Source organism: Melospiza melodia, unplaced genomic scaffold, assembly GCF_035770615.1.
Source record: "Melospiza melodia melodia isolate bMelMel2 unplaced genomic scaffold, bMelMel2.pri scaffold_32, whole genome shotgun sequence".
Taxonomy (NCBI): Eukaryota; Metazoa; Chordata; class Aves; order Passeriformes; family Passerellidae; genus Melospiza; species Melospiza melodia.
The window spans coordinates 9,012,350-9,084,438 of NW_026948638.1; the positions used below are offsets into that span (position 1 = coordinate 9,012,350).

A 72,089-nucleotide genomic window follows, 5' to 3' on the forward strand; every position below is an offset into this window, starting at 1 on the left:
CCAGGGCCCTCTGCAGAGCCCTCCTACCCTCCAGCAGATCCACGCTCACACCCAGCTTGGTGTCATCTGCAAATTTGCTGATGCTGGACTCAGTCCCCTCATGCAGATCATCAGTGCAGACATTGAAATCCACGCTGGCTAGCTCTGATCCCTCGGCCATCCTGTGGGCACCCTGTGATGGCACTCAGGGTGATCTGTTCCATAACCTCGCTGGGCACCCAGGTCAGGCTGACAGGCCTGGAGTTCCCCAGCTCCTCCTTCCAGCCCTTCTTGGGGATGGGCTCACATTGGCACCTCCAGTCCTCTGGGACCTCCCTGCTGAGCCAGGACTGATGGTGAATGATGGAGAGCAGCTTGGGGAGCTCATCCACAGCTCCCTCATCCCCCTGGGATGGATCCCATCTGCTCCCAGAGACACCTGTGAGCATCTGAGTGGCTCAGCAGGTCCCCAGCTGCTTCCTCCTGGATTACAGGGGGCTGTTCTGCTCCCTGTGCCCATCTACCAGCTCAGGAGAACACTTGTCCTGAGGAAAACTTCACTTATTGTTGAAAATTGAGGGTAAGAAGGGATTAAATACTTCAGTCTTTCCCTCTTCTTTAGTTACTCTATTCCCCACTCTATCCAACAATGAATAGAGGTTCTTCTTACACTTCCTTTCACTATAATTTATTTATACAAATATTTTTTATTATTTTTCACCCAAGTGGTCAGGTTAACCTCTAATTGAGGTTTCACATCTCTGTTTTTCTTTCTGCATGGCCTAACAACATTCTTAAACAAACTCTGATTTGCCAGACCTTCTCTCCAAAGGTGATGCACCCTCTTTTTTCTGCTGAGTTCTCATGAAAGCTCCATGCACAGCCAGGACAGTAATTTTCCTCACTTGCTCATCTTTTGGCACCAAGGGACAGGCTGCTCCTTCCCCCTAATAATTAGTTTCTTTAAGTGTGTCCATCTTTTCCTGGACCCCTTTGTTTTTGAGTGCTGTTTCCCTTAAATAATCAGTCCCTGATTCAGTACTCTCCAAATCTGCATCCTGAATAGGCCAAGGTCTGCCCTCTCTAATTCCAGTGTAGACATTTTGTTGATACCCCTCCTTCTTTCACAGGATATTGAAAACTCCAGTATTTTATGGTCACTGTATCCCAGGCAGCCTCCAACCAGCACATCTCCACCAGCCCTTCTCTCTTTGTGAACAGCAGCAGACAGAGCTTTTCTTGGGAGTGGGATTGTTACCAAATATTTGGCAAAATAATACAACTCCATAACCCCAATGTAGCACTAAGAAGCAGCATTCTTTATTTGGCTGCATGCGCAGGGGGATAGCTCCTCCCAAAGCTCTGCATGCTGAGTACAGGAAAGTTTCTGTTTATATTCTGTATTTTGCACACATATGCATTGATTGTCCTGGACTAAACATACTTATGATAATCATTTCCCCAAAATAATTAACATATTTCCCCTCCCCTTTACCCATGCATTCTCCTGTCCTGGGGGTTCTCTCTGGTGGTCCCTGGTGGTCGTGGACCCCAATGTTCCTGTGGGCCTGGCTGAGCTGGCAGGACACTGAGGCTGCTGAACTTCCAGTTCCCCTTCTCACACAATGGGCACTGTGTGGTTTCCATAGGCCTGAGGTTCTGGAGAACCAGCATTGTGTGTGCTCACCTGGTGCAGCCAATTTATCATCTGGTAACATGAGGTCACAGAGTGGGCTATGACATCACAGAGTAGGTTATGGGAGGTCATCGAGCAGCTGCGACATCATAGACAGTCTCTGGGACATCACAGAGACAGGTGTGACATCACAGGACAGAGGAGTGACATCACAGAGCAGACTATGACATCACAGAATTGGCTGTGACATCAGAGACGAGCCATGTGACATTAGATAATGGGTTGTGACATCACAGAGAAGGCTGTGACATCGGGGGGGTGGCTGTGTGACATCACAGGAGGGAATGTGTGACTTCACAGAGTGTGTTGTGGCATCAAAGACCAGCTTACCAATATCTGAGAATAAACTATGACATCACAGAGCAGGCTGTGACATCATAAAGCCATCTGTGACATCACAGGAGGGCCGTGTGACATCACAAGAGGGCTGTGTGAGGTCACTGGGTTGGTCTCTCTTCCCCAGCCCCCCCTCACAGTTTTCCCCCAGAAGTCCAAAGCTGTTCATGCCCAGCAGGGTTCCTGTCCCCTGGTATCTCCCTGGCCCACCTGGAGCTGCAGCCTCCACCAAGGATGTTCCACAAGATCAACCCCAAAACCTGACACAGGGACGAGGGGCTGGGCTGTGTGACCAGTACATCAAGGACAGGGATTATCCAGGTCACTGTGGCCTGGGTGGGGTTCCCCAGGGCAGGAAAGATGTCTGGCAGCTGGAGCAGGGTCTGGGAAGGGCCTCCAAGGTGGGGCTGGAGCCCTTGGGCTGTGAGCAGAGACTGAGGGAGCTGGGCTGGTCCAGCCTGGAGCAGGGAAGGCTGAGGGGCTCCTCATGCCAGCCTGGGAGTGCCAGCAAGGAGGGGATGGAAAACATAGAGCCAGGCTCTTCACAGGGGGACCTAGGGGGAGACAAAATCCAATGGGAAGGGGAAAGAGGGGAGATCAGCCACAACAGGAGGAGTTGAAATGAGTCAGGCTGGTTTCAGCATTTCTTCAACACCAAAAGCAGCCTGACCCCCTTGTCCATCCACCAGTGACATCTTAAAAAATGGGGAATTATTCAGGCTGTTTTATCCCACTTCACCCAGAGCATCCTGATACATCAGCATAAGTATATTTATATCGGTAACAGAATCATCTTTGTCTAAAATTGGTTTTGTACAAAAATCCCTTTGTGAATGGTGGACATGTCAGATGCTGCTGGCATATCTCACATTGCTGAGAGAAGAGTTTCAATGTGTCTTAAATTGTATCATGTTTACATTTTTTATGTTGGCCATGAAAAGAAACTTTCTGTACCTCTGAGCCTCACCAGTTCCTGACCCCCAAAGGACACAAACCTGGTGAGTTCTGGTTCCCATTCCACTGGTGGCACCTGCACCTGCCTCCATCCCCAGAGCAGAGCTCCCTTGTCCCAGAGAGTCCCTGGCAATGCAGGGATGAAGGAAACAGGACAGGCTGTGGGGATCGGGGCAGGGCACAGCCAGGGATTTGGGGTGGTTGTGAGCCCAGGGCAGGATGTGGCCCTTGGCCTTGGTGAACCTCATCCCATTGTCCTGGGCCCATGGCTCCAGCCTGGCCAGATCCCTCTGCAGAGCTTCCTGCCCCTCAGCACAGCCACACTGCCACCCAGCCTGGGCTCACCTGGGAATTGACTGAGGGTGCCCTCGATGGCCTCATCCAGATCAGAAATAAAGAGATTTCACTGACCTGGCCCCAATCCTGAGCCCTGGGGACACCTCTGGATGTGACTCCACTCCTCAGCTGCTCTGAGTGCCAGGGGTTGGATGAGGGAAATGGTGGGGAGGGGGTTGGGACAAAGTGTGATTGATTGTCAGCCATGAAGGGGCTTGATTTTCATATCTGTTCAGACTGCATGAGGAGGGGCAGGGGATCATTATCAACTGAGGATTGCTATACCAGGTTTAAAAGGGAAAAAGAAAACTAAACAGGACAAAACAATTCTCCTGTCATTGTTTTCAATATAGTAGATTCACTTTGAATACACTTCTGGAATCTTTCTAATTAACCACAGAAGAATTCAAGACTTGAATTATTCCCATGGGCTTGTCTTGTTTGGGTGTTTTGAACAAATGTTTATGAGCCTTTGTCACTATATTTCTCAACTGAAGAGCTCAAGAAAGAAGAGGCCTCTGAAAAAGTAAAATTCATCAGCACCCTCCAAGGTGCTGAGGATCCATCCCCATCAGAGCAGCAATGAACAGAAGTGGGCACAGCTTTGTGCCTGCCCCAGCTTTGGCACGAGCCCTGGGCCTGGAGCAGGAGAAGCTCTTGAGGGCCCCAAGGCCGGGGCTCTTGTGCTGCCCTGGGCAGATGGGATGGCAGCAGGGGCTGCAGAGCTCTCAGCACCTCAGCCCGAGGGGAGCAGGGCAGCCAGGGAGCCTCCTTTGGCCTTGGCCAAGCACCTTCCCACATGGCTGGGGCTGAGTGCTGTGGCAGCTGCAGCTGCTGCTGTGCCCTTGCCATGGGCTGAGGCCGTGGGGCAGTGCCCAGAGCAGCCTGGCCTGAGCAGAGCTGTGGGGCCAGAGCCAGCTGGGCTGGGCTGGGGAGAGGCCCTTGGTGCTGCCCAGAGCTCAGGGCAGCTGGCAGAGCTTGCAGGGAGCTGGGCTGGGTTCAGAGAGCCTGGCCCAGAAACCATCAGTGTCCATCTCGGCCTGGCTGAGCGTACAGGGGCCAAGAAGTGCAGCCCAGGGTCTACAAGTTCTCTGGGTGGGAGCTGAGCTTGTGAGCCCTTGAGCCCTGCCAAGTGCTGGGGCTGCATCTCCAGCTCCAGAGGAGATGGGACAGATGGGAGCAGAGACAAATCATTCCTGCTGCATTCTTTCTTGTGTTTGCTTATACAGGTGACTTGGATCCGTATGTAGAGGAGGTGTTATGTGTCAGATAACACTGGTAGAGTGAGAAGAATATTGTTATTTACCTGAAAATAATATTTCATGCGTAATACACAATAAGTAATAAAAGATACATATGATCAGAAGAGCGTCTGAGTTTTTCAGAGGAGGAAAGACTCATTGGTACTTCCCATAGCCAAACCTGTTCAAATACTTTGCTCAGGGCTTTCTTGAGATGAGAGTAAATGAGCAGAGGCCAAGTCCAGCCAGAGCTCTCTGTCCTGGCAGCTTTTGTCTGGGACACCCTGTGCATATAGGGAATTTTTTGGGGGAGTTTCAATTTTGACCATGGACAGCTGGACAAAGGGATGGTTCTTTTCCATAGGAAGGAAAGCATAGAGCCCAAGCTCTCCAGGAGCTGATGAGAGGCAGCACTCAGCATGCCAAGTTTAGCTGGACCTGTCAGGTTGCCCCTGGGAGGCCAAACCGGCCAGACCTGTTCCATCTCCCCTTGGCTCCACAAGGCCCTGCAGTGTCACAATGTTCTCCTTGCTTCTGCAGTGTCACAATGGCCCAGTGCTTCCATGAGGCCCTGCAGGGTCACAGTGGCCCTTTGGTTCCGTGGGGCCCCACAGTGTCACAATGGTCTCCATGATTCCATGGGGCCTTGCAATGCCACAATGGTCTCCATGGATCCACGGTGCCCCCAGGATCACAATGGCCCTTTGGTTCCATGAGGCCCTGAAATGCAGCAAGGGCTCTTGGCTCCACAAAGCCCTGCTGCTCCACACTGGACCCTTGGGACCATGCAGACCAACAGAGCAACAGTGATGGCTTTGGTGCCACAAGGCCCTACCGTGTCACAGTGGCCCCTTCATTTCACCAGGCCCCACAGTGTCACAATGGTCTCCATGGTTCCACAGGTTCCCTACAGTGTCACCACAGAAAGGAAACCACAGAGCCCCAGTATTTCAGGTTCTGTTGAACTGCAGTCACCAGAGGCCTAGGACAGGCAGACCTGTCTATCCTGGCAGGTTTGTTTGGGAGCAACTCTTGGATATTTGAAATTTTATATGTGAAATTTTTATATTTATATGTGAAATTTTATATTTGAAATTTTATATGTGGAATCCCAATTTCAGTCATTTTTACCTGGAGGAGAAGGTCCCTTCTTTTCCATAGGAAGGAAAGCACAGAGCCCTTGTGTTTGGAAGGCAGGTGAGAGCCCGCCCTCAGAAGGACAGGGCCAGCCAGACTTGTTGGCAATGGCAGCTTTTCTCTGGCAGCAATCCCTGGACATTGGCAATTTTGGAGAGGGAATCCTGTTTTGGCCGTACATGCTTGAATGAGAAGGGCAGTTCTTTTCCATTTGAAAGTCAGCTCAGAGCCCCAGGGTTTCAGGGGTACATAAGAAGAGACCCTTGACATGCCAAGTTGGACCAATCAGGCCAAGCCAACCAGACCTGTTCCCTGTTCCCTTGGATCCATGGGGCCCTGCAGTGTCATAGTCGTGGTGTCATATTGGAGCCTTGGTACCATGAGGCCCAGATGTGTCGCACTGGCCTCTTGTTTCCATGGGGCTCCACAGAGTCACAATGGGTCCTTGCTTCCATGAGGCCTTGCAGTGTCACAGGGGTCTTCTTGGTGCAGCAGTGTCACAGTGGACCCTTGGTTCCATGGGGACTCAGAGTGTCAGAAGGGTCTCCCTGGTGTCATGAGGCCCTGCAGAGCCCCTTGATTCAACAAGTGTCACAGACATGTTTTCATAAAAATCCTTTTTTAAGGATTTTCCTTCTTGGAAGCTGAGGCCCCAGAAAAAGAATGTAAACAATGGTTATCTGCTGCTGTGAAATGCAACAGGTGCACCTGTGATTGGCCCATGTTGGATGTGTATAGTTAATGGCCAATCAAGGACTGAGCTCTCTCTGGGACAGAGTTGGAGAGAACTCCTTTGTTATTCATTTCTTTTCTGTTCTTAGCTTAGCTAGCCTTCTGAGAACTTTTCTCTCTATTCCTTTTAGTATAGTCATAATGTAATATATATATATCATAAAAGAATAAATCAAGCCTTCGGAACATGAGGTCAACATTCTCGTCTCTCTCTTCATCCTGCAACCCTTGTGACAACTGTGACAAATGAGGCCTCCAAGTGTCATCATAACCTCCAGGATTCCATGAGGCCCCACAATGTCACAATGGACATTTGGTTCCATGGGGTCCTGAACTGTTCCATGGATCCTTAGTTCCATGGGGCCCTGCAGTGTCACAATGGACTCCTTGATTCAATGGTGTCACACAGTGTGACATCTACCCCTTGGCCTGCCAAGACTCCATAGTGTCACAATGGTTCCTTGCTTCCGTGAGGCCTTGTAGTGTCACTATGGTCTCCTTGGCTCCACAAGGCTCTGAAGTGCCACAAAGGCCCTTTGGTTTCACAAGGCCTCCAAGTGTAAAAATGGCCTCCATGGTTCCATGAGGCCCTGCTGTGTCACAATGGACCTTTGGTTCCATGATCCCCCAGAGTCACAATGGTATCCTTGGTCCCACAGTGTCAGAATGGATCCTTCATCCCATGGACACCCACAGTGTTCACTGCAGTCCCCTTGATTCCACCAGGCCCTGCCTTGCTCTAATGGCCCCTTGGTTCCAGTGGGTCCCAAAGTGTCAGAACAGTCTCCATTGTTCCATGAGGCTCCACAATGTCACTTGCTCCCCTTGGCTCCACAGGACCCCACAGTGGAACAATGGACTCTTGGTTCCATGAGGTTTCTCACTCCCAATGGTCTCCTTGGATCCGCAGTGTCACAGCGGCCCCTTGGCTCCGTGTGGCCACGCTGTGTCACAATGGCTCATGGTTCCATGAGGTTCCACAGTAGAAAAGGGTCACGTTGGTTCCATGAGATTCTGCAGTGTCACAATGGACCCATGGTTCCACCAGGCCATGCTGTGTCACAACGGCCCCTTGATTTCAAGAGGTTTTTCAGGGTCACAATGGTCTCTTGGATCCACAGTATCACAATGGACCATTGTTTTAATGTGGCCCCAATGTGCCAAAATGGATTTTGGTTCCAGGGGGTTCCACTCTGTCAGAATGCACCTTTTGTTCCATGAGTTTGCACAGTGTCACAGCTGACTCCTTGGTTCTGTGAGGCCCCACCATCACCAAATCTCTGAAAGATAAGAATAAGTCATCTTAGCACTCAATTGCTGTTTCAGAGGGTATAATTTATTCAGGCCTGAGGTCAAGGAGGCATAACTTGCAACCTCACGTGGACATGTAATTCTACCCATTGGCCCTGCCAGAGCCAACATGGGCAGCACTTTGGCCATGGCTGCTGGCCCTGGGCCTGAGGCCACGAGGGGACAAGTGACCCTTGCAGGCCTGAGGCCTCATTGCCTCCTTGTCCCTTCTCAGCCGCCTGGTAGGGGCCGCCCCATGCTCCTGCCCTTGCCATTGCACATCCCCACATGCCAGTGCCCATCCCGTGAAGAGCCCTGAGCAAAGAGGGAGGGACAGGATCTGCCTGGCCAGGGGCTGGGGCTCAGGCCTTGGCCCTTTGCATTCCTGAAACACATCCAGCTTTGCTCAGCACCAGAGAGACACCTTTGCCTTGTTTGTCCCCAACCTGTCATCACTGTCTGTAGGGTTCTGCTCTAACTGGAACCTGGGCACAGTTTCTCAGTCATGTCCCTCAGTGGGACACATTAAAACTTCAAGAAACTTTGGAGTTTCTTTGTGATTTGGAGTTCTAGAGAAGTTTTTTGAACACTATCTCAGGGACTGAGTCTGAGGTAAAAAACTCCAAAGCCCCAAGAGCATCATTAAAGTTTTGCTAGTCAAGTTATGGAGAAAGATTTCAAAATTATGTAAGAAATAGCTACTACTATTTCAAGATATGTGTTTTATTACTGTTCTCTTTAGAGCAGAGGTGGTTGCAGCATTCTGTGATTGATATTGACCCAGGGTCTCTCCTCAGCAGCTCTGGCTTGCTCACAGAAGCTGTGCCTGGAGATATGACCAGTGTGCACAACCTTGCTCCACATTGCCCAGCCCCATCTTATCTGTCCTCACTGCCCTGGGCCCTGCTGTGCTTGCAGAGCTGGCTGCACCCAGCCTGAGAAGGGTTTTCCCTTTTTGTATTTTTTGAAGCAATCTGAAACTGCTGAGTTTCCCCACTGCAAACAGACACACTGCTCAGGTGTGTGCCAGCCCAGGTGCCACCAAAGGCACTGCAGAGCTGCCCTGGGCCAGCTGTGAGGGTGGATCATCAGCCCAAGCTGCAGTGGGGCCCTGCAAGGGGCTGTGGCCATGGGCACTGAACTGACCCCAGTGCTGGGTTTGGCTGCCACGGCCACCGTGAGAAATGAAACTGTCCTTGTAACACTGTGGAGGACTGGGACATACTGGGGAACACTGGGAACGCTGTGGGAGACCCTGGGACACACTGGGAGTGACACTGGGGAGGACTGGGATAACCTGGGAACACAAGGAATGCTGAGGGGGAATGTGGGTGGAGTGGGATGGACTGCAGGGGTACACTGGGACATACTGGGAGTGATACTGGTGGGTACTGGGGACACTGGGGTGATTGCAGGGAAGACTGGGGACACTGGGGCATCCTGTGTATGACATTGGGATGAACTGGAAGGGACTGGGAATAAACTCAGGTGTATTGGAAGGGACTCCGCTGTACTGGGAGGGATTGGAGAAGCACTGGGATTGAACTGGGGTCTACTTGGGATGAACTTGTCTGTACTGGGGATGAACTGGTCTGTACTGGGAGGGACTGGAGGAGGCTGAATTGGCTCTTCCCGCCTCCACCACATTCCATTTGCCGAGCCTCCGGCCCATCACCGACCGCAGCTAATCAGCACCAGGGATCAGCACTTTGGAGGCAGTGCCTGGAGTTGGCGCCATCTTTTATTATTGCCTACAACTCCCGTCATGCCCTGCGGCTTGATGGAGCTTCATTGCAGGTGGGACTACCATGCCCATCATACCTCGCGCTCCACAGAACCCCCCCCCCCTTCGATCCACCCCCATCTGTGCCATAAGTGTCCCCCAGACCCTCCAGGATCCCTCAGTGCCACCTCAGCGCCCATTTGGGACCCCAGAAGTGTCCCCGGACCCCCTGAGTGCTCCCAACCCCACAGATGCCCGGTACAGCCACTTCTGGGAATTCATGTCCTCTCATCCCTCGCGCCCTCAGACCCCCTCAGAACACAGTCCCGTGCCTAAAACTCCTGCCGTGCCCTGCACCCTAAAGAGCCTCGTTAATGCTCCCCGAGCTCCTGAACTTTTTACGTTCCCCCCGAGAGCCTGAAGTCGCGGCTCGGACGCAGAAGTGTCCCCCAGAAACCTTCCCAGACCCCCAAATGCCGCGTTCGAGCCACTTCCGGGACTACGGCTCCCATCATGCTCCGCAGCGCATGTCCAGTGCTTTTCCAGCCGGGACTTTATCTCCCCGAGATCCACTGAGAGCCATTGCAGCTGCCCCTATAACTCCAGTTATGCTCCGCGGCCATGTTAAGCTGTATTAGACTCATGCTTACAACTTCCATCGCCCCCCGTGCCCCAGAGAGCCCCGTTCAAGACCCCAAGGGCCCACCCGGACCCTGAAGGGCCCCTAATTCCCCTCCCTGACCTCCAAGGGCCCCCATGGACCCCCAAGTGCTGCTCCGGACCCCGAACTGTCCCTCAGAATCCCTGAGTGCCCCTCCAAGTGCCCACCCAGCTCCCCCAAGTGTCCTCCAGACCCTCAAGTTCTGTCTCAATTCCCTCCCAGACCCAGAACTGCCCCAAATGTGCCCCAGAAAATTCTCCATGGACCCCAAAGTGGCCTTTTTTACCCTGTCTGGGAAAATGATAAAAAAGATAACAAAAGGATTTAAAATGGGACTAATTAGCATAAAGGAGAAATCAAGAGCCACACTGGACAGTGAATTAATGAAGGGAATTGTGTTACTTAGAACCAATGACCAATAAATTTTTTGCTTGCTAAAAAGGTATGGGTTTTTTAATTTAAACATTAAAATTCAGTAATACAAATATAGAATAATAATATTATAAATAAGAAAAATAATAATTCTTTTTTTAAGTCAGTAATTTTTTAAGGGGAAATGCATAATTATTTTTATGTTTTGGGATGTCAGTCTGTAAGAGACAGTCCAAAGATCCCTCATCTGCCTCACAGCCGCCGTCAAGGATGGAGATTGAAGCCCTCCCCAAGGACTGAGACTGAGACCCTTCAAATTCTAACCCAGGGGTGCTGGCCTGACTGGAGCGGGATGTCTGCCATGGGAAGCGGGATGTTTCCCATCGGAACCAGTCCTGAAACAACGGGCCCCGCTCACTGCTGGCACCGGTTTGTGCTGTTCAGAACTGGACTGTCTGTACCTGTTCCCAATGGATTTATTCTCCACTGTTCCCTCCATGTGCCGTCCTGCTCCCCTCCTGGCGGTAGATTATAAAAGAGTCCTGAGTTAACCAAAGTCTTTGAGACTCTCCTCGATGTGACCAGACAGATCTATTGGGCGGACCATGAGGATCTCATCTCTCTGTTGGCAGCTATTCCCCCCCTCCTTTTCTCTGTCTCTCTATCCTTTATCTTCTTTCTAATCTTTGTGTTGCATCTGCTTTAGGCACTCAATAAAAGGTGAATTTGTTCTGGTTAATACTGAAAGTGTCCTGCAGTGTGTCTTTGCACCCTGAGATCAGTGAAACGAACCATCGTGACCCCCCTTGTACCAGGGGATCGTGGCACGGCCTGATGGGGTTGCTGCCCACAGCGTGTGAACATGATCTTCTTGGTGGCGACTGCACTGGTTCATCTGCTCTTGCTTTCTGGTCTGCCTATCCCAGAATTACCTTTGCCACCTGCTTTTCTTATATTGTGGTTCTCTGCAGTTCCTTCAATAGTCAGCCCTTCTTAAGTTCACTCTTGGAATAGGGGATTATCACCTCCCCATCACAGAGAGTGCACTTGAATGCATTTTGCCTGCATTCAAAATATGGTCCCTGTTTTTGATTTACTGGGAGATCTCTGTTTGTATTTTCTACCTCTGTTGAGGCTGAGATTGAAGGTACTTGAGATGATATTTTGCGTTCAGATTCAGGTGGTTGTTGTTTCTTATCAGTGACACAGCTTCACAACCATGAGTTCTGCAGCCTTTAAGATAAGACACAAACTGGCTCCCTATCTCTTGTTACAAGGCCTGGATGGTTCCAAGGAGACCATGGTGATACTGGGGATCCAAGGAGACCGTGGTGACACCATGGAAACTCATGGAACCATGGGCATTGTGATACAGCAGGGCTTCATGGAACGAAGGAGTCAATTGTGACTCTACCAAACCTCGTGGAACCAAGCGCCCATTGTGACACAGAAGAACTTCAGGGAACCAAGAGTCTCTTGTGACACAGCGGAAGGTGCTCATGAAACCATAGAAACCATTTTGAAACTTCAAGGCCTGATGGAACCAAAGGGTCATTCTGGCACTTCTGAGCCTTGGAAGCAAAGGGACCACAGTGACACAGTGGGGCTCTGTGGAACCATGGGGCCGTGGTGACATTGTGGAGTGTCATTGAACCAACTGTCCATGGTGACACTGCAGGGCCTGATGGAATCATGGACACCATTGTGACAGTGCAGGGCGTCATGGAAGCAAGGGGCCATTGTCACACTCTGGGGCCTCTTGGGATCCAAGGGCAGTTGTGAGACCATGGAAATTATGGCAACTGTGGCACCATGAAACCAAGGAGACCATTGTGACCCTACATGGAACTAAGGATCCATGGAACAGTGCAGGACACATGGAACCAAGGGGCCGTTGTGAAGCTGTAGAACCAAAAGAGCCCATTGTGACACTGTGGGCCCCCATGGATCCAAAGGTCCTTTTTGACATTGCAGGGCCCCATGGAATCCTGGAAACCACTGTGAAACTTTGGGGCCTTGTTGAATGAAGTGGCCTGTCGACGGAAGGAGACCAGGACATCAATTAGATCATCACAGGCCCAATTTTACTCATCAGTACAGCAGGTTAAATACAGTTCATAATGAGCTTCATGCATATTGCAAAAGTTGAGCTCAGGATTGGTTAGTTACATATCAGCAACTACGCCTACTTCTGCATTCTTATGGTTATACTTTTGATACTTTCTACATATTCTCAGGAAGAATCTCTCTTCCCTATCCTCATGTTGCAGCAAGGGCATTCTGTCCTTGCCTGTCATTGGTCACCGACTGCTGACTTCTCCTTTCAGCCTGCTGACTGCTGACTTCCCTCTGTCAGCTTGACCAGCGGCATTATGTCAGCATGGCCTTTCTCAGCTAACCAACTATTAATAATATTCTCCACAGTGGCCCTGCAAGGCCAGATGGAACCGATGAGACCCCATAGAACCAAGGGTCCATTGTGACCCTGTGGTAGCAAGGTGTCGTGGGTTGACCCAGGCCAAATGGCAGGCATCCATGTGGGCTGCTCACTCACTCCCCTCTGCAGCTGGATAAAGACAATTTAATAAATGATTCGTGGGTTGAGATAAGGACTGGGTGAGATCACTCATCAAATACTGTCCTGGGAGAAACAGGCTTAGCTTAGAGATGTGAAATTCATTTATTACTAACAAAGTCAGAGCAGGAAAAGGGGAAATAAAATAAGCTCCTCACCTCCCTCCTTCCAGCTCTACCTCCTACCCCAGCAGTGCAGGGAGACAAGGAATGGGGGTTATGGTCAGTTCATCACCCATGGCTTCTGCCCCTGCTCAGGGAGAGGAGTGGTTCCCCTGCTGCACCGTGGGTCCCTCCCAAGAGAGACAGTTCTGCAGGAGCTTCTCCCATGTGAGTCCATTTCAGGGGCAGCAGCCCTCTGCAAACTGCTGCAGTGTGAGTCCATGCCAGGGACAACAGTCCTTCCCAAACTGCTGCAGCATGGGTCACTCTTCCAGGGGGTGCATTCCTGCAGGGACAGGCTGCTCCAGCCTGGGAGCAGGGCCCCTCTCTCCATGGCTCTCCAGCAGGGTGCCTGGGTCTCCAGGGCCTGGAGCACCTCCTGCCTCTCCTTCTGCACTGACCTTGATGTCTGCAGAGTTGTTCTTCTCACATGTTCTCCCTCTGCTCTCCTCTGACTGGAGTTAAAACTGCGCCACATTGTCTATTTTGATTTCCTTTTCAATCTGTTATCACAGAGGCATTGCCACCATTTGTAACTGGCCCAGCCTTTGCCAGCAGCAGGTCCATCTTTGAAGCCACCAGGAATTGGCTGTGCCAGACACGGTGGAAGCTTCCAGCAGCTTCTCACAGGAGCCGTCCCTGTGCCCCCCTGTGAAATACAAATCTGTGTTTCGTGTCAGGTACATACTGGCAATGTTTGTATTTGTGATTTTAATATGTGTGGAAACCAAACATGGGACAGTTATAAAGACAAATTCTAATAATTACTGAGGAATGTAAAGCATGGAAGAAGGCCTTTGAACCTATCCTTTTTTCTTAATTAACCTTTATATGTGTTAAGTTGATTTAGGAGCATTTGAATTAAAGCATTAAGGATGTTGCTTTTTGACAGGAACTTTCTGCTTGTAGCTAAGCCTGAAAGAGTTTTGCAATAACCTTTTGAAGTAGAATTTTAGAATATTGCTTGTAGTAAGGATCTTTGAAAATATACCTTTAGAATAAATAAAATGAAACACGCTTATCTCACACCTTAACAAAACAGTGAAAAGCAGCCTGAGAAAGGAAGATGAGCCTCAACTCAAGGATTAATAGCCAAGGGAAACTGGACATCACTGCTATGAGATTTATAGTCTCTGCAATTAAAAGGTGGACCCACATCTGGGTTCTGGACCACACCATCTGGGAGATTTCTTCCTTCTTTCAGAAACTGAACCACCAGCATCTTGAGATACTCCTTTCTGGGATACATCCTGAGAATAACTAAATCATAATAGGTATGGAATTGTGACATAAAAATTGGGAATAGAAACTGCTGAGAAAGCTGATGAGTACCCCTATAAATACCTGTAAGCCTCAACTATCAGTGTGCAGTTGGAGGGAAAACTTCCCTCACTGTACCCAGCGCTGTATTGCTCGTACTTTACCATATTAATTAATGACTTGATTGCTGCTTGAATATTGGCCTAGTCAAGCTTCTTATTTATAATACCCCTGTGCGGGGAGCTGGGAGAGAAGAAGGGGATGCTGGCCTGTCCCTCAGGGGAGGTGCGGCTCATTTGCTGACAGCCGGTGCCTCCCAGCTGAAAACTTTCAAACTCAGTGTTTTTCTGGGACACAACATTTTTCACAGGCTGATTCACGTTTGGTCAGGGGCTTCTCGCTGGGATTTGGGGTGCCTGACTCCCCTCACGTGCGCCAGTGGCGTGGGGGATGTGGCTCCCAGAGGTGCTGCCTCTGGCCACAAGCCCAGAGGGGATGGGGGTGATGTTGAGGAACAGAAAACAGGAACACGGGAATGTGAATTGTGGGGTTAGGGGTGGGGGGGGGGGTGGAGAGCGAGCATCGTTCACTTTTTCTGGGGAAAGAAGACCCGCAGATCCGGGATGGAGATCCCTGAGAAAGCTTCTCCTTCTTAGCCCCCAGCATGCACTGGTGGTTCTGGGGGAGAGGGAAAAAGCGTTCGGTCATACTGCTGCCAAGGCACTGGCAGCATGGTGGGGGTGGGCTGTGAGAACAAAGACCCTGCCCTGCAGGCCAGGTCTGGGCTGTTTGGCCTGCCCACCCTTGGGTTTGGGGGCTTTGATCCCCCTACCCAGGCCCGGGGCACCGTTCTGTGGAAGGTGGACAAAACTACCAGCTCAAAGTACTGGAAAGCCACAAGTCAGACTCAGCCCAAGTGATTCAATAAAGGACAGCGGCCAAGACATTCCAGAAATTTTCTCAATATTGTTTGATAATTATCAATGGATTTTTAAAAATAGTTATTAGTGATTTTTCTTTAGCAGTTCTTTGTTTCAGGATTCTGCAAGTCGGTTTCAGGACCGAAAGGGATCATTCAGGGATGTCAAAGATCAACATCTCCAATGACTGGGATTGTACTGGGATGCTACAGGGATCATACTGGGAGCAGCTGAGCCCATGCCGGGGCAGACTGCAATCACACTGAGGGAGACTGGATCATACTGGGATCACACTGGGATGGAGTAGGAGCCTGTAGGGGGCAGTTGAGACCATACTGGGGACAGATGGGATATACTGGGAATGACTGGGATCATTCTGAGGGTGACCAGGAGCAGTTCTGAGCAACTGGGATCATGCAAGGAGCAACTGGGAGGAACTGGGTGTGACTGGGTGCATGATGGGCATGATTGGAAGCCTCTGGGCTTCTACTGGGATGAACTGGGGTCATGCTGGAGGTGACTGGGATCATACTGGCAGTGAGAGCAACTACACTGAGGCTGACTGGGAGTGGTTGTGAGCAAATGGGATCATGCTGGAAGGGGCTAGGAGTGACTGGGAATGTGCTGGAAGGAACTGGGCTACACTGGGACATACTGGGAGTGTCTGCAATGAAAGTGAGGGTGAAAGGGAGCAACTCGAACCATGTGGGGCACAACTGGTTCACACTGGCAGGGACTGGGAGCACTCTGGGCTCATCTTTGGATCATACTGGGAGGGACTGGACTAATACTGGGAGTGATTGAGAGTGACTGGGAACACACCATGCACATCATCCCCCATACTGGGGGCGACTGGGAGAAACTGGGAGCACGCTGAAAGCAAATGGCATCATACTGGGACTGACTGGATTGATCTAGCTGGAGGCAACTGGGACCATCCTGGGAGTGATTGGAAGTTACTGGGATTATACTGGGACCATACTGGAAGTGCTGGCATGTGACAAGGATCATGCTGGAGGTTACTGGGCTCCTATTGGTATTGAAAGGGAGCAACTGGGATCACACTTTGGGCCACTGGGAGCAACTGAGAGAAACTGGGATCATGCTACAAGCAAACTGGAGGAACTGGCAATGACTGGATGCAGGCTGGAGGCAACTGGGATATGCTGGCCATGACTGAGAACATACTGGGATAACAAGCACCTTACTGGGATCACTGTGAGGGTCTGGGAAGAACCATGGACATGCTGAGGGAAACTGGGATGTACGGGGAGTGTTTGTAATCATACTGGGAATGACTGGGAACAAGAGGGACCATGCTAGGGAGAACTGGGACCATGGTAGGGGCAACTGGGAGTGAGTGGGAGTGACTGGGTCTACACTGGGCGCAACTGGGCATGACTGGGATCATGCTGGCCGGGACTGGGATCACATGGGGAGTGACTGGGACTATAGAAGGAACAACAGGGTTCAACTGGGATCACACTGGGAGGAACAGGGAGCAACTGGAACCATGCTGGGGGCAACTGGGATCATACTGGGTCATACTTGGAGCAACTGAGACTGCACTTAGGGTGACTAGGAGTGGCTGTGAGCAACTGGGATCAGGCTGGAAGCAACTGAGGACATCTGGGACTAATTGGGAACCTGCTGGGAGTAATTGGAATATGCTGGGAGCGATTGAAACCACAGTGGGGGTAAATGGGAGCAACTGGAACCCCACTGGATGATAACGGGAGCAGCTGTGCCCATGCTGGGGTCATACTGGAACTGACAGGCATCATACTGGCAGTGACTGGAAAAGTATTAGGAATATCTGAGAGTGACTGGGATCCTACTGGAACCAGACTGGGAGTGACTGGAAAGGTGCTGGCCGTTACTGGAACTATGCTGGAGGTGACTGGGAGCAACTGGCCCCACACAGGGAGTGACAGGGAGTCACTCTGAGCATGACTGGAATCATACTGGGAGGATCTGGGAGTGACTGGGATCATACCGGGGTGGTTGTAACCATACTGGTGTGGACTGGGTGCAACTGGGATCATCCTGGGGGCCACTGGGATTACAGCAGATGAGAATGGATCCTGACTGGGGGTTACTGGGAGCTACTGGGCCCATGTTGGGAAGAAAATGTGGACAGAGTGGGAGCAACTGGGATCAACTGGAAGGTACTGGAACCATGCTGAGGAGACTGAGACAATAACTGGGATCATATTGGAAGCAACTAAGACCTTACTTCAGGCAACTGCCAGAAACTGAAATCATGCTGGAGGCAACTGGGAGGAACTGGGAAAGACTGGGATCATTCTGAGCTAACCAGAACATTACTGGGCACACTGGAATATACTGGGAGTGTCTGTGACCATACTGGGTGGACTGGAATCGCACTGCAAACAGCTGGGACCATGCTGGGGACAACTGGCAGTGAGTGGGACCAGGCTGAGAGGGACTGGGACTATTCAAGGGACAACTGGGATCATACTGGGAAGAACTGGGAACAACTGGGACTATTCTGGCAGCAGCTGGGATCATACTGGGATCACAGTGGGAGCAGCTGGGTCCATGCTGGCTGAGACTGGGATCACACTGTGGGTTACTGGAATCATACTGGGATTGACTGGGAGGGGCTGTGAGCAACTGGAATCATGCTGAAAGGAACTGGGAGGAAGTGGGAGCGACTGGGAGCATGCTGGGGGCGACTGGGATATACTGGGAGAGACTGGGAGTCATGAGGATCATACTGGACACTACTGGGGTCCTGCTGGCATTGACAGGGAACAACTGAGATCACAGTGGGGGTGACTGACATCATACTGGGAGTGACTGGGATCACACTGGGATTATAGTGGGTGTCAATAGACACTGACTGGGGTTCCTGAGAGCTACCAGGCCCATGTTGGGAGCTGAATGCGCACACACTGGGAGGAACTGGGAGCAACTGGGAATGACAGGATGCATGCTGGTGACAATTGAGATGTCCTGGCAGTGACTGGGATGAAACTGGGGGCAGCTGAACCACTCTGAGGTAACTGTGTGTGCCTGGCAATGACTACGAGAACGTTCAGGGCAACTGGGATATGTTTTGCGGAGAAAAGAAGAAACCTCACAACTTTGTAAAAGTTTTAAAGCCCGGTATGCTTTTATTACGACGCACGCCGGACGCAAGTCCCCCAACAAGGCATGCGTGCCTCTGAAGACCTCGGGTCTTTTTTTATCCCCCTTCCAAATGCATATGCATAAAGTTCCACAATAAGTTCATACATATTCATTCCGTGTGACATTTAGCACCAGTTCTTCTTTATCAAAGGAATTTCTAAGTCGGGGGCAAATCGACCTTGTGGTCTTTTCTGTTTTTCTTTCTCTGTCTCCTTGCTGTCTCGGCATGCGAGTTTTTCCTTCAGCTTCGGCCTCACAGACTTTTCACCTTCTTAGACACTTCACCTAATTCAGAATGGATCTTTACTCTGTCGCATTCCCCCCTTTCCTAGGAAATAAGTAAATTCTTTTACTTAATGAAAACCTTCACGACAGTAAGTGTCTTTTAGTGCTTCACCATGTATGTTTGACAAAGATGTTAGTACAGCTATTCGTTGTAGCATTCTCCAGTCCCAAATTAACAATATATTCTTTGTAGAACTGTGGTTATCTACTTTGTATCATGTTGGACAGTAATTAAGGTTTTCTTTCCTTTTTCTTGGATTTCTCTCAAGCCTTCCAATAGGTCTTGGTGCTTAATTAATTGTTTCACTAATGTAAGGTTCATCCCAATAGAGGTAGTTGGTAGTCTGTGATACAGTGTGTAATTGGCTTTAATCAGCTGGTGGGATGTTACTGGTACCAAATATGAAAAATCACACCCAATAATCTTAACAAAATTACAAATACAGAAATTAGAATGGTTTCTACTAGACAGAATAACATTGCTATCAATTTGTACAGCAGCATAGGCAGTTCTCAGCCACACACACCCTTTTCCAGTATATACGAGCACAGTTTTCTGGTCAGTGACTGGATGAATTTCGAAGTGACAAATACTCTGTTCGGTGTCCAAACACACATCCTGAGCATTAATAGTATTGCTTTCACAAATGAATCCCATCTGTTCTCTAGTAATGCAGGATTCTAAGTTTACTGTCTGCCACTCTCCATTCATCTTTCGTGCCCACACTCCATGTTCTGAAGGATAGAGTATTGTTTTTTCATGGTTTAATCCTAGGACAATGGTGGGATGGATAACATAAACAGTGGCATTATGTATGGTAAGCACAAAGGCAGTTGCTACATTAGAAAGAGGATCATAGGTGAAATTCACCATAGTCCACCGAGACTGAAACTTCCTTTCCAAATCAATTGCATTATCCCACACAGTTTCTTGAATTTCAGCTGGAAAATTACCTTCACCCCTTTCCCATACGATCAGAGCTGCTGTGGCTTGTATCCATAACTGTGCTTGTATACAACTGAAAGCTAAAGACACATTATCTTGAACTATACTCAGTGCTTCTACTATCAACTTGTGGTCTTGGTCCCTGGCCTTTTCATACTTCCTTACTTTGGCAGTACTTTTGAAATCTGTCACTGGCTAGTTCCCAATGCCAATAGAGATTACTATAAAGGCTGCTTCAATTTTGTTAGGCTACCTGCTGCAGTGGCCAGTTTATTCACCAGTATTTCTGAATCAATTCCATTTAAAACTCCTAATCTTGTCCCTAATATGCCAGTTAGATGTTTGTTATGGGGAACAGGAACTGCTTTCTGTTTATGACCATCCCTCCCTGCCAGAGGGATGTGCTGGGCTCACACTGCAAATTCAGACACACTTCACAAGTGTATCTGACAGAGGTTTAGGTCATATTTGAGGCAGATGTTTGTTCTGAAATGTAAAGACCTCAGGGAATCTCCTTCCCCCTCCAAAGCACCTTATTTCCCAGATGTGTGGCAAGCAGGAATGTCTCTCCTGGCTACGAAACCTCACCCACCTTGCCCCTAGCTTCAGGTCCAAGCCTCAAGTAAATAATGAAGGGGAAGTCTGAGAGAAGAGCCTAAATTCATTGCAGTGCCTCAGAAGAAACTGGGATCAGATTTCTGCTGCTTGAAACACTCAGCACAAAAGTGATGCTCAAAATCCTACAGCCTGCTGCTGAGCTCTGAGGGGGGGGGTCTCTCTCTACCTCTTTTAAGCAGAATCCAACCGCCTCAGACTGGGACAATCACTGATCCAAATGTCAGGAGGAAAATGGATAGCTATAAATAAAGAAAATCACCTTCCATGCTTGGACTAATTTACCACCTGCAGTTCAGCACCCTTTACCAGCCATTGCCTGAGTGTTCAGCCAACCAGCTTGGAAAATGACCTAAGGAAACTGATTTCTTGGTGTTCCTGGTTTTAGGCACCAGGAGAGCTGGCTCCTTCCTTTCTTGTTCTTCTCCTGAGATATGCCTGTTTTTGTAACCATGTTGTCCAGCCCTCAAAGGAAGTTTTTAGGAAGGAGGAGCAGGCTGGTTGGATTCTTGAGATGTTAATTTGCATTATCAACTCCACACATTTGAGAGACCATTCTGGATTGAATAATAGCTGTTTTCAGTCACATTCTTTACTACGTTACGTTCAAGTTTGGAATTTGGGTAGAGTCTGAACTAGTATGGGGTGTATAAGGCCCTGCTGTGGTAAAAAGTGCAGTGTCCCCTTTGAATTCAAATGAAATTCTGATAGTAATTCGAGCTCAAAGGCAGGTCACTTCTACAGGCTGTATCAAGGTGAAATTACACCAACAGTCTGATTCACTTAGGTTATCACAGACTTCCTGGTGTTCATATACACCGGGGGAGGTTCAGACACTAATTATATCTGGTCTCTCATAAGCTACCCTATTGATGACCTGGCACCCTACTTTGATTTCTTCTCCTCTGATTCCTTGAAGTGTCCACAGTTCCTGTTCCTGCCATTCTTGCTCCTCACATACCTGATTCTCGTGGATTACTACAGTAGATATGTTTAAATCTTTTATCTCAGAAGGTTTTCCTATGGATCCAGTACACTGATTAAATGCCAGGGACCAAGGCCATTCAGCATTACTTTGAATAGAGGTACTCTCAAGTTCTAAAACTTCAGTTATGATTACACACAAAACAATTCTACAAACAATTCTACAAACTAAAATATGAGCTACTCCCGACCGCAATATACTCATTTCGCCCAAGTAAGTTTTAATCTCAGTTCATTGTCTCCTGGTGTCACTCCTTAAGGGGTTTCTGGGCCTTCTTCACCCAAGACTGATGAATCCAGGCATCCTGCTCCTTGATTCTGATTGCAGTGAAGTTGGTGAGAAGTACTCGCAGTGGTCTGTCCCACTGTGGTTCCGAAGTCTTCTCTGTAAGAGACTTAACATATACATCATCCCCAGGCAATCTAACTCCCTGCTCTGAGTTCCAGCCACATTTTTCTCAATTACTCTGAGTTGTTTGCTTAATTCCACCATGTAGGTGGACATTCTGGACATTCCCTTTGTATTCTATATGGTCTTCTATAAGGCATTCCAAAAGGACTCAGCATTCCTTTAGCTCACGGTTTAGTTTGAATTTGCAATAGTGCTAGTGGAAGAGCTTGGGCTAGGGTAGATTAACTTCTTGCCCCAGTCTTATGATTTGATGCTTAATCAAACGATTCATACTCTCCACCTGGCCGCTTGATTGGGGGTGGTATGGGATGTGAAGTTCCTAATCTATGCCCAGATGGCTACTAATCTGTTGCACTATTTTGGAAATGAAGTGTGATTCTTTATCTGAGGATATCGTGGCTGGAACTCTGAAGCGTGGTATTATTTCTTGTAAAAATAATCTGGTCACCTCTTGAGCTTTGACAGTTCTGGTGGGGAATGTTTCTGGCCACCCTGAAAATGTATCTATCAATACCAGTAAATACTGATACCCCCCTTTCCTTGGGAGTTCTGAAAAGTTAATTTGCCACTGCTGTACAGGCCCATGGCCTCTCTTAGTCTGACTGAGTTTTGGCTGGGGGCGTATTTTGGGGTTAGTCTGGAGGCAAGGATCACATTGTCGGCTCACCTGAGTGATAGTGGCATATAAATTCCTGACAACGATACAACGATTGTTTCAATCAGATGTGTGTTCTAGAAAGCCTGTGGAAATTACTGCTTCAAAGTCAACACTTTATTTCAATGCACTCTGTATCACTTGCAGCTTTGGTTATTTCGAAAAGGAGCCACACTCTATAAAAGGCTTCTAAGTAGTTAGGCTTTAGTGTGTTTTCTAGTGCCTTTCTTTCACTAGTAACCATGAAAATGGGAAGGGATTACTAGCTCTCTTTCAATGGTAGCCCACCCCTTGCAGTTGTACGTCTCTTTTGGTTAGTATTATTGTATTATGGCTTACTTTCGAGGAAAATCTGTACTTCACTCTTTGCTGCCTTCTTTGCTTCTCTATCTGCTAGCTCATTTTTTTCTTCTAATTTTAAGCTCACTCTCTAGTGTGCTTTAATATGCTTTTTCAGGTAGCTGAACTGCTTCCAGCAGCTGGATTGTCTCTTCTTTCCCTGTGAGTTCGGCAGTCCCCTCTCTTTCTAGATGGCTCTATGTGCATGTGTGACTCTAAATGCATTCTTTGGGTCTATGTAGATGGTTCTTGGGACTCTGGGTCTTTGCAAGCTGTTCTCTAATCGGAGTGGGGAATCTTGAAGCTTTCAGGCACACGGACTATGTGAGCTTGAGTTTGAATGCAAAAATTTCTTGGCTGGCTTCGTGGATAGGGAGGCAAAAGAAGGCATCTCTTAGGCCTAAAACAGTGAACCAGGTTAGCTCAGGTGTTAAACAAGTCAGTAAGGTATATGGATTTGCTACCACAGGGTATAAATTCTGTGTTATCTTATTGACAGCTCTTAATCTAATACTATCAGTTATTGGGCTGATTCTTTCTTTATTTTCTTTTTGAGGGTACTACTCAGTTCTCACTAGTTGTGTCCTTTCCTTAAACTTGATGCTCATGGGGGAGCATCTTTCACTCTCTTTGGTACAGCAGAGGCCTATACCCTTGAAAACACTTGTTTACTTATTCTAATATCTCCTTACTAATGTCTTTCTTAATTTCAGTGTCTGTTAATGTTAAGCTTAACATCTTTATATCATTTGCCTCCAGAGTAACCTTTCTCATTTGAGAATGTTTAGCAAATTGAGCGAATTGTACAAAAGCTTTTAGGTACACATAGTACATGTATTACTTTAAAGGTTTGCACAAGGATGCCTTCTCAGACTGGCCAGTTGTTCAGTTGTTCCCCACACTGCAACATAAACATTCTCCACAGGTTCTAAAGCTTAATTTAAAACTGAATATATGGCACTTGTGTCAACAAAAATTCTTCCCTTTTGGGGAGGTCATCTTTACCCTTCCTCCCTTACTTTGGGAGGAGCCTTTAGCAAATCATATGTACTCATTTTGTGAACTGTGATTGCTTTGCATTTCAGCACGATAATCTTTGCCTGATTTCATACGTCGCTATCTTATGCTGCATGCTGAACAACATGTTTGATTTGCTTTCTCTTTGCCTTGTTTTCCCTCTTCAAGAAATCTGGGTGATTTCTTAAAACACAAAGACATTTCAGCATACAAAACTCTATCCCATTTATCCTCCTATTTTAAAACAGTACTAACAGCAATGAAGTATTATAAATATTTTTATTTTCTGAGCTGCTCCTACTGGCAGCCTTCTCCCAGTGAGCCCCTCCCAAAAGGGGCTAATTTAGGAACCTTTTTGCTCTGGTCAGTTCTCATTATTTATTTCTCCTTGCCCTATCTCGCTTCCACTCAAATCTTTTTACAGACCTTCACAGTAGTTTCTCAACTTTCCTCCTATACACACAGCTCCAGGTGGCAGGTATCAGATGTGGTTCCCACACACAAGTTCTAAGACCTTAGGTTCTGAATCTGCTTGACCAGAAACCTCTAATTTACATGTGCCCTGACACTTATTAGAACAGCAAAACCAGTGTTTCTCATAAACACCGCACTGCAATAATAACTGCGCATCCAGCTTTCGCTCACAGGCCATTCCCGGGTTCCCTGGGAAGACGGGGCAGCCAGAGCTGTCCCTGTGCCCAGGGGACAGCCACTGTCACCTCACACAGCATGCTAATCAAAAACGTGACATAGACACTATATTCTGATCAAACAAAATATCAGTCTTTTCTAGTTCTCTTCTTGCACAATCTAATTAAGCCTTGTGTCTACTTACACTTGTTTTACTGCTTTGCAAAAAGGCTGTGCTAGTCACAGCCGAAACTCTGATATGCCCACAGACACAAACACTCGCACTCGCACTCCCCCTTTATCTCAAATTCGCTAGAGCCAAGTCTTGAATTGCTGTGAGGGGGGGAATTCTTGGAATTCCTTTAACTCTATCGTAATTAAGCATAAATCACCGTACTATAGTTCTCCTATGTAAAATGCTACTCTTGTTGCAACAAAATCTTAAAATCTCTACAAACACTACTATACAATCTGAGAATCAAATTACCACAATGCAGAGGAAGAAAATCACCACACAAAACCACTGGGAAAGGGCATATCTCTCAAAATGCTCGCTTTTCTCAACACAACATAGCATACAAAAATTCAGCATTTACTCACATCAATTTTCTTGGACACAATCAAAATCAAACATCCAAGGCAAAGGAACTCTCTGAGCTCATACTCATACTCACGGTTAAAATGTACCAAATCTACACAAATCACTACATTTAAACACGATAAATACCATCACTGACATTCTTCCACTCGCTTCTCTGCGGGGCACTTCTGTCCCTGCCCCCGCAGCCTGCTGCAGCCGGTGCCTCAGGCCTCACTCGGCTGCTTCAAACACGGGTAGTACTGACCCCCCCACACTGTAGATTTATTCTCTTTTATACACCATACACTTATACACTTGCACGATTACAAACACAGTGCACCGACCACACAATGCACACATTAACTATACAGCAACAGTGTCCGGACATCACACACACACAAACAAAGCACACACGGGCTCAACAGTTCTGCTCTATCAGAACTATGAACCCCCAACACACATACACGGGTTCACCCGGCTCACCCCCAGAACCGCTTGCGGTCTGCTCTATCAGAACAATGAACCCCATCTCTAATACAGCTGCTCTATCAGCTGAACTCAGATGTCTCTGGGTGGTTTACTCCCTTGCTCTCCTTTCCCTCCCCCGGGGGCCCCTCAGTACATACCGTATCTTCTTCCGCAGGCCAGCAGGTCCTTGTCTGTCCTCGCAGGTGGCAAGTTGAGACAAGCGGAGCCCCACCAGGAAAAGATCCTAGGGTGCGCCTTGGAGCTCTGTCTATCCCCCCTGCCCCTGCGGGGACAGAGAACACCTACCTGGCTCGCCATAATGTTTTCCTGAGAAAAGAAGAAACCTCACAACTTTATAAAAGTTGTAAAGCTCAGTATGTTTATTTACGACGCGCACCGGACGCAAGTCCCTCAACAAGGCATGTGAGTTTTTCTTTCAGCTTTGGCCTCACAGACTTTTCACTTCTCTTAGACACTTCGCCTAATTCAGAATGGATCTTTACTCTGTCTCACCAGGCCAAATGCCAGGCATCCATGTGGGCTGCTCACTCACTCCCCTCTGCAGCTGGACAAAGAGAATTTAATACAGGGCTCATGGATTGAGATAAGGACTGGGTGAGATCACTCATCAAATACTGTCCTGGGAGAAACAGGCTTAGCTTAGAGATGTGAAATTCATTTATTACTAAAAAGGCAGAGCAGGAAAAGGGGAAATAAAATAAGCTCCTCACCTCCCTCCTTCCAGTTCTACCTCCTACCCCAGCAGTGCATGGAGACAAGGAATGGGGGTTATGGTCAGTTCATCACCCATGGCTTCTGGCCATGCTCAGGGAGAGGAGTGGTTCCCCTGCTGCACTGTGGGTCCCTCCCCAGGGAGACAGTTCTGCAGGAGCTTCTCCCATGTGAGTCCATTTCAGGGGCAGCAGCCCTCTGCAAACTGCTGCAGTGTGAGTCCATGCCAGGGACAACAGTCCTTCCCAAACTGCTGCAGCATGGGTCACTCTTCCAGGGGGTGCATTCCTGCAGGGACAGGCTGCTCCAGCCTGGGAGCAGGGCCCCTCTCTCCATGGCTCTCCTGCAGGGTGCCTGGGTCTCCAGGGCCTGGAGCATCTCCTGCCTCTCCTTCTGCACTGACCTTGATGTCTGCAGAGTTGTTCTTCTCACATGTTCTCCCTCTGCTCTCCTCTGGCTGCAGTTAAAACTGCGCCACAATCTCTATTTTGATTTCTTTTTAAATCTGTTATCACAGAGGCATTGCCACCATTTGTAACTGGCCCAGCCTTTGCCAGCAGCAGGTCCATCTGTGAAGCCACCAGGAATTGGCTGTGCCAGACATGGTGGAAGCTTCCAGCAGCTTCTCACAGGAGCCATCCCTGTGCCCCCCTGTGAAATCCAAATCTGTGTTTCGTGTCAGGTACATACAGGCAATGTGGTATTTGTGATTTTAATATGTGTGGAAACCGACCATGGGACAGTTATAAAGACGAATTCTAATAATTACTGAGGAAAGTAAAGCATGCAAGAAGGCCTTTGAACCTATCCTTTTTTCTTAATTAACCTTTATATGTGTTAAGTTGATTTAGGAGCATTTGAATTAAAGCGTTAAGGATGTTGATTTTGACAGGAACTTTCTGCTTGTAGCTAAGCCTGAAAGAGTTTTGCAATAATAACTTTTTGAAGTATAATTTAGAATATTGCTTGTAGTAAGGATCTTTAAAACTATACCTTTAGAATAAATAAAAGGAAACACGCTTATCTCACACCTTAACAAAACAGTGAAAAGCAACCTGAGAAAGGAAGATGAACCTCAACTCAAGAATTAATAGCCAAGGGAAGCTGGACATCACTGCTATGAGATTTATAGTCTCTGCAATTAAAAGGTGGACCCACATCTGGGTTCTGGACCACACCATCTGGGAGATTTCTTCCTTCTTTCAGAAACTGAACCACCAGCATCTTGAGATACTCCTTTCTGGGATACATCCTGAGAATAACTAAATCATAATAGGTATGGAATTGTGACATAAAAATTGGGAATAGAAACTGCTGAGAAAGCTGATGAGTACCCCTATAAATACCTGTAAGCCTCAGCTATCACTGTGCAGTTGGAGGGAAAACTTCCCCCACTGTACCCAGCGCTGTATTGCTTATACTTCACCATATTAATTAATGACTTGATTGCTGCTTGAATATTGGCCTAATCAAGCTTCTCATTTATAACACCCCTGTGGTGGGAGCTGGGAGAGAAGAAGGGGATGCTGGCCTGTCCCTTAGGGGAGGCGCAGCTCATTTATATACAGCCGGTGCCTCCCAGCTGGAAACTTTCAAACTCAGTGTTTTTCTGGGACACAACATTTTTCACAGGCTGATTCACATTTGGTCAGGGGCTTCTCGCTGGGATTTGGGGTGCCTGACTCCCCTCACGTGCGCCAGTGGCGTGGGGGATATGGCTCCCAGAGGTGCTGCCTCTGGCCACAAGCCCAGAGGGGATGGGGTGATGTTGAGGAACAGAAAACAGGAACACTGGAATTTGAATCACAGGATTAGGGGTGGGGGTGTTGGAGAGCGAGCATCGCTGACTTTTTCTGGGGAAAGAAGACCCGCAGATCCGGGATGGAGATCCCAGGGAAAGCTTCTCCTTCCCAGCCACCAGCATGCACTGGTGGTTCTGGGGGAGAGGGAAAAAGCGTTCGGTCACTCCTGCTGCCAAGGCACTGGCAGCATGGTGGGGGTGGGCTGTGAGAACAAAGACCCCACCCTGCAGGCCAGGTCTGGGCTGTTTGGCCTGCCCACCGCCAGGTTTGGGGGCTTTGATCCCTTTACCTGGACCTGGAGCACCGTTCTGTGGAAGGTGGACAGAGCTACCAGCTCAAAGTATTGGAAAGCCACTGAGTCAGACTCAGCCCAAGTGATTCAATTAAGGACAGTGCCCAAGGCATTCCAGAAATTTTCTCAATATTGTTTGATAAATATCAAGGGATTTCTTTTAATAGTTATTACTGATTTTTATTCAGCAGTTCTTTGTTTCAGGATTCTGCAAGTCTGTTTCAGGACCAAAAGGGACCTTCAGGGATGTCAAAGATCAACACCTTCAGTGACTGGGATTGTACTGGGATGCTACGAGGATCATACTGGGAGCAGCTGGGCCCATGCTAGGGCAGACTGCGATCACACTGAGGGAGACTGGATCATACTGGGATCATACTGGGATGGAGTAGGAGCCTGCAGGGGGCAATTGAGACCATACTGGGGACAGATGGGATATACTGGGAGTGACTGGAATCATTCTGAGGGTGACCAGGAGCAGTTCTGAGCAACTGGGATCATGCAAGGAGAAACTGGGAGGAACTGGTAGTGACCGGGTACATAATGGGCATGATTGGAAGCCGCTGGGCTTCTACTGGGATGAACTGGGGTCATGCTGGAGGTGACTGGGATCATACTGGCAGTGAGTGCCACTACACTGAGGCTGACTGGGAGTGGTTGTGAGCAAATGGGATCATGCTGGAAGGGACTGGGAGTGACTGGGAATGTGCTGGTAGGAACTGGGCTATACTGGGACATACTGGGAGTGTCTGCAATGAAAGTGAGGGTGAAAGGGAGCAACTCGAACCATGTGGGACACAACTGGTTCATCCTGGCAGGGACTCGGAGCACTCTGGGCTCATATTTGGATCATACTGGTAGGGACTGGACTAATACTGGGAGTGTCTGAGAGTGACTGGGAATACACCCTGCACATCATCCCCCATGCTGGGGGCGACTGGGAACAGCTGGGAGCAAATGGCATCATACTGGGACTGACTGGATTGATCTAGCTGGAGGCAACTGGGACCATCCTGGGAGTAATTGGAAGTTACTGGGATTATACTGGGACCATACTGGGAGTGCTGGCATGTGACAAGGATCAAACTGGAGCTTACTGGGCTCCTATTGGTATTGAAAGGGAGCAGCTGGGATCACACTTTGGGCCCCTGGGAGCAACTGAGAGAAACTGGGATCATGCTGCAAGCAAACTGGAGGAACTGGTAATGACTGGATGCATGATGGAGGCAACTGGGATATGCTGGGCATGACTGAGAACATACTGGGATAACAAGCACCTTACTGGAAACATAGTGAGTGTCTGGGAAGAGCCATGGACATGCTGAGGGAAACTGGGATGTACTGGGAGTGTTTGTAATCATACTGGGAATGACTGGGAACAAGAGTGACCATGCTGGGGAGAACTGGGACCATGGTAGGGGCAACTGGGAGTGAGTGGGAGTGACTGGGTCTACACTGGGGGCAACTGGGCATGACTGGGATCATGCTGGCAGGGACTGGGTCACATGGGGAGTGACTGGGACTATAGAAGGGACCACAGGGTTCAACTGGGATCACACTGGGAGGAACAGGGAGCAACTGGAACCATGCTGGGGGCAACTTGGATCAAACTGGATCTTACTTGGAGCAACTGGGACTGCACTGAGGGTGACTGGGAGTGGCTGTAAGCAACTGGGATCAGGCTGGAAGCAACTGAGGACAACTGGGACTAATTGGGAACCTGCTGGGAGTAATTGGAATATGCTGGGAGCAATTGAAACCACAGTGGGGGTAAATGGGAGCAACTGGAACCCCCCTAGATGATAATGGGAGCAGCTGGGCCCATGCTGGGGTCATACTGGAACTGACAGGCATCATACTGGCAGTGACAGGAATAGTACTGGGAGTATCTGAGAGTGACTGGGATCCTACTGGAACCAGACTGGGAGTGACTGGAAAGGTGCTGGCTGTGACTGGAACTATGCTGGAGGTGACTGGGAGCAACTGGGCCCACACAGGGAGTGACAGGGAGTCACTCTGAGCATGACTGGAATCATACTGGGAGGATCTGGGAGTGACTGGGATCATACCGGGGTGGTTGTAACCATACTGGTGTGGACTGGGTGACTCTGGGATCATCCTGGGGGCCACTGGGATTACAGCAGATGCGAATGGATCCTGACTGGGGGTTACTGGGAGCTACTGGGCCCATGCTGGGAGGAAAATGGGGAAATGTGGGAGCAACTGGGATCAACTGGAAGGTACTGGAACCATGCTGAGGGGACTGAGACTATAACTGGGATTATATTGGGAGCAACTAAGACCTTACTTCAGGCAACTGCCAGAAACTGAAATCATGCTGGAGGCAACTGGGAGGAACTGGGAAAGACTGGGATCATTCTGAGCTAACCAGAACATTACTGGGCACACTGGAATATACTGGGAGTGTCTGTGACCATACTGGGTGGACTGGAACCACACTGCAAACAGCTGGGACCATGCTGGGGACAACTGGCAGTGAGTGGGACCATGCTGAGAGGGACTGGGACTATTCGAGGGACAACTGGGATCATACTGGGAAGAACTGGGAACAACTGGGACTATTCTGGCAGCAGCTGGGATCATACTGGGATCACAGTGGGAGCAGCTGGGTCCATGCTGGCTGAGACTGGGATCACACTGTGGGTGACTGGAATCATACTGGGATTGACTGGTAGTGGCTGTGGGCAACTGGAATCATGCTGAAAGGAACTGGGAGGAAGTGGCAGTGACTGGGAGCATGCTGGGGGTGACTGGGATATACTGGGAGAGACCAGGAGTCATGAGGATCATACTGGGGTCCTGCTGGCATTGACAGGGAGCAACTGGGATCCCACTGGGGGCCACGGGCATCATACTGGGAGTGACTGGGATCCTACTGGGATTATAGTGGATGTCAATAGACCCTGACTGGGGTTACTGGGAGCTACCAGGCCCATGTTGGGAGCTGCCTGTGCACACACTGTGAGGAACTGGGAACAACTGGGAATGACAGGATGCATGCTGGTGACAACTGGGATTTCCTGGCAGTGACTGGGATAAAACTGGGGGCAGCTGAACCACACTCAGGTAACTGGGAGTGCCTGGCAATGACTACGAGAATGTTCAGGGCAACTGGGATATACTGGGAGTGCCTGAGACCATGCAGGTGGTGACTGGGACAACACTGGGAGCCACTGGGAATGTGCTGGGGGTGACTGGGACCATGCTGAGGGAACTGGGGACAAGTGTGAGTGACTGGGGCCCTGCTGGGAGAGACTGGGATCATACTGGGAGATACTGGGACTATACTAGGGGCAACTGGGAGAACTGGGAATACACTGGATGAAAGTGAGAGCAACTGGGAGAAACTGGGGTCATGTTGGGGACAAATTGCATCATAATTGGGAATGACTGTGAGTGCATGGGCTCATACTGGGAAGAGGAGGGATCCTGCCAGGAGTGAGGGGAAGTGACCAGGAACATCCTGGGAGTGCCAATGAAACTGGAAGGACACAGGAGCAGCAACTGGGCTCATGCTGGGAGCAGGGCTCCAGGACAGGATAGAGGCAGGGGCCAAACCCAACAAGGTGAGGTTGAACAAGTCCAAGTGCCGGGTCCTGCACTTTGGCCACAACAACCCCTGCAGTGCTACAGGCTGGGGACAGAGGGGCTGGACAGCAGCCAAGCAGAAAAGGACCTGCAGGGACTGATGGACAGCAGGCTGGACATGAGCCAGCAGTGTGCCCAGGTGGGCAAGAAGGCCAATGGCTCCTGGCCTGGCTCAGGAATGGTGTGGCCAGCAGGAGCAGGGCAGGGATTCTTCCCCTGTGCTCAGCACTGGTTGGGCAGCACATCGAGTGCTGTGTCCAGTTCTGTGCCCACCAATTTAGGAAGGACATGGAGGGGCTGGAGCGTGTCCAGAGAAGGGCAACAAGGCTGGTGAGGGGTCTGGAACACAAGTCCTGTGAGGAGTGGCTAAGGGAGCTGGGGTTGTTTATCCTGGACAAAGGGAGGCTCAGAGGACACAAGGCGGTGTCAGGGCAGAGGTTAGACTTGATGATTTCCAAGGTCTTTTCCAGCCCTGCTGATTCTGGGATTCTCTGAAAGCACCCTTGGAGCAGTTGCAGGAGGAGCCCTGGGCCTCCTCTTCAGAAGCTCCAGCAGCCCAGGTCCCTCAGCTTCTCCTGCCAGCCCCACAGCCCATCCTTTCAGTCCTGCAGAGCCTCTGCAGCTCCTCCTCACTGCCCAGAACAGGGAGCCCCAGAGCCAGACACAGCAGCCCAGATGTGCCCCCCTGGCCTGGGGTGCCTCTGGCAAGGGAGCAGCAGGAGGCACTGCAGGAGCCTGCAGACAATTCCTGCAGCACTTGTAGGATGATCCTGCTGCCCAAGGGACGTTCCCATGGTGCCAAGTCAGGAACTGCAATGGGGAGTGGGGCCAGAGAGGAAAGGGCAAACAGGGATGGGCAGTTTCAGGGCAGGTAATAGGGGTGAGCAATAGGAAGAAATGTGTACCACATAAGAGTAAAAAAATGAAAGGTGAAGCCAAGGAAATGCTCAGGGCAGTTTGGGGATGGCTGCCACGCAGCCCTTGCTCTGAGCAACAGTGTCTGCAGTGGGACAGGAAACTCCCAGCTGATGGGAACAAACTTTCTGGCTGACTGCAGAGGCCAGGACAAAGCTGAGTGGTTTCCCTGGTGTCCCCCAGCCCTTGCTGGCCCCAGGGGCTGATGGCATTTGTGCTCCCTCAGGTTCATGTCCCCACAGCAACAGCATGGGGGTGCTCCCCCTGCTCTGTGCAATGCAAACAGGGGCTGCTGAGCCAGTGCTGCTGTGTCTGTGCCTGCAAGGATGGGGCACCTGTGTGAGCTGGGGGAGAGGCCAGGGCTGCAGAGGGGGGATGTTGTTGGCAGCTCCATCAGGACGCTCTGGAACGCTGCCCTGGGCTGTGCAGCATACTGGGGATGGATCAGCCCCTGCTCTGCTGCTCCTTCCCATCTGCCCCAGGGCCCTTGCAGAACCCCAGCCATGCTGTTTGCCCCCAGCCTGCCCACAGCCAGCCTGGGGCTGCTCACGGGGCTTTTCTGTGCTGAGCATTGGCCTGGCTGTGTTCTTGAGAGAGCCTGGACAAGGAGCCTGGAGCCCCCAGGCCCTGGGCTGAGGCATCAGCGCTGCCCCAGCAGTGCCCATGGCCTGTCCCTGCTGCAGCCTTGGCACTGCCACCCCCAGGGCTGTGCCCGGCCCCAAGAGCACTCAGGCCCTACAGCAACACCAGGGCCACCAGGGCAGTGGGGCAGGGCCACAGCAGCAGCACTGGCAACACCAAATGCTGCTGCTGCTGCTGGGCACAGCTGCTGGGCCAGCACTGATCTGCCCCATCTCTGCACACAGACATTGCTGCTGCAGCTCCAGAGAAGGCAACAAAAGGGCATCTCTGCAGAAAACTCTGCTGGGAGTTCCTTTAGCTCATTTAAAGTCACCAAGAACACAGCCCCTCATTGACAGTCTGTGGCCGCAGGGAAGGTGGAGAGAAATAAAATGAGAATCGGTACAAACACTGACATTTCTTTGTATACAATATCAAAAAAGTAAATTAAAAAACACTTCCAGAACTAATGAACAAGAAGTATCAAAGATGACTTTTATTACAAGTGATTTGCAGAAATTGCCCAACACTTTAATGTTCCTAAAATCATCCAGTCATCAGTCTCCACATTGCAGCCTTGAGCTCCTGGTTCCTCAGGCTGTAGATGAGGAGGTTCAGGGCTGGAGGCACCACTGAGTACAGAACTGACAGGGCCAGATCCAGGGATGGGGAGGACATGGAGGGGGGCTTCAGGTCAGAAAATATGCCAGTGCTGAGGAACAGGGATACCACGGCCAGGTGAGGGAGGCAGGTGGAAAAGGTTTTGTGCCGTCCCTGCTCAGAGGGGATCCTCAGCACGGCCCTGAAGATCTGCACATAGGAGAAAACAATGAACACAAAACAACCAAATGCTAAACACACACTAACTGCAAGAAGCCTAAGTTCCCTGAGGTGGGATTTGGAGCAGGACAGCTTGAGGATCTGTGGGATTTCACAGAAGAACTGGCCCAGGGCATTGCCATGGCACAGGGCCAGGGAAAATGTATTGGCTGTGTGCATGAGAGCAGTGAGAAAGCCACTGGCCCAGGCAGCTGCTGCCATGTGGGCACAAGCTCTGCTGCCCAGGAGGGTCCCGTAGTGCAGGGGTTTGCAGATGGACACGTAGCGGTCGTAGCACGTGACAGTCAGTAGATAAAATTCTGATCCAATGAAGAACATAAAGAAAAAGAGCTGAACAGCACATCCAGTGTAGGAGATGTTCCTGGTGTCCCAGAGGGAATTGTGCATGGCTTTGGGGACAGTGGTGCAGATGGAGCCCAGGTCGCTGAGGGCCAGGTTGAGCAGGAAGAAGAACATGGGCGTGTGCAGGTGGTGGCCGCAGGCTACGGCGCTGATGATGAGGCTGTTGGCCAAGAGGGCAGCCAGGGAGATGCCCAGCAAGAGGCAGAAGTGCAGGAGCTGCAGCTGCCGCGTGTCTGCCAATGCCAACAGGAGGAAGTGGCTGATGGAGTTGCTGTTGGACATTTTCTGTGTCTTGCCATGGGGATCTGTAAGAAAAGTATTCATGGAATAGTTGGGTTTGGAGAGCACTTTAACTATCCCAGCACAGTGTGGGGGCACTTTCCCCCCACTGCCTGCCCAGGGCTCTGCTGCCTGGAGCTGTCCCTGCCAGCAGCTGCCTCCTTGTGCCCAGGGCTGGGCCCTGCCAGTTCTGCCAGAGCCCAGCCCAGCCCTGGGTGCTCAGCTCTGCCCTGCAAGACCTTCCAGCTCTGGCACTGCCCAGTGGCAGCTCTGGCTCTGCAGGTTTATTCACATCTGAGGTAACATTTTTTTTTTCCAAAATGTGAACTGAGAGATTAATATCTGTGTGCAACTTCCCATCCAGGTAACCCAGAGTAGTAGAATAAAAAGCATGATTTTCTCTTTTATGCAGCCCCTGCCTTGCTGTGCTCCCTGCATGTTCTATTTGCAAATGTTCAGCAGTTTAATGCCCTGCTGGGAGCAGTCCTGAACAATGCAGCATCCACCCCACACAAGGAGAAAACTTCCAGGCTTGACCAGCTGTCTCCTGCCACCCAGATCTTGTCCCCCAGTGCTGGGAGCAGCTGCCAGGGATGGCTGAGAGCATTCCCTGGCAGCCATCAGAGTCCCTGCCCCGGCACAACACCCTGGGCTGCAGGACCCTGCTCTGCATGACAGCCCTGGGCACCCCTGGCTGCTCTGCACAAGAGAAAATCAGAGAATGTACTCACAGAGTCTGTAGGCATTGGGATGTTCCAGCTTCAGGAGATGGCTCCAGGAGCTGCAGCTGCATTGTCCTGCAGCCAGAGGTTCCTGTGCCAAGGGCTGGCAGTGATTCTGTCCCAGGCACTTCTCAGCACCTTCCCAGCCCTGACTGATTGAAGATCTCTGTGCCTCTGTGCTGGGCCCAGGGTGGCTGCAGGCAGTGCCCCAGCCCTGCTGGGCTGGCAGAAGAGCTGCTCATCAAGAGAAATGTGCTTTTCAAGTTCTTCTTGTTTACCAGGAGCTGCCTCTGTGCCAGGAGCCCAGCCCAGCTCAGCAGCACAGACACAGCACAAGAACGGTAATGAGCCTCTGGGGCTTTGTGCTCAGGCCCTGAACATCAGTCCCTGAGAGGGAGATGAAGAAACCTCTCAAGAACTCCAAGTCAGAATCAAACTCCAAAGTTTCTGGGACTTTTAATGGGTCCCACTGAGGAGCACAACTGAGAAAGTGTCCCCAGGCCCCAAGCAGAGAAGAGAACTAGAGACAGTGCTGACAGGTGGGGACAAAGAGAAGCCAAGTCTTGGTGCCCTGGGGCACAGCAGGGTCTGTGCCACCAAGGGCTGTGAGGAGACACCTTGTCCTGAGGTACTGGGGCCTCCTGGCACAGCCTCAGCCAGGCTGGGCACTGTCAGCCACTTGTCCTGCCCTCAGCATCCCCCCCTAGCCCACATCCCAGTGGCCTCAAGGATCTGCTGGAAGGAGTCCCTGGGGAGATTTGCTCAGGAATGGCCCTGGGGGCTCCTTCATGCTCCCAGGGACTGCAGGTTTTTGAAAGAACTTTGGGTTTGTCTTTTGCCTTGGAGTCTCTGAGAGGTTTGTGCAATCATGGCCTCTAATTATCTGCAGTAATTATTCCCTGGAGAGGCTTTGTCAGTAACAACACTCAGTGGGGCTCATTAATACTACAAGGTACTTCAGTTATTTTAAGGTACTTGGTGTTTCCCTTTGGATACACACTGTGTGAGAGGTTTTACAATCATGGCCCCAATTATCTGCTTTAATGAGTCCCTGGGGAGCTTTGTACTGACACTCAGTGGGGCTCATTAATGGCTTGAGATACTCAAGGTTTTTAAGGTACTTTATGGATTTAAGTATACTTTTAGGTACTTTTAAGGAATTTCCTTCCAAAATTGAGTGTCTGAGAGATTTTTGTGCCATCCTGACCTCCAGTTCTCTCCTCCAAGGAGTCCATGAGGAGCCTGTGTTGGCTATCTTCCCTCTTTCTGTTTTACAACAAAGACAAAACTGAAAGAATTTTGTAAGACTTTCTAAAAGCATCTAAACAAATATGAGACAATTAACAATACAACAACAACTAGGAAAATTAAATGCCCTGTTGTAGATAGACATCATCCAACCCTTTTATCCCTTGGATTGGAAGAGTTTATTGAACCAGTCTTTGTTTTCCACTTGAAGCTTCTTGAACTCTTCATTCAGTACTTGAATGCTCTTGTGGAGTGACTCGCTGCGGCTGGAGAGGTTCATGCAACACATACCCTCAGAGTCTACACAACCATGCCCATGTGCCCAGAGTAAAAATTCTATCGCTGTTCTGCAAGGTGGCATGTTTGAGCGTCTCTATGTCTGAGAGCAGGCCACTCAGTGTGAGGGAGGTAGCATTGCTTTGCTTACTTAACAGGCACCCAAGATGGTCTGATTGTCCTAAAGCTTTAGCTGCAGCCACCCAAGCTAGTCCAAATGGAGGGTGCTACCATCCAATACCTGGATTAAAGCTTTCAAAGTCATCTCTTTGATATCATCCAAAACTTCTCTGAGGATACCTGCTGCTTGATTATCTGGTAGGCTTGTGTTGTCCTTCTCCAGCTAGATGGTTGATTGTCAATTCCGCCCTTTCCTCATTATTAGCATACTCATTGCTATTAGCATAATAAACACTTCCATCCCTCTTCCCACAGGGTGTGTTCTGTAAATGACAACAACATAATATATTTTAAATCATCGGTGCCAGAATTTTGAAGCACCCTTGGGGTTCACATCGGTGACCTGAGCCATACGTGCTGCCGGAAGCCTGGAAAGCGTCAAGAGCGCTCACGAATGAGGTATGAAAAGGCAAGCAGCATATAAGTTATCCACCACGTATCTAGAATGGCGAGGGATAAAAGGGATAGATTTGTTATTAGCCTACGGATACGCTGAAGAAACTTTCCTTAACCCACATGAACTTTCGGAATGGAGAAAATCTGGGGATATACTGTGGGAAGCAGTGTTAGAAGATGATAAGTCAGCAAAGAAACCGAGCAAGGCATGGCAGGTGATATACAATACACTTCAGCATGTCTCTGAGTGCACAGCAGCAGCTGCAGCTCGGGACGCCTGCGAGGCTGTGCTGCTCCGAACTCGGCATGGGCGCTCCGCTATGGGGAGCAGCCGCGGCGAGCGGCCGCCTGAAATGCTGCGCTGCAGCGGCGGCAGCGGCGGCAGCCACGGGGGCGTTCGCCCCCTCCGACACAAGCGCCGCGGGACCGGAGCGCTTCTTCCAGCGGGAGCACTCTCCCTCCGCCCCGCAGCCGGCAAAAGCTTCAGTGTGAGACCTAACAGCTTAATAAATGTGACTCTTGTCAACAAAAGAAAGATTTCTACTGCAATTAAGAAGCCAGTGATAATAAACAAAGGACACCGAGGACCATTACGGTCAAGACGTTTTTCACCTAACTCAAAAGGACTTTTTGTTTTTCCTAGCAGGGACTGTAAAAGAGACTTTAAATATCAGAAGCCCAACTAACTCAGTCAGTAGAACATTAAACTCTGAAATTATATTTTGAAAAAATTTTAAAATGTTTAAAATGTGTTAAAGTGGTTGTAGAAGCAAGATGCAATGAGTGTGTTTTTTGTATTTTTTAAGCTTTGTTTAGATGTGATAAAAGTAAAAGCAAGCACTGAATTTAAAAGAATTTTTCCACAGGTATACCTTGAACAAACTTCTTATGATTAAGTGCATTCAAGTATAAAAATGCTGCAGCAAATACGTGAAGAAACTTGTTTTAGCTTAGTGTTTTAGAATCAGGCCTGTAAGTAAGTTATAGTAAATGCTATATTCTATTTCTATAGTAAGTATTATCCGTTGCTAAGTAGTTTAAGTTAAATTATCTATTAAGTGCCATTAAATGTTAAATACTGTTAAGGTTTAGTTTTGTTAAGTTTATCTCCTGTTAAGTTTAAGTGTTATTAAGTTTAAGTAAAGCTAGATTCTGTTTAAGTTATATTAGGTTTAAGTTATGTAGAATTTAAAGTCAGTTAAGTTTTGTTAAAGTTTTGTTAGATTTAAGTGATTTTACATGTAAGTTCTGTTGATTTAAAAATCTGTTAAGTTTAAGTAAAGATAAGTTTAAGTAATGTTAAGTTCTATTAAGTTTAAATATTTAAAGTTTAAGCATTTTAAGTCTAGGTACTATTAAGTTTAAGTGATGTTAGATAGATCTATACTTTTATGATAGGCGTTTATTTTTATGACTTGTGTGCAAAGTGTTGTTGTGAACATCAGAGAAACTCTAGTTAAAAAAGGACAATCAGAAGCATTTGTGAGTAGAGCAATTCCTGTTTGAAGTATATCTGCTGTTTGAGAATAGAAAGCAAACTGACCAGACAATTGACACGGGTGAAACCTGCGCACATGTTACTCCTTTAGCTTATTTTTGTAAGTTGTATTAGCACACCTGAGTTTGGTTTGAGCCTTGTAGCACATAGAATTCTTTTTGTATCTGTTGTATAGCATATCCTACAAATAGTGATAGCCTTTTTGGTTTGTTTCCCTGGCTTAGATCCCTTGTAAGAGAGAAACCTTGCTAGCTGAGAATACTGTTTGAAATACTACTTAGTTGTTAGAATTGCCTGTTTTTGTGTTGCAAAGAGTGTGACACAGCCCATAGAATTTTCCTTTTCATAAAAAATAAAACAGGGGAAGTGTTGGGAAATTTAGGAGGCTAGAGATTGGAAAAGTACAAAGCCATGGCTAATTCCAAGTCCTGCACCTGTGAGATAGCGTGTCCTTGGGCCTAGCTGTAGTAGGATAACAAATGTGAAAGAGACATGAGAAAAGAGAGATGTAACCCCTAAGGAATGAGGAAGAGTTCATGGTATAGTTTAACCAATAGATTGCTTGGCTTACAGAATATTAATGAGCTTATTATTTGCTGTCTAAGTGTTTGAAGCTTTCTTCAATAAACAGGACCTGTGATGAACCATCTGGTGTCCTGGTCTCCTTCCTACGACAGAACCCCATAACCACATGACCCTGGTGGAACCCCATAACGCCATAACCTTGATGGACCTCCATAACCACATCACCCTGATGGACCCCCATAACCACATGGCCTTGATGGACCTCCATACCCCTTGACCTTGATGGACCCCAAGGACCTTGATGGACCCTGAGGACCTTGATGGACCCCCATGACCCTGATTGACCCCCATAACCACATAACCTTGATGGATCCCCATAACTCCATGACCCTGATGGAACTCCATAACCCCATGATCCTGCTGACCCACCATGACCTTGATGGACCCTCATGACCCTGATGGACCCCCATGACCCTGATGGACCCCCATAACCCCATAGCCTTGATGGACCTCCATAACCCCATGACCCTGATGGACCCCCATAACCACATGGCCCCATGACCTTGATGGGCCTCCATAACCTCATAACCATGATGGACCCCCATAACCACATGGCCCCATAACCCTGATGAAACCCCCTGGACCCATGACCCTGATGGACCCCCATAACCCCATGATCTATCCCATAACCATGATGGAACCCCATGACCCTGATAGACCTTCATAACCACATGACCGTGATGGAACTCCATAACCCCATAATCATGATGGACCCCCATAACCCCAATAAATCCCCATGACCTTGATGGACCTCCATAACCACATGACCCTGATAGACCTTCATAACCCCATAACCCTGATGGACCCCCATAACCACATGGCCTTGATGGAACCCCATAACCCCATAACCATGATGGACCCCCATAACCACATGACCTTGATGGAACCCCATAACCCCATGACCCTGCTTACTCCCATGATCTTGATGGACCCCCATAACCACATGACCCCATAACCCTGATGGAACCCCATAACCACATGTCCCTGTGCAGGATGTCCCTGTGCGGGACGTCCCTGTGCGGGATGTCCCTGTGTGGGATGTCCCTGTGCGGGACGTCCCTGTGCGGGATGTCCCTGTGTGGGATGTCCATGTGCGGGATGTCCACGTGCGGGATGTCCCCGTGTGGGATGTCCCTGTGCAGGATGTCCACATGCGGCGCGAAGCCACCGGCGCCCCACAGGAACACCCGGGGCAGCTGGGCCACCACCAGGAATAGCGCATCACCTGCCAGGACGGGGTGGCAGGACACCGAGGACAAGCCTGGGGGAGAGGGGACATGAGTGAGGAGACCTTGGAGACCTTGGCGACCTTGGAGATGTTGGAGATGTTGGGGTGATGGGGATCTTGGGGACCTTGGGGAGCTTGGGGACACTGGGGACCTTGGAGACGTTGGAGATGTTGGAGACCTTGGGAATCTTGAGGACGTTGGGGACTTTGGGAATATGGAGGTTGTTGGGCACATTGGAGATGTTTGGGACATTGGAGATTTTGGGGTGATGGGGACATTGGAGACCTTGGGGACATTAGGATGATGGGGACCTTGGGCACACTGGAGATGTTGGGGTGATGGGACATTGGAGACATTGGAAAACACTGGGGACATTGGAGATGTTGGGGCAATGGGGACCTTGGGGAAATTGGGGGCACTGGGGACATCAGGTGCACTGGGGTGATGGGGCCTTGGGGACCTTGGGGACATTGGAGAACGTTGGGGACACTGGAGATGTTGGGGTGATGGGACCTTGGGGATACTGAGGACATTGGAGACCTTGGGGACATTGGAGATGTTGGGGACCTTGAGGACCTTGGGAGTATGGAGGACACTGGGGACATTGGGGATGTTGGAGCAATGGGGACCTTGAGGACCCTGGGGACATTGGGGTGATGGGGACCTTGGGGACACTGGAGATGTTTGGGACCTTGGTAACCTTGGGGGCCTTGTGAATATGGAGGGTGTTGGGGCCGTTGGGGACATTGGGGACCTTGGAGATGTTGGGGTGATGGGGACCTTGGGGACATTGGAAACCTTGGGGACCTTGGAGATGTTTGGACATTGGAGATGTTGGGGTGATAGGACATTGGGGACATTGGAGATGTTGGGGACCTTGGAGATGTTGGGGTGATGGGACACTGGGGACATTGGAGATGTTGGTGTGATGGGGACCTTGGGGACATTGGAAAACCTGGGGGACATTGGAGATGTTTGGACATTGGGGACATTGGGGACCCTGGAGATGTTGGGGTGATGGGACACTGGGGACATTGGAGATGTTGGGGTGATGGGGACCTTGGGGACATTGGAAAACCTTGGGGACACTGGAGATGTTGGGGCACTGGGGACCTTGGGGACCTTGGGGACATTGGGGGCACTGGGGATGTTGGCGACCTTGGGGACTGTCCTGGTTTAGGGCAAATTTGTTAAAGAATCTGCAAAGGGGGCCCCTCCAGAAAGGAAAACCCACATGGCCCCTCTCCCCAACCGGTTCGGGAAAAAATTCCTTGGAGAGAGGTGGAAAGAACCTGTTTATTGACAAGCACAGCACCCCCCAGCACTCAAAATGAACAATACCCGATGACACTGCTCTGAGAAAATGACAAAATCAGAAAGTCTCTTTCGGGGGTGGTTGCTCTGTTCTCAGTCCTTCCAGCGCTGGGGCAGCTGCTGCAGCCAAACCTTCGGTGTTCCCGGGTCCAAGTCCGGAGCAAGTTCGAGATGGTCACAGAAACAGGAGAGGAGAAACAGTCCAGGAAGGAATTTGGACTGTTTAGTTAAACTAGCTAATAAGCAGAGGCCAAAGCAGAGCAGAAGCAAGAGCAGAAAAGAGAGCAAGCAAAGCAGCAAGCTGAAAGCAAGAAGTGAAAAACAGCCCTATGTACTGCCTGTTTCTGTGTCCCTGATAAGAGAAACCCAAACAAAAATTCCACTCTTCAGAGACGGTCTTAAAGGCACAGAACATATGAATGGGAATACAAGCATCATAACGTCACCCCAGGACATTCCACCCCTTATCCCCATATCATCAACATACTACAACACATCATGCATTATTCATACAAAATTTCCATCTCTTCCCCCAAAATTATAAGCAATACCCATCATGCCTTCATCACATCCCCACACTGGACCACTGAATCCAGGCCCTATATTACAGAGCTGCAGGTTTCCCCCTTTTCACTTCAGTCACTTAAAGCTCCATCTATCAGTTGCTCAGACCATCGACACTTTCACATTTACTTCTCCATCTTCCACTTGCCCAGACCTTCAACACTTACACATTTCCTTCTATCTCATGTCTGTATGGTTTAATGTACAGACAATGGCAGTAACATCCAATGAACAGTGATATTGCACATCATTCTTACCCCACAATCAGATCTCCGTGAACAATAACATCATGTTGTTCCATCTCTTTGCATTATCCACCACGTGCAACCTGGTCCCTGAGCAAAGACAACCCCACGAATGGGTTTGTCTGTACGTGAGGCAGAATTGGTCCACACAGTCTTCCCTAACAAACCTCTGATATGTACCACTGGGACTTTGTCTCCTTCTATTACATTCAGGGACTCAGACTGGGCAGGACCTGCTCGGTTGGTGGAACCTTGGGTGTTAACTAACCAGGTGGCCTTTGCTAAATGCTGCTCCCAATTCTTGAAAGATCCCCCACCCAAAGCTTTCAACTGGGTTTTTAGTAGTCCATTGCACCTCTCCACTTTTCCTGCAGCTGGTGCATGGTAGGGGATATCGTACACCCGCTCAATGCCATGATCCCTAGACCAGGTGTTGATAAGGCTGTTCTTGAAATGAGTCCTGTTGTCTGACTCAATCCTCTCAGGGGTGCCATGTCTCCACAGAACTTGCTTTTCAAGGCCCAGGATGGTGTTCCAGGCTGTAGCATGAGACACAGGGTAGGTTTCCAACCCATCCAGTGGTGGCTTCCACCATGGTCAGCACGTAGCGCTTGCCCTGGCGTGTCTGGGGCAGTGTGATGTAGTCAATCTGCCAGGCCTCCCCATACTTGTACTTGGACCACCGCCCACCGTACCACAGGGGCTTCACTCGCTTGGCCTGCTTGATGGCAGCACACGTCTCACAGTCATGGATAACCTGAGAAATACTGTCCATGGTTAGATCCACCCCTCGGTCTCATGCCCACTTATAGGTGGCATCCCTGCCCTGATGGCCTGAGGCATCGTGGGCCCATTGAGCTAGGAATAACTCTCCCTTATGTTCCCAATCTAGGTCTATTTTGGACACCCCTATCTTTGCAGCTTGGTCTACCTGCTCATTGTTTTGGTGCTCCTCATTGGCCCTACTCTTGGGTACATGGGCATCTACATGGCAGACTTTCACAGGTAGCCTCCCTACCCTGGTAGCGATGTCTTTCCACTCATCAACAGCCCAAAGTGGCTTCCCTCTATGTTGCCAGTTTGCCTTTTTCCACCTTTCCAGCCATCCCCACAGAGCATTGGCTACCATCCATGAATCAGTGTAGAGGTAGAGCTTTGTCCACTTCTCTCAGCAATGTCCAGGGCCAGTTGAACAGCTTCGAGTTCAGCAAGTTGGCTCGATCCACCTTCTCCTTCGGTAGCTTGCGCAACCTGTTGTGTGGGGCTCCATACGGCTGCTTTCCACTTCTGGTTCCTTCCTACGATGCAACAGGAACCATCAGTGAAAAGAGCGTAGCGTGTTTCCTCTGGTGGTAGTTGGTTATAGGGAGTAGCCTCTTCAGCACGTGTCACTGGTTCTTGTTCCTCTTCATCTGTGACACCAAAATTCTCACTTTCGGGCCAATTTGTAATGACCTTCAAAATCCCAGGGCGATTCAGTTTACCTATACGGGCGTGCTGAGTGATGAGAGCAATCCACTTGCTCCATGTAGCACTGGTGGCATGGTGAGTGGAAGGAGCCTTACCTTTGAACATCCACCCCAGCACTGGTAGTCGGGGTGCCAGGAGGAGTTGTGCTTCAGTGCCTATTACCTCCGAGGCAGCCTGGACTCCTTCATAGGCAGCCAGGATTTCTTTCTCTGTTGGAGTGTAGTTGGCTTCAGACCCTCTGTAACTTCTACTCCAAAATCCCAGTGGTCGACCCTGAGTCTCCTCAGGCACCTTCTGCCAAAGGCTCCAGGACAAGCCATGGTTCCTGGCTGCAGAGTAGAGCATGTTCTTTACCTCTGGTCCTGTCCTGACTGGGCCAAGGGCCACTGCATGAGCAATCTCCTGCTTGATCTGTGCAAAGGCTTGTTGCTGCTCAGGGCCCCACTGGAAATTGTTCTTCTTGCGGGTGACCAGGTAAAGAGGGCTCACGATCTGACTGTACTCAGGAATATGCATCCTCCAAAAACCAAGAAAGTTTGTGTCTCTTTCTTATTGGTGGGTGGAGACATTGCTGTGATCTTGTTGATGACATCTGTAGGAATCTGACGCTGTCCATCTTGCCACTTCACTCCGAGGAATTGAATCTCACGAGCTTGTCCCATTACTTTGCTCTTTTTAATGGTGAAACCAGCTCCCAGGAGGATCTGGATGATTTCCTTCCCTTTCTTGAACACTTCCGCAGCTGTGTTTCCCCACACAATGATGTCATCAATATACTGCAGATGTTCTGGAGCCTCTCCCCTTTCCACTGCAGTCTGGATCAGTCCATGGCAGATGGTGGGACTGTGCTTCCACCCCTGGGGCAGTCGGTTCCAGGTGTACTGCACTCCCTTCCATGAGAAGGCAAACTGAGGCCTGTATTCTGCTGCCAGAGGAATGGAGACAAATGCATTGGCAATGTCTATAGTGGCGTACCACCTTGCTGCCTTGAACTCCAGCTTGTACTGGAGTTCCAGCATGTCCGGCACGGCAGCGCTCAGGGGTGGAGTCACTTCATTCAATGCACGGTAGTCCACAGTCAATCTCCATTCTCCTTCAGATTTTCGCACAGGCCAGATGGGGCTGTTGAAGGGTGAGTGGTTCTTGCTGACCACCCCTTGGCTCTCCAGCTCTTGGATCATCTTATGGATGGGGATCACAACATCTCGAATGGTCCTATACTGCCGTCGATGCACTATGGAAGTGGCAATTGGCACTCGTTGCTCTTCTCCCGTCAGACATCCTACTGCAGATGGATTCTCAGACAACCCAGGCAAGGTGTTCAATTGCTGGATGCACTCTGTCTCTACAGCAGCTATTCCAAATGCCCATCTGAGTCCCTTTGGGTCTTTGAAGTACCCACTCCGAAGGTATTCGATGCCCAAAATACATGGGGCCTCTGGGCCAGTCACAATAGGATGCTTCTTCCACTCATTTCCCGTTAGGCTCACATCAGCTTCCACCAAAGTGAAATCCTGGGATCCCCCTGTCACACCAGCAATAGAAACAGACTCTGTCCCCACATGTCTTGATGGGATCAATATGCATTGCGCACCAGTATCGACCAAAGGCTTTGTACTCTTGTGGTTCCGATGTGCCAGGCCAACGAATCCACACAGACCAATAAACATGATTTTCCCCAGTCTCTACCTGGCTAGAGGCAGGGCCCCTCTAAGCCTGGTTATCCTTCTTTCCCTGGGCGTATGTTTTGGATGTTCTTTCGAGGGGATCAGACATGTCATCATCATCATACCTAGCCGTTCGGCTACGGGCAACTGGAGCTGCTTTTCTCCGGGTCGCTTCCTTCAATTCACACACCCGTCATGCCAGAACAGCAATAGGTTTCCTATCCCACCTTCTCATGTTTTCCCCACAATCACACAGGTAAAACCACAGCTCAGCTCGTGGGGTGTACCTTTGCTCACCTTCTGGAAAACATCTGTCTTGGATACCGGAACCTCGGATCTGTACTGCTGAAATTTGAAGATCTTCTTTTATCTCCTCTCTGAGCTTCTTATGGTTCTCCTCTATCTTATCCTCTAAATTCTGCAGACATGTTTCTACCGCTGCGATTCTGGCATGTGTCGGGCCATGTACAGCATCTGCATATGCTCGGAGCTTCCTTGCCATGTCAAGCACAGTCTCATCCCTCTCATCCCTCTTCATGATGGCTAAGGCAGAAGCATATTCATGTGGCCCAAGTCGTACGAGTTTTCGCCACATCACAGACGTGCATGGTACCAAGTCTGGGTTCCTAGTTGTTACATCATCTGAGAAGATAATCTCTGCCACTGCCATTTCTCTCAGGCGTTGGATCCCTTGCTCTATTGTCTTCCACTGAGTTTGCTGCATATAGAGATCATCCGCACACAGGTATCTTTCTGCTACGCTTCTTAGGACCCGTTCCCAGAGGCTGTGAGAGTTAGCCCCCCTCATCATTCCTTGGTCTATGACAGGATCCTGTGACAGGGATCCCAAATGCCTGGCTTCAGTGCCATCCAGAATTGTAGCCTCGCCTGCAGCATCCCAGAGACGGACCAGCCAACTAATTATGGATTCATCAGACCTTCGAGTGTAGTCCTTCTGTAGGCCATGAAGGTCCTTCAGGGAAAAGGACTCATCTGATCTTGCACCTGCTGCTTTGACTACTGATTTTATGTCAGGAGGCATTGAGGTTCCTTCTCCTTCATCATCATCATCATCATCCCCTGGTCGATTGGTCTTGTTCGTGCATTTCCCGCTTCTAGTGCTGGTAGCAACAGCCATGGGTTTAGATGCTGGCTTCAAGCCTGGGCTGTTGGCTGCATCCTGAGTCACTGAGACAGTTGCTGATTTATCTCCCTGCCCCTCTGCCTCTGTCTGCTGCCCGACAGTATCTAGCAGTGTGCTATAAGCAAACGCCAGGGCCCAGCTCACTGCAATGACCTTCCTCTCCTTAGGCTCATCCTGGAACTTCTCTTTCAGATATTTCCCCACCTCAGCTGGGTTCTGAATTTGTTCATGGGGAAAATCCCAGACTATAGGGTCAGAGAATTCCTTCAGGATTTGGCCCATATCCTCCCATTTCCCACACCACTTAGGATTTTCCACACCGGGGTTTACTCCTGAGTCAGGGGTCTTATCAGCCCGTCTAGAAATCTCAGCCCTCATTCTAGAGAAGCAGCAGGCTGTATAGAGGAAGGTTACCAGACTGAATACCAGAAAGATGGTTTCTTTAACATTGAGGGGAAACGGAAGATCCTTCACTAGTGATGCAACTGATTCATAGGAGAAGGAGGAAAGCAGAGGCTGAAAAACCTCATTCCCTGCTGCTCCTCCTGCAACAAACTGGATGCATAACCACAGCCATGAACCATTCATACCTGGAGCAGACCCTAGCATGTTTATAAACTTCTTGCACATTATTGCCACCAAGCCCAGCAGGATAGCTACTCTGGTCACTGCCCCTCTGATGTAAAAACTATGTATTAGGGGCAATACTAAAGCTATTTCTGGATAAGAAAATAAACCTAGGGACCAGAGAGGTATTAAAATCTCAAAAAACCCTAGGGACCAGAAATGCATGCAAACCTTCACCCCAATAGACATTATAAATTCAAAAAGCATGGCTATTAGCTGATTTAAATGAACACAGAGTAATAGCAACAAAAATGCAGTCAAAACAGGGTTTTTCCATTCTCTTGAGCCCCCAGGATGGGCGCCAATATTTGTCCTGGTTTAGGGCAAATTTGTTAAAGAATCTGTAAAGGAGGGCCCCTCCAGAAAGCAAAACCCACACAGCCCCTCCCCTCAATTGGTTTGGGAAGAATTCCTCGGAGAGAGGTAGAAAGAACCTGTTTATTGACAGGCACAGCACCCCCCAGCACACAAAATGAACAATACCAGATGACACCACTCTGAGAAAGATGACAAAATCAGAAAGTCTCTTTCGGGGGTGGTTGCTCTGTTCTCAGTCCCTCTGGCGCTGGGGCAGCTGCTGCAGCCAAACGGTGCCAACCCTCGGTGTTCCCAGGCCCCAGTCCGGAGCAGGTTCGAGATGGTCGAAGAAAAGGAGAAGAGAAAGAGTCCAGGAAGGAATTTGGACTGTTTAGCTAGAGCTAGCTAATAAGCAGAGGCCAAACCAGAGCAGAAGTGAGAGCAGAAAGAGAGCAAGAAAAGCAGCAAGCCGAAAGCAAGAAGCAAAAAACAGCCCTGTGTACTGCCTGTCTCTGTGTCCCTGATAAGAGAAACCCAAAAATATCTTCCACTCTTCAGAGCTGGGCTTAAAGGCACAGAACATATGAATGGGAATACAAGCATCATAACGTCACCCCAGGACAAGCTGTCACAAGGTGACAGGACAAGGACGGACAAAGAGAAAAACGATTCTCACATTTGACAAAGGCCCCCAGCCTGTGAAAAAGCAAAGGAGGAAGATCAAGGCAGTGAGAGGGACAGAACACTCCCTTGACGTGGGTGCAAGTGTGATATTGCCCCCTGTGTGTGTGGCCTTCCCAGGGTGGGGGTTTACACCTGAGCCAGTTTGGGTAAGGGGGGTGGTGTTCACCCCCTGAGCGGGGATTACCCCACTGTTTCAGGTTGAAATGTAAGATGTAACCAAATGTATGTTTTCAATTACCATCTTCATCAACTGTTATAAACAGGTGGGGCAGTGTTCTTTATCTCTTCCATGACTCACCCCTGATAACGCCCTCCAAGGGAGATATCTTCTGTGAATGGGCCATTGAATGTCACTGCAGGACTGATAAAATTCCATCATCCCATTGTGGGAGGCTCCCCCCAGGGGGAGGATCCAAGCATTCCTACCTGGATATAAGCTGAGGCTTGAAGCACCAGGAGCACCTTGCCTACTGGATTCCCAGAGGACAAGAGCTCCATAACCACCACTGGACCTTGAGAGAAAGACCAGACCCTTCTGCAGGATCACTGCTTTGACAGAATCACCTTGATCACTCCAACAGGACTGCACCCACCATTTAATGGGACTGCTGCCACCACCCTTACCAACAGGGTGTCAGATTATATCCTGACTCTGTCATTTTAAGGCAGTGTTTCTGTATCATTGTCTTGATCTAAATTTTTTTATTAAATTGTAATTCTGGTTTAGACCCTCCCCAGGTTTGCCTTACAACTAGTACAAAAAACAGTGTGCTCATCCCTTGTTTTCCTCCCTAAACAGGATTTCCCATCCCCAAACCTTTGCCAGATGGAGGAGGAGGATGCGAGGAACAGGAAGGAGCCCTGGGATACCCAGGCAGGTGAGGAGGAATTCAGTGCCCCTTTCCGTCGCTCTTCTGCTCCATCTCCCAGCCCAGCACGGCCCCCAGCTGCAGGACAACCCTGCTGCCAATGCCGTCCTCCCAGGGATGCACTGGGGGAATCTCCTTCCCCTTCCCTCTGGCACGGAAACAAATCCCATTGTCTCCTTGTCCTTCCTCCCCTAGACAAGGAACTGGGGGTGGAGACTAGGCAGGACAAATCCCCATGGCAGAACCTCAGGGAAGAGGCCATTTTGAGTGACTCCAGGGAACCGGAATCCAACAAGGAAGAAAAGCCAAAGAGATCCTGCATGAGGGTGGGCTCCAAACCCAGCACAGGATGCTCTTAGGAGGAAAGACCCACCCTGAGCCAGGAAGGTGGAGAGATCTTCAGCCAGAGCTCGAAGCTTGTGGTCCATGAGCAGCTTCATCATGGGGAGAAGCCCCACAAGTGCTTGGAGTGTGGGAAGAGATTCAGGCAGAGCAGCACCCTGATCAGCCACCAGATGATCCACACCAGAGGATGGCCCTATGAGTGTGGGGAATGTGGGAAGGCCTTCAGCTACCGATCCATCCTCGTCATCCATCAACACATCCACACCAGGAACAGGACCTATGAATGTCCCAAGTGTCAGAAGAGGTTTCCAACCAGCTCCAATCTCCTCCTGCACCAGCGGATTCACACTGAGCAGAGGCCCTTCCACTGCCCTGACTGCAGGATGGGCTTCAAGCAGAAATCCCACCTTGTCAGACACTGGCGCATCCACACAGGGGAGAGGCCCTATGAGTGTCGGGAATGTGGGATGAGCTTTAGACAGAGCTCCAACCTTATCTACCACCAGCGGACCCACAGCAGGGAACGTCCCTAAGAGTGTGGGTAATGTTGGTAGAGCTTCAGGCAGAAGTCCCACTTGATCTGCCAACTAAGCATCTACACTGGGGAGAAGCCCTACCAGTGTCCCCTGTGTGGGAAGAGCTTCTCCATGAGCTCTCACTTGACCAGACACCTACGAACGCACCGGTAAGGGAAGCCCTGCAAATGCCCCAATTGCAGGAAGAGCTTTGTGCACCGCTCCAGCTCCATCCCCCATGGGAGGATCCACGTCAGGCAGAGCCCTGGTGACCTACATTCCCTGTGATTTGCACTGGGAGGACACCTGGCTGGTTATCCTTTTGGTTTGGCCCCTGGCCAAATTTTCTTCTGATTTTTCTTTATCACTTAAAAACACCTGAAATAGGACTAAAATGAAAGATATTGATCAAAGACATCTTAAGTTCCATCAGTTAACAGTTACTTGAGCAGGAATTTATTGTTTTGGGGCATATTCTGGAAGATTTGTGGGTTCTTGGGGGATTTCAGGAAGTGTTCTCCATATCTTTGCACTCCAAAAGTCAAGATGGATTGATCTGTCACCTCAAAACGACTGAGTCCAACTGAAAACACCACAATCTTACCCCAAAGGGCTCAATCCAACTTCAAATTGCCTTGTTCCCACCTCAAAAAAACTCTGTCCCATGCCAAAATTACTCAGTTCCATAGCCTCCAGGATGAGATGGGGTTGGAAGGAGATTGGGAGAAGTGGCATACAAATTTGAGGGTGTGGGATCAGGATTGTGTAGGTCTGAGTGTGTGTGATCTATTTTGATAGTAAATAAAACTTCCAGAATTATTGATTTCTGTCCCATTCCTTTTCCATCAATTCCGGTTTGTTTTTCAGAATGCCACCTTCTCAGCTGATTGTGTTTGTGCACTCCTTTCTCTCTTGCCTTTCTTTCCATGCTGTGTTTCTCTCTCAGTGTCTTCCTTGACCAAGGGCAGCTCCCACAAAAGACCCTGTCCTGAGTTAATTTCTAATCCATGAGCTACAACAACCATGGATGAAGTTATGAAGGCTGGCAGTAAAATATCACTGTAGGATCTTACTCCACTTGGCTTTCAGCCCTTTCTTGAGAGCTTTGTCTTGAGGGCAGGAAAATCTTTTCCTGGCTGGGAACTGGAATTCCATCCCCTGGCAGTGTGTGCCGTGGATCCTGGGCATTCCTGAGGCTCCCAGGGTGTTGCTCCTGCCGTGCCTCCCAAGGAGCTGTGCAGAGCCAGGGCACAAGGTCCAGCAGCTCTGTTGGTTCTGCAGTGCCACAACATCCCCTGGTTCCACGAGTTTCCCTACTGCTAAATGTGGTTCCTTGGTTCCCATGGATGTGTCACCATGGATATTTGGTGTCATGAAGTTCTTCAGTGTCACAATGGCCTCCCTTGCTCCATGAGCTTCTGCAGTGTCACAATGGACTCCTTGGATGGGCAGTGTCACCATGGACCATTGGCTCCATGCAGCCCCGCTGGGTCACCATGGACTCCTTGGTTCCAGGAGGTTCTGGGGGTGTCTCCATGGTCTCCTTGGATCCACAGTGTAACAATGGACCACTGGATCCACGTGGCCCTGCTGTGTCACCATGGCCCCTTGGTTCCATGGGACTCGAATGTCACAATTGACTCCTTGCTTCCACGTGACCCCCTCACTGCAAAAAAGGGCCTCTTCGTTCCTTGAGGAACACAAAAGTTTTGTAGAAACAAGGAAAAATTCTGCTTAATACACCTGGAAATATTTGTTTCCATTTAGAGAGATGTTAACGGTGAGGATGGCACCAGCAGCTTCTATCTGCAACAGAGATCCAGAGAAAGGACAGGGACAGAGAATTCAGCTGGGAGACTCAGAGAATTCTGCTTCCAGAGATCATTTCTCCTTACACTGCCCCTTGGAGAAAGGTGACACCATTCCAGGCAGCCTGGACTGAGCAGGTGGCTACTGAGTGGGGTTTGTTGTTTAGGAAACCTGCTCAGGCTTTTCCATTCTTTCCTTCCCAAAAGGAAAACTTCTCCTGGGCCTGTGTGGAGGTAGAGCCCTGATGAGAGCAGGTGGGACATGGTTAAATGGGCTGGGACATGAAGCTGCAGAGCTTAGGGACAAGGTTCTGCTGCAGGGCACAGCAATACCAGTGCCAGGTGGGCCATGTCAGACATGGTGAGGCTGGGGGTGAGGAGCAGCTTGTCCAAACAGAGTCAGCCCTCAAGGGGCTCATTCTTCTCTGTGCCCAGACCTCCTAAGGAGACATTCAGCATCAAGATCACCTGGGGAATGCTTCTCTCAGCTCTTCTCTGATCTGGAAAATAATAAATACTCACTTGATTAAAGAAAAAAAAGTATGTGGTGCATTTTGAAATCTTCCTCCTTAGCAGAACTCCAAACTGACTCCAATCAGCTGCACAAACCCTGGAGATGGACGGAAGGAAGGAAGGAAGGAAGGAAGGAAGGAAGGAAGGAAGGAAGGAAGGAAGGAAGGAAGGAAGGAAGGAAGGAAGGAAGGAAGGAAGGAAGGAAGGAAGGAAGGAAGGAAGGAAGGAAGGAAGGAAGGAAGGAAGGAAGGAAGGAAGGAAGGAAGGAAGGAAGGAAGGAAGGAAGGAAGGAAGGAAGGAAGGAAGGAAGGAAGGAAGGAAGGAAGGAAGGAAGGAAGGAAAAGAAGGAAAAGAAGGAAATGAAAGAAGGAAAAGAAGGAAAAGAAGGAAAAGAAGGAAAAGAAGGAAAAGAAGGAAAAGAAGGAAAAGAAGGAAAAGAGCTCCTGAGGGCTTTCTGTATTTTGATGATCGCCACAGTGGATTTGGGGCTGAGTCCAGGACCCTCAGGCACTGAGAGAAGGCTGAAGAAGCTGCTCAAGGAGTCAGAAGCAAAACTCCAAGTGCCTTGGAGCATGGCTTGGCCCCACTGAGGGCAGGGAGTGCCAAAGGCTGCCCAGGGCCTGGTGAGAGCAGATCCTTGAGGGCAGGATTGCAGGGAGCCCAAGGCTCTGAGCAGGGAACTGCAATGCTGAGCAAGACCTGGGCTGGCTGGGGAAAGCAGAAAGGCCAAGCCCTGAGCCCAGCCTGGGCCAGCAGGGCCTGTCCCTCACGAGTGGCTCGGGGCTGTTTATGGGGCAGGGGGATGTGAGGGGCAGCAAGGACGAATGTCATAAAACTGTGTGACACTGCAGATCCTTATGGAACCAAGGGACCAGTGGGACACTGTGGGAAGTTGTGGAACCAAAGGGATCATTGTGGCACTGTTGTGGCCCGTGGAACCAAGGGGCCAGTGTGACACTGTGGGACCTATAGGGAACAAGAGGCCATTGTGAGCCTACAAGGCTGGAACACCCCAGAACACTGAAATGCTGGGGGTAACCAAAGGTTCATTGACTTGTGTTTGGTGCACAGGAGAAACACCAACCAGATATTGTCAACATGGGAAGATGCAAAGAATATTCTTGGTAGCAAGGGACCCACAAGAATCATCAAGTCCACCTCTTTAGTGAATGGCCCACACAGGGATTGAACCCACAGCCTTGGTGATACCAGCACCATGCAAAAACCAGCTGAGCTAAGATGTCCAAATGACACAAAATTTTACTGGCAAAATATTGACAGTCAAGGAACTTGGGCAAAGGGTTTATTACAACATCCACTTCAACATAAAATTCTTATCAAAGCATTAACTTCACTAACTTAGCCCATTTAACCTAAAGACCTTCAACCTTTAAGATGCTAAGTTACCCAAAATGTTCCAGGTAAGTAGGATTAGAAGGAGAACAAATAGAGAACATCAGAAAGACAGAAGATCCATAGAAAGACACACACATAGGTACCAACTACTCAGATTCCAGCTACACCAACAGAGGAACCCCAGGAGAAACTGGGGTGCAGGCCAGAGGCTGGCCTTGTGCTCTGGCTTTTAACCCCGCGGGCCTTCATGGGCCCACCCCTGGGCTGGGACTGCCCGTTGCTTTTCCAATCAGATTTAGGGTAGGCACCGGCTGGTAGTGTGTGATTGATTGACAGCTCAGCCAATCAGAGTGGGGTTGGCACAGCATCTGCTATGTGATTGACAGCTCTGCCAGGTCAGGGCTGTGGGTGGGGTTCTGTCCCACCACAAACCAAGGCCTGACCCAGCCCTGGCCCCACATGGGTGTTCCGAGCATCCGAAGGTGTCTCGGGACATTGATCTCATCTAGCCTCTGACAGCGACCACGGTGGCACTACGGAACCTCATGGGTCAGTTGTGACAATGCAGGTCCAAGGACACCATGGTGACACTAGAGAACCTCAAAGAATCAAGGGTACTGTTGTGCAACTCAGGGGGCCCTGTGGAAGGAAGGGTCAATAATGAAACTGTGGGACCAATATATAAAAGGAACCATTGTGACACAGCGGGGCTACATGGAGACAATGGACCCTTGTGACTCTGTTGGGGCTCATGAAACAAAGACGCCATTGTGACATTGCGAGACCTCATGGAATAATGAGACCATTGTGACAGTATGGGGCTCCATGAAATCAAAGGAACATGGAACAAGTCTGCCTGGTTTGGCCTCCTGGAGGCTGTCTGACAGGTCCCACTGAATTTGACATGTCAAGGGCCACTTCCCATTTGACTGCGAAGCACTGGGGCTCTGTGCTTTCCTTCCTGTGGGAAAGAACTGCCTTTCTTGTCTAGGCGCCTTCACCAAAATTGGGATTCCGTGTCTAAAATTCTCTATATCCAAGGGTTACTCCCAGACAAAATCTGCCCATACAGTCAAACCTGGCTAGACTTGGCTTCTGGTGACTGCCTCTGCACCACTGGGACTCACTTGTTTCCTTCCTATGGAGATTGTTGTGACACTGTGGAGGATTGTGGAACCAATGGGCAATGGTGACACTGCAGGCCCTTGTGGACCCTGTTCCACTGTAGGAACTTGTGGAACCAAGGGGAACATTTTGATCCTGCAGAGTACCATGGATCCAGGGGGCCACTGTGACACTGTGGGGCCTTGTGGAACCAAGGGCATAATTGTGGCTCTGTTGAGCTGCATGGTCCCAAGGGACCAGTGTGAAGCCATGAGGCTTCGTGGAACCAAAAGACAATTGTAGCATTTTAGGGCCTCATGAAGTCAAAGGGCCATTGTGATCCTGCAGGGCACCATGGATCCATGGAGACCATTGTGGCATTGCAAGGCCCCGTGGAATCATGGAGACCATTGTGACCCTGCAGGGCCTCATGGAAGGAAGGGGCCATTGTGACACTTTGGGAACTTGTGGAACCAAGGGAATCATTGTTGCACTACTGGGCCCCAATGGAACCAAGGGGCCATTGGACACAGAGAGCCTTCATGGAACCAATAGACCATTAAGATACTCGTCAATATATTGTTGCTTCGCCTTTATCTCAGGTCTTTGAATCCCAACCCTTGTACTGTGCTTGATTTCTCCATGTTAATTGTTTCTCACCCTGTTACTAAAGTTCTTTTTGGGCAACTCCATTGATCCTGCTTGTAGGATCATTGGGGGCTAGGACGGTTGGGACGGACAGAGACAAGAGATATCTGAAGCCAGGTCTTGGAACTTGTGGTTTATTGCAAAGGGTGTGGGTGCAGGGGCCTTGTTTGGAGGTGCCAGCTACAGCTCGGAGCAGGCCCGAAAGAGGAGCTCGAAAGAGACACCCAAAATGGATGCCCAAAAGAGGAGGGGACTTCCCAATACTATACAATAAATCTTCTTCTGTGCTGCATATTCTAATTTTCACTAACCAATCTAGTACAAGATACAAATCTGATAGCATTTATATACAGCCTTACATACAGCCTATAAGATTGATTACATTACCATACTTTGCTACATTTTAAACTCTAAAAACTACTCTTTGGACTCCTTCTGCCAAGCTAGTAGGGTCTGCTCTGACCCTTGGACCTGTCTGCAAGCAGAGGGTATTGTTTCATCAAAGGAAGATTACTTTCAGCTGGCCATACCATTGTTTCCAGTTGTTCAGTAACTAAGGCTTGGTGTCTCAAAGCTTGATTTCATTTTAATCTCACTTATAGTTTCCATACACTCAAAATCTTTTGCCAGGCAATCATATTTATAAGGCTTTCCTGTCTCATCTTCCCCAGCATCTGCTTCTTTTCATTTTCCCCACCCTTGTCCTGAAGCTGGGGAACCAGAAAGGTTTGTCACAGTCACCCTCATTGCGACCTTTGCCGCCCAAACAGAGACCCTGACATTTAGTCTCGTCAGAGTGGTTAGCTGATGGATAGACCAGTGCTCCCCAGGATTTTGGATTGTGTCAGGCTGGCAGATTCATCATTGTTTTGAGGGATCTCGGTCAGGATCCCCAGGGACAATGACAGTTTCACCTGTGTAGGATTACAGGTGGGTTTAGGGAAACGCAGGACAATTATTGCCCATTTTGCCACTGTGTTTTTACAATATGCACCCATGTCCCATTATTGATTTGGGGTGTTCCAGTGGCTGTTCCACCTAAGGTGGAGAAAGAGAAAAATGGGCAGCCGAATCTCCAAAGTGGAAAGGTGCATATATGGATGCTCTAAGTTAATTCTCACTGATCATGACCAAATATCTTCAAAGAACAAATAAAAATCAATTGTGAATCATTAAAAATTTTCCAGATGCCCCTGAGCCTGACTGTCCTCCCTCCATCTTGGCTCCTCCACTTCCTGCTACCACAACCTTCTCTTCCACCCTGAATGAACCTCCAGACTCCACCCCCAGCACTGCAGGTCACACCCCCACTTTCAATCATTCCACCTTCAGCCTGGGCCATGCCTCCAAAATGCCAGCCCAGGGGTATGCCATCCTAAATCAAGACCCTTCCTCCCCAACACCTGACAAAATGGCAGTGCCCTTTGCCTCACCCTCCGGCAACAATATAACCCCATGGTCACAGATACTATGCCCAACTGTCACACTATTTCTAATCCAAATGTTTCTCCTCCAAGTTATTCTTCCTCCTTAAAAAACAGTTTGGATTCCCCAGAGCAACCTTGCCCCTCAAACCCAGAAGATCCCCAGGAAAGGATCCAGAAAGAAGGAGTAAAGGAAGGAGACTGGCAAATAGTCTCGAAACTTCTCGTTGCCCCGGTATGTTATGAAAGAAAGGGGCAGAATCCCAGGTATCAGCCATTGGTTTACGGGGAAGTCAAGGATCTGTGTAGGGCAGCTAAAGACCATAGGAAGGACTTACCTTGTTTTAATGGACTAATGAGGGCCATGTTTACAGCACATGTCTCAACCTCATATGATTTAAAATATATTATGACCATGTTGTTGTCACCTACAGAATACACCCTTTGGGAAGGGGGATGGAAGTGTTTACTAAATTAATTAATAGCAGACTATGCTAATAATGAGGCAAGGGCGGAATTGACAAACAATCATCCAGCTGGAGAAGGACAACACAGCCTACCAGATGATCAAGCAGCAGGTATACCCAGAGAAGTTTTGGATGATATCAAAGAGATGGCTTTGAAAGCTTTAATCCAGGTATCGGATGGTGGCACCCCCAATGTGGACTGCCTTGGGTGGCTGCAGCTAAAGCTTTAGGACAATCAGACCATCTTGGGTGCCTGTTGAGTAAGCAAAGCAATGCTACCTCCTTCATATTGAGTGGCCTGCTCTCAGACATAGAGACCATTAAACATGCCACCTTGCAGAACAGCGACAGAGTTTTTACTCTGGGCACATGAGCATGGCTGTGGAGACTCTGAGGGCATATGTTGCATGATCCTCTCCATCCACAGCGAGTCAATCCACAAGAGCATTCAGGTACTGAAGGAAGGGTTGAAGAAACTTCAAGTGGAAAACACAGACTGGTTCAATAAACTCTTCCAATCCTGAGGACTAAAGGGTTGGATGATGTCTATCTAAAACAGGACTATTAATTCTCTTAGTGGTTGTTGTTGTGTTGTTAATTGTCCCATGTTTGTTTGGATGCTTTTAGAAAGTCTTACAAAATTCTTTCAGTTCCATCTTTGTTGTACAAGAGAAAAGGTGGAAGATACCCAACACAGGATGCTCATGGACTCCTTGGAGGAGAGAATTGGAGGCCAGGATGGCACAAAAACCTCTCACAGACTCAGTGTCAGAAGAAAAATCCATAAAAGTACCTAAAAGTATCCTTAAATCCATAAAGTACCTTAAAAACCTTGAGTATCTCAAAGTGCTAATGAGTCCTACTGAGTGTCAGTGCAAAGCTCTCAAGGGACTCGTTAAACCAGAGAATTGGGGCCATGATTGCACAAACCTCTCACAGAGTCAGTATCAAAAGGGAAATACCAAGTACCTTAAAATAACTTAAGTACCTTGAAGTATTAATGCGTCCCACTGAGTGTTGTTACTGACGAAGCCTCTCCAGGGTCTAAGTACAGCAGATAATTGGAGGCCAGGATGGCAGAGACATCTCAGAGACTCCAAGGCAAAAGCCAAACCCAAAGTCCTTTGGAAAACCTGCAGTCCCTGGGAACATTCAGGAGCCCCCAGGGCCATTGCTGAGCAAGGCTCCCCAGGGACTCCTTCCAGCAGATCCTTGAGGCCACTGGGATGTGGGCTAGGGGGGGATGCTGAGGGCAGGAAAGGGGGCTGATAGTGCCCAGCCTGGCTGGGGCTGTGCCAGGAGGCCCCAGGGCCTCCGGACAAGGTGTCTCTTCCCAGGCCTGGGTGGCACAGACCCTGCTGTGCCCCAGAGCACCAAGACTTGGCTTCTCTTTGTTCCCACCTGTCATCACTGCCTCCAGTTCTCTGCTCTGCCTGGGGCCTGGGGACACTTTCTCAGTTGTGTCCCTCAGCGGGACCCATTAAAAGTCCAAGAAAGTTTGGAGTTGGATTCTGACTTGGAGTTCTGGAGAGGTTTCTTCAGCTCCCTCTCAGGGACTGATGTTCAGGGCCTGAGCACAAAGCTCCAGAGGCTCATTAAAGTCCTGGTTCTGTGTCTGTGCTGCTGAGCTGGGCTGGTCTCGTGGCACAGAGGCAGCTCCTGGTAACCAAGAAGAGCTTCAAAAGCACATTTCTCTTGATGAGCAGCTCTTCTCCAGCCCAGTAGGGCTGGGACACTGCCTGCAGCCACCCTGGGCCCAGCACAGAGGCACAGAGAGCTTCAATCAGTCAGGGCTGGGAAGGTGCTGAGAAGTGCCTGGGGAAAAATGACTGCCAGCCGTTGGCACAGGAACCTCTGGCTGCAGGAAAATGCAGCTGCAGCACCTGCAGTGAACTCCTAAAGCTGGAACATCCCACTGCCTACAGACTCTGTGAGTACAACTCTGGGTATTTCTGGTGCAGGGGAGGTGAAATGCTCGTGAAGGTCTAAAATGCTGAGGGGTTCTGATCAGTCATAAAATATTTCCAAGATAAAGATTTTGGCAAAAAAAAGGACATTTCCTAGTACTTTGTACTCAGTTTCCTACTAGTGGAGAATGGCAGGGAGGAGAGATAAATATTAAAGGTTGATTATGAATTTTGACAAATTCCTGAGACATCTGAACTGTTACTTTAAGTGATCAATAAGTTCACAGAGGTTTGGGGTCTGTCAGTGCTGGCAAGGAGTGATCAGGCACAGGGAAACACCTGCAGGAGGGGAATCTCCAGGAAGCAGAGGGAAGATCAGGCAAGGAGAGAAAACAAAACCCAGCAATGCTGTGGCAGGGAGAGTTTAGAGATGTGCACAGGATCCCCTCCAGTGCAGCCCCTCCCTCTGAACAAGCCCCCTCCCTCCTGTGCCCCCAGCCAAGCCTCTGCCCTCAGGGCCAGGGCTCCAAGGCGTGCAGCCCCTCCTGTGCAGGCAGAGCTGCAGCAGAGCCGTGGGGCAGCTCTGCAGCCCCGGGCCCAGTTCCCTCTGCAGAGTACAGGGTTGGGAGCAGCTGCCCGGCACTGGGGGCTCTGGCAGGGGGCACAGATGGCTCAGGGTGACGCTGTCCCCAGTGCCCGGCTCTGGGCAATGCTGTCAGTGCAGCCAGGGAAGGAGCTGCATCTTCCTCCATCCAATGCCATCATAAGGACACTTGGGAGTCTCCCTGAGATTTCAGTCCAAGCTGGGAGCTTCAATCCAGGGTGCAAACCTGTCCTGGAGCATTTCTGAGTTATAAGATTGATGGGGAAAGGCAGAGGTGTTGTGACACAGAAAATGCTGCTGGGTTGGTGAAAGGAGCAAAGTGAGTCCTTGGCTACAAATGTGGAGCTGGGCTGTGGTGGATGCATCTGCTCTCAGCAGTAGGTGGTGGCATTTTAAGGGAAGCATAAGAATGTGGTCACCTTCCACCTGAGAAAGTTTAAAGCCCAAAGAAACTCTGAACAGGTCAGAATGACAGACCATCTCTCCTCAGTCTGCATTCATCACCTTGACCCAAGGCGCTCACTCTGTTCTCCCTGAGGGCCTCAGACATGCTTATGTTTTTATATACAAAACAACCAGCAGAGACATGGGGGGAGCTTATAAAGAAAACCTCAGAACTCTTAAACATTAAAGACAATGTCTGTGTGTTACCGAGGAGGATGTATGGGAAATGGCCTTGATTTTGTTTACAGGTACCTCCCCTAAGTCTTTACTGTCCTTTCTCCATGAACAGGTCCCCATGTGCAGCCCCAGCAAATGTCCAACAGCAGCTCCATCAGGCATTTCCTCCTGCTGGCATTGGCAGACACGCAGCAGCTGCAGCTCCTGCACTTCTGCCTCTTGCTGGGCATCTCCTGGGCAACGGCCTCATCATCAGTGCCGTAGCCTGCGGCCACCACCTGCGCACGCCCATGTTCTTCTTCCTGCTCAACCTGGCCCTCAGCGACCTGGGCATGATCTGCACCACTGTCCCTAAAGCCATGCACAATTCCCTCTGGGACACCAGGGACATCTCCTACACTGGATGTGCTGCTCAGCTCTTTTTCTTTATGTTCTTCATTGGAGCAGAGTTTTATCTGCTGACCATCATGTGCTACGACCGTTACGTGTCCATCTGCAAACCCCTGAACTACGGGACCCTCCTGAGCAGCAGAGCTTGTACCCACATGGCAGCAGCTGCCTGAGCTAGTGCCTTTCTCTATGCTCTCATGCATACAGCCAACACATTTTCCCTGCCCCTGTGCCATGGCAATGCCCTGGGCCAGTTCTTCTGTGAAATCCCACATATCCTCAAGCTCTCCTGCTCCAAATCCCAACTCAGGGAAGTGGGACTTGTTGCTGTCAGTGCCTGTTTGGTATTTGGCTGTTTTGTGTTCATTGATTTCTCCTATGTGCAGATCTTCAGAGCTGTGCTGAGGATCCCCTCTGAGCAGGGAAGGCACAAAGCCTTTTCCACCTGCCTCCCTCACCTGGGTGTGCTATCCGTGTTTATCAGCACAGCCACATTTGCCTATTTGAAGCCTCCCAACATTTCCTCCCCATTCCTGGATCTGGCCCTGTCAGTTCTGTACTCGGTGGTGCCTCCAGCCCTGAACCCCCTCATCTACAGCCTGAGAAACCAGGAGCTCAAGGCTTCCGTGTGGACACTGATGACTGCATGCTTTCATAAACATTAAACTGCTGGGCAATATCTGCATATAACTTGTAATCAAAGTCATCTTTGCTACTTCTTTTTTGCTTAAGTGTGGAGGTTCTTTTCCTTTGTTTTATGTTTAAATATAGTCCAGAAAAATGTCATTGCTTCTGCCATTTCTCTTCTTTTTTTTTTTTCTCTCCAACTTGCCTGTGGCCACAGACTGTGTGAAAGAGGGGCTGCACTCTGGGTGACTTTAAAGCAAATAAAGGAACTCCTAGCCAAGTTTTCTGCAGAGATTCCCTTTTGTTGCCTTCTCGGGAGCTGTAGCAGCAATGTGTGTGTGCAGAGCTGGGGGCAGATCAGGGCTGGCCAAGCAGCTGTGCCCAGCAGCAGCAGCACTTGGTGTTGCCAGTGCTGCTGCCATGGCCCTGCCCCACTGCCCTGGTGGCCCTGGTGTTGCTGCAGAGCCTGAGTGCTCTCGGGGCCAGGCACAGCCCTGGGGGTGGCAGTGCCGGGGCTGCAGCAGGGACAGCCCATGGGCACTGCTGGGGCAGTGCTGATGCCTCAGGCCAGGCCCTGGGGGCTCCAGGCTCCTTGCCCAGGCTCTCTCAAGAACACACCCAGGCCAATGCTCAGCACAGAAAACCCCCGTGAGCAGCCCCAGGCTGGCCGTGGGCAGGCTGGGAGCAAACAGCATGGCTGAGGCTCTGCAAGGCCCCTGGGGCAGATGGGAAGGAGCAGCAGAGCAGGGGCTGATCCATCCCCAGACTGCTGGACAGCCCAGGGCAGCGTCCCAGAGCGTCCTCATGGAGCTGCCAACAACATCCCCATTCTGCAGCCCTGGCCTCTCCCCAGCTCACACAGGTGCCCCGTCCTTGCAGGCACAGACACGGCAGCACTGGCTCAGCAGCCCCTGTTTGCATTGCACAGAGCAGAGGGAGCACCCCCATGCGGTTGGTGTGGGGACATGAACCTGAGGGAGCACAAATGCCATCAGCCCCTGGGGCCAGCAGGCCTGGGAGACACCAGGGAAACCACTCAGCTTTGTCCTGGCCTCTGCAGTCAGCCAGGAAGTTTGTTCCCATCAGCTGGGAGTTTCCTGTGCCACTGCAGACGCTGTTGCTCAGAGCCAGGGCTGCCTGGCAGCCACCCCCAAACTGCCCTGAGCATTTCCTCTGTTTCACCTTTGCTTTCTTTCCTCTTCCTGATACAAATTTCTTCTAATTCCCCACCCCAGGGGACCCAGAACTCGACACAGCACTCAAGGTGCTGGCCAAACTGTGCCCAGCACAGGGGAAGAATCCCTGCCCTGCTCCTGATGGCCACAACATTCCTGATCCAGCCAGGAGCCATTGGCCTTCTTGGCCACCTGGGCACACTGCTGCCTCATGCCCAGCCTGCTGTCCATCAGTCCCTGCAGGTCCCTTTCCGCCAGGCTGCTCTCCAGCCACTCTGTCCCCAGCCTGTACTGCTGCAGGGGTTGTTGTGACCAAAGTGCAGGACCCGGCACTTGGACTTGTTAAACCTCACCTTGTTAGATTTGGGCCCTGGATCCAGCCTGTCCAGGGCCCTCTGCAGAGCCCTCCTACCTCCATCCTCCATCCTCCATCAGATCCAAACTCACACCCAGTTTGGTGTCATCTGCAGATTTGCTGATGTTGGATACAATCCCCTCATCCAGACCATTCCATGCAGACATTGGAATCCACGCTGGCTGGCTCTGATCCCTTGCCAATCCTGTGGGTGCCCTGTGATGGCACTCAGGGTGATCTGTTCCAGAACCTTGCTGGGCACCCAGGTCAGGCTGACAGGCCTGGAGTTCCCCAGATCCTCCTTCCAGCCCTTCTTGGGGATGGGCACACATTGGCACCTCCAGTCTTCTGGGAGCTCCCTGCTGAGCCAGCACTGACGGTAAATGATGGAGAGCAGCTTGGGGAGCTCATCCACCAGCTCCCACATCCCCCTGGGATGGATCCCATCGGTTCCCAGAGACACCTGTGAGCATCTCAGTGGCTCAGCAGGTCCCCAGCTGCTTCCTTCTGGATTACAAGGGCTGTTCTGCTCCCTGTGCCCATCCACCAGCTCAGGAGAACACTTTTCTTGAGGACAACTTGACTTATTCTTGAAAACTGAGGAAAAGAAGGGGTTAAATGCACAAGGGCGTATCTGGCCCAAGTGTCTGGCTAGCTGAAGTATGGAGGGAGGTGGCCGACACCCCCGGCGCATGCACTGCCAGCCCCCTTTGGCGTCTTGGCCTCAGGCTGGGCTGGATGCGCGGTGTGGACTGAAGCGCAGTGGAACAAAGAAAGAGGTGACCACAGGCTGGGGGCTAACTCCGGTTTATTGATGGTTCGATGGCAGGAACAGGAAGGGAGGGTGCCAACCAGCAAGTGGCAATGAATGGGGGGAGAGGCACAGTTTTAAAAAGAAGGGGTGGAGAGAGGAGGGGAGCCCAAATAGCCAATCTGGGAAACGTACAAACATAACTGACATAGGGGACTAACCAATAGATACAACATAAAGGAGGGGCCCCGGGACCACAGCCAACCACAGCCCTCAGAGAGGAGAAGATTCTGGAAACCTGGGAGGAGTGGGGGGTGATTGACTGGGCCCAGGGAGGAGGAAAAACTTGCTTATAAGAAGAATAAGGGAGGGGTAATTACATAACAAGGGAGATTGACTGTTGAGGGGGAAGGGGGTAACCATGGAGACTAACTGTAAAGGGAGGCAGTGGCGGGAAAACCAGGGGAGGGAGGAACCATTTTACAGAAACTGGGGGGAGAATACATAGAAATGGGGAAATAACTTGGGAAACTGAACAACACAACATCTCCCCGTTTCTTAACAAATAAAATAAAGGAACATAAGAGTCCATGTAAACTTAAACTTCGGGGACCCGCGGCTGGTCCAGCCAATCCTCGCCTTCTTCGAGCTGGGGCTCGTCCGCCCATGGATGGTCAGCGGGCGACACTGTTGACCCCTCCTCTTCTGCAGCTTCCCCGGCCTCCGAGGAGAGGTTCCCCAGCTCGATGTGCTCCTCGATGGGCACGGTGGCATGGTTGATGTTTGGCGAGGTGGCTTTAGATATCAGTCTTTGGACCAGACCGCGGACCACCATAACGAAAACTGAAAGCATAACTAAACTCAAAACAACTTTAATAATAGTTTCAATGATGGAAGTGGCCCACCCGCTCAAGCCCCAACACTTGAAAAGGTCCCCCAGCCAGTCCGAGGTCTCTTGTTGGACTTTATGAACAAGGTCTTGTAGCTTACGTATGGATTGTCTGGCGTCCTCGGCTCGGGTGGACAAGTTCAAACAGCAGAGGCCCTCAAACTCCTCACAGTGATGATGGTGAAGCAGCAATAGAAAATCTATTGCTGCCCTGTTTTGGAGTGTCGCCTTCCTTGTAATCTCCTCGTCTGATAGGAGGTCCTATAACGTGGCTGATGTAAAATTGGCTTGTTTCGCTACCCAACACTCTAGGCGGCCCAATTCTCCTAGAGCCTTCGCCACCGATACCCAAGGCAATAAAATGGTAAAGGCAACGGACTTTGAGTGCGACCAATGAGTAATTTCAGCATCACAGTCCTCGGTGAGATCCTTAAGATCTCTTTTAGACCTGCCCAATTCGGACGTGATGTTGGATCGTTTCCAATCAATAATTTGGGACATGTTGGGTGTGAACAGCGTCAACCGGCCAAAAGTGCACGGCCCTCCAACCAGGCCAGAGGGGATGCCTGCCCACGCTCGGTCTCCGCAAATTAAAAACACACCCCGAGGAAGGGAGTAAGGGGTCCGGCCAGTAGTGGTGGGGCCGAGGATCTTCAGGACAGCCTGACACCACTGCTTGGCCTGGTATTCCTTCTTGGTCTGGAGAACCACCTCACTGCCCTTCTCTACGGGGGTGATAGTATAGTCAAACTGAAAACAAATGGAGGCGTTGGCAGAGCCGAGTAGGTGTAACTCTGTGGGCTCGGAGGTTGCAGGAGCCAGCCTGAACACTCCGTCTCTCCAGGCATTTGAGGGGTCAAAACTGGGGAGGATAGTGAGGCTCCGGGCCAGAATAGGGGAAAAGGAACATTGGAAAGTGGGGGGGAACTCGCCTGGAGAGAATGGGATCCCCACAAGGCAAGACGACATCGGGTCCTCTGCTGCGCCGGTGTCCAGGCAAATACTGTCTTGTCCAAGTGATTGAGCCAAGGCACGCCAGACGTTGACCTTGGGCTGGGGGACAACCCACGGCTCCGAGGATGGCATCAGGAGCCAGCAGGTCGTCATAAAGATGATCAGCATTCCGGGGTTTGGGGCCAGCGGTGATGAAGCGGGGGCCATTGGGGAGATGTAACTGAAACGATAGAGAACAGTAAAAGTATATCGAAATTATAGGTATGGTTCCTCCCCGAAAAGCCAACTTAAAGAGAACATACGGGGTGACATATCAGGGAGAGGGGGAGAGCAGGAGGAAACGTGGAGGAGGAGGTCCAGTGGTGGAGGAGAGGCTGGAGGGGAAGGCTCTTCCTCCACGGAGGGAAGGTCTGGAGGAGCAGATGGTGGATGGTGTTGCCTCCTCCGTCGCCGCCAACACGCCTGCCGAACTTGTGGTACAGTCCCCGCTTTTGTCCCCTGCTTCGGGACGAAGGGCCTTACCCACTTGGATGGAACCCACTTGGGACCTGAGGGGGTAGACACGCAAGCGTATCCCCTCCCCCAGGTCACCAAGTCGAAGGGGCCCTCCGTCCGCCAGGTCTCCGGATCCTTGACCAGAACCGGAGGCCTGACTTTGGGCTGCAGCTGCTGGTGGCTGCCGAAATGCCGGACCACTGGAGGATTTTGGCTGTCGAAAGAGCAATTAAGGAAGTTAAGGGTGTACAGGGCTCTCGACAGCCGGACGTGGGGGGTCTCCACCTTCATCGCCGGTTGTTGGCGGGACAGGGTCTTCTTAAGGCTCTGGTGGGCCCTCTCCACCATGGCTTGGCCTGTCGGGGAATAGGGGATGCCGGTCTTATGGACTATTCCCCATTGCTGCAGGAAGCTCCGCATCTCCTTAGAAACATACGCAGGGCCATTATCAGTTTTTAGGGCCCTAGGGATGCCCAAGACAGCGAACGCCTGAAGCAGATGCCTCTGAACATCCGCTGCCTTTTCCCCTGTGTGGGCAGAAGCGTAGATGACACCGGAGAAGGTGTCTACTGAGACGTGGACGTAACACAACCGGCCAAAGGATGGAACATGTGTTACGTCCGTCTGCCACACCTCGCAGCTCGCCAAGCCCCGGGGATTAGCTCACGAGGCCACGGTGGGCATCTGATGTTGCTGGCATTGGGGACATGTGGCCACGATCGCCTTGGCCTGGTCCTGCGTCAGGTTGAATTGCCGAACCAGGCCGGGCGCATTTTGGTGAAAGAGCTGGTGGCTGATCTTAGCCTGGCCGAACACATCCGGGAGCGGGCCTTGCGTAATGGCAGCCGCGGCCAAGGAGTCGGCACGGCGGTTGCCCTCCGCGATGAACCCGGGCAGGTCAGTGTGTGACCTCACGTGCATCACATAAAATGGGTGCTCGCGGTGGGAGATCAACTCGACGAGCCTGTTTAACAATTCAAACAACCTTTTGTTTGTGACCTCTTGAAGAACTGCATGTTCTGCTCGAGACACTACACCTGCGACGTACGCAGAATCTGTCACCAGATTAAAAGGTCCAGGGAATCTCTGGAAGGCCCTGACGACTGCATCTAACTCAGCAACCTGTGGAGAACCCTCCACAGTAACAACATCGGTCTCCCACTGCTGAGTCTGAGGATCCCTCCAAGTCATAACCGACTTGTGGGATGCTCCAGACGCGTCAGTAAAGACAGTCACGGCATCCAGTGGTTCCCTACTTTGAACCTTAGTTAGAGACAATTTGAAATCCGAATTAAATAATTTGTGGGCCGGCCGATCAACTGCGACGCGCCCAGTGTAGCTGTCCAGTGCAAACTGTAGATATTCATTAGTTTGCAGCAGTTCTTCAAAGGTCTTTAATTTTAATTGGCCCGCTTCCAATTTAATTGGAATGTGAATGCATGCAAAGTCACACCCTGCCAGCTCCCTGATCCTCGATCTTGCCTTGAGGATCAGTTCGGCTACCAACTCTTGTGGCCGTGTCATCCTTTTGGACCTATGGTGGCTGAGGAACACCCACTCTATGATCAAGAGGGGGTCACCCAAGACCTGGTCCTTCAGGTCTTGGTCCCACTGGTGGATCATGCCATGGAGGTGTGGCAGCTGTCCCAGTATGATAAATTTGAATGGCAGGCCCGGATGGTACCGATCGGCCTGCCTGGCCGAAATAGTCTTTTGAACCTTCTCCAGAGCCACCTCTGCCTCTGGGGTGAGAGCCCTAGGGGAACTAAGCCCCTCTCCCCCTTTCAACAAATTGAAAAGGGGGGCTAGGTCTTCGGTGGGGATGCCTAGCCAGGGTCTCACCCAATTTAACGACCCACACAGTTGATGGACGTCCACTAGGGTCTGGACTTTCGTCCGAATAGCCAATTTTTGCGGAACAATGGTCCGCTTTGTAATTTCGAGGCCCAGGTACTTCCAAGGTGGCATCCGCTGAATCTTATCCTGCTGGAGCTCGAACCCTGCAGCAACCAACGCATTGGTTGTCAGGTCAAGCGCATGGGCAAGTAGACTATGGTCGGCCGCACACACGAGGATGTCGTCCATATAATGATGGAGGATGACGGCATCCCCGAGGGCTGTACGTAAAGGTGACAGCAGCGAAGCGACGTACCATTGGCAGATCACAAGGCTGTTCTTCATGCCCTGTGGTAATACCCGCCAATGGTAGCGCTTGGCCGGGGACTCACGGTTGATGGACGGAACCGTGAAAGCAAAGCACGGGGCATCATCCGGGTGAAGGGGAATTTGGAAGAAACAATCCTTTATATCAATTACTGCCAGATTCCAATTTTGGGGGAGCATTGCTGGGGATGGCATCCCTGGTTGGAGAGATCCCATGTCAACAATTAAATCGTTAATTTGGTGGAGGTCGGTCAGGAGCCGCCACTTATCTTTATTGGGCTTCTTGATGACAAAGACCGGGGAGTTACATGGTGACATGGACTCCTCGATATTGCCCTTAAGTAGCTGCTCCTGCACGAGCTCGTTGAGCGCCTTCAATTTCTGTTTATTAAGTGGCCACTGTTGGACTTGTACTGGTCTATCAGAAAGCCAATCCAGCTTCCAAGTCCGGCGCTCATCAGTGGCCACTGCCCGAAAAACCTGGGGAGCCTTTGGTAGGTCAATTCTGGCTCCCCACTGGGCTAGCAGATCTCTCCCCCAGAGAGGCTCGTTGTAATCTAAAACAAACGGGCGCACTGAAGCCAATTGCCCGTCAGGTCCCTTAATTTGGACAATGCTCTTAGACTGTTTGGCCAATTGTAAACCCCCGACACCTGAAATCGTACCCGCTGCACTTTGCAAATCCCAATGTGACGGCCACTCCCGAGAGGGAATGATCGTCACATCTGCACCCGTGTCCAAGAGACCCCTGATGACCTTTCGATCCCCGCCCAACGAAAGCTGACATGTCAGGCGGGGCTTCTCCCTCTCTACGAGTTGCGCCCAGGCCACCGACGGAGGCGATGTCCTCTCCGCGCCGCTGCTCCAGTGATCTTGATCGGGAACGGGAATGGCCTGGGCGATGACCTGTCCCTTGGGAAGGAGAAGTGGGGGTCGGACACAGTACAGCCCTACCGCGAAATGATCCCGGTCGGTGGTGACCAGACCGGGGATGATGTGCATGTCTCGCGGCGTGTGCTTGGTGTCACCGATGACAGTCCACCTGCAACGTCCTAGTTTCCTCCAGCGACCCGGATGTTGGAGGTCGACAGACACCAGCTGGATATTACTGCTAGGGATATATAAATTCCCTAGTTAGCTGCAGCCTGTAAGGGGAAGCAGAGGACAAGGTGTTAAGCGCAGGAACTGCACCAGAGGTATTAGTCATGTCCGTGAATTGTGTCAAGTCCGGCAAGACGAAATTTGGCGGCGGCGCTCCCTCATCTCCTTCCTCCCCGCGTGGTGTTATTTTGCCCGCCGCATTTTTATCAGCGCGCAGGGAGGGGCTGCGCTCTTGACTTAGTTTTTTGCTGTCTTTTTCTCCTTCTCCCTCTGTTTCCTGTAGTTGAGGTAATCTAACCTCTTGGGACACTGGGGCATCCAGTGCCCAATCTCGCCACATAAGTGGCAGGGGTGGGTGTCCGTTGTTCTTCTGCCGGGCCCTGGTGTCGGTGGCCCAGCAGCGGGGGCAGCCTCAAGGTCGAATGGCTCGGGCTCGGGGAGGTCGGCAAAGGCTACGGAGTTTCTGCGTGGGCGCGCAGAGAGTGGAAAGTGAGCCACTACTGCCTCCATCATCGCCTCCACCGTGGGCCGGGGAGTCCGGGGGAGAGTCCGAATTGCCTTTCGGCATTCTGCATTGGCATTATAGTATGCCATTTTCCTTAGCATACATTCTCTCTCCCGGTCCCCGGACACCTGTGCCTCAACGAAGCGGTAGAGGCGTTCGATGAAGGCCAGGTAGGGCTCCTGCGTGCCCTGCCGCACTTCGTCTTCCTCCCATTGGGAGGTGACGACCGCCACTTTGAAAAAGGCTCGCTCTGCAGCCTGAGCCGACTCCACCAGATGTTGGGGAAAAAGAGCCCGAGCCTGGGCTGCCCCATTCGCCCACTGCCCCTCGCCCAACAGATGTTCTTCCTGCACTCTCAGGCCGTCCGCATCATGAGAAGTGGCAGGACTTCCCCAAAGGTTTGGGAGAGCCTCCACAATCTCCCTCTTCCACTCCGCCACCCAGATCCGAAACTCCATAGGACCTGTCAAGCTGGAGAAGAGAGCCCTCAGGTCAGCGGGCACCAGATCTCCCTGTGCAAGGGCATTACGGAGTAACCCCCGGAAGTATTCAGACTCCCGGGAGTAGTCCTTCTGCGCCTTGCACAGTTCCTTGATCCGGGCCGGTGCTAAAGGCACCCACTGCGCCAGAGAACTCCCCTCTCCACTTAGGGTGTACGACACCGGAGCGGCTTCCAACAAGGGCGCCTGCCCCGGCCTCCGGTTATCCACTCCCCCCCCCCCGGAACACAAAGCCTGGGAACCGGAAGGGGAGGCGTGGGAACCGGAAGTGGAAGAGGTTGAGGCGGGGCCTGGTAGTGAGGCAGGGCGAGGGGGTGGGCACGGCACACCACCCTTCTCCGCCCCCTGGGTGGAACATGGGGGCGGAGCCGAACAAGAAGGCGAGACAGGAGAGGGATCCATGGGGGGCTGGACTGGGGGAGGAGATATGGGAGGAGCAGAAGGAGGAGCCGACTGAGTGGGAGGAACATGGGCGGGATCAGTAGAGGGCAGTACCGGAGGCGGTACCGGAGGCGGAGGAACAGGAGGAGTCGAGGGAGGAGCTGAGTATGAGGGAGGAGCAGGGGCGGGGTCAACAGGAGGCTGTACTGGGGGCAGAGCAACGGGCAGGGTTGAAGGAGGAGCAGTGGGAGGGACCAAGGAGGGGTACAAGGGAGGGGCAACCGACAAAGGGGCTGGGTCAGAAGGGAGAAAGGGGTTGGGATTTGGGAGAAAGGGATTCTGGGGAAGAGAAGGGGCCCTGGCGGGAACGGCCATGTGGCCGGCGCCATTTTGGGCACCCTGGGAGCCATCTTCAAACCCTTCGACAAACCGAACCTTAGGTTTAACAACTGGGGACTTGGGGACAGGGACAGGGGGGTCGGGACAAAGAGAAGCCTGGCCAGGGCTCCTCGAAGGGGGAGGCCGAGCGGATCGAGGGGGAGCAGGGGCAGGTGGAACCTTCTGCTTCTTGTCGGCCTTTAGAA

The 72,089-nt window shown here is 50.4% G+C and overlaps 1 protein-coding gene across 1 annotated transcript; it reads right to left on the bottom strand.

The window, feature by feature from the left end:
* Positions 1 to 1,733: 1,733 nt before the first annotated feature.
* LOC134434134 (olfactory receptor 14J1-like) lies at positions 1,734 to 34,514 on the bottom strand (the record flags this gene model as incomplete). The annotated part of the gene is made up of 2 exons (XM_063182826.1): positions 1,734 to 1,775; positions 34,053 to 34,514. Coding segments are annotated over 2 exons (504 nt in total), but the record flags the coding sequence as incomplete, so codon positions are not given.
* Between the last annotated feature and the right edge of the window lie 37,575 nt (positions 34,515 to 72,089).